This window comes from Papaver somniferum, chromosome 5 (genome assembly GCF_003573695.1).
Source record: "Papaver somniferum cultivar HN1 chromosome 5, ASM357369v1, whole genome shotgun sequence".
Classification (NCBI taxonomy): Eukaryota; Viridiplantae; Streptophyta; class Magnoliopsida; order Ranunculales; family Papaveraceae; genus Papaver; species Papaver somniferum.
This window is the reverse complement of record NC_039362.1, coordinates 208,911,221-208,983,309: the sequence shown is the minus strand read 5'-3', so window position 1 is coordinate 208,983,309 and position 72,089 is coordinate 208,911,221. Positions and strand designations below refer to the sequence as shown.

The following is a 72,089-nucleotide window of genomic DNA, read 5'->3' as shown; positions in this document are numbered from 1 at the left end:
GACTTGGGTTTTATAATCTTTGGTGTGCACAATACTTATTTCGGTAAAAGAGGATCCAATTAATAATCGGTTTATCCTTGTGGTAGATTGGATCGAAAAATTGAGTAGATCGGCATCAACACAGTCCTTAGGATTAAAGGTGTTGTTGGCTTAATCTTAGACGATTACCTTAGGGTGATTGAACATAAAATAGATCTAGACCCACGAAGGAGTTTATGTTAAGATAAACGGGAGAGCCTTTGTCCGACTCATATCACTTGGTTGAATAGAGTTGATACCAAACAGATTTCGTGTTCCTTTATTATTTGGAATACGAACCAAAGGAATTGTTCCAAGTACGTGACTTATTCATAGGTCGGAGGCGTGGGAATACAGACAGAACTACGTGAACTATAGGGTTAGTTACTTGGTCTCAACTATACGAAGTTAGGTGTAATTTTGTGTAGCGGCTTAAACCTGAGAGTATTCAATTCTGGACTAGGTCCCGGGGTTTTTCTGCATTTGCGGTTTCCTCGTTAACAAAATCTTGTTGTGTCATTTACTTTTATTTTCCGCATTATAATTGTTTTATTATAATTAAAGTAAATTACACAAACTTTAATTCCTATTTACTTGATAAGAAATCCTATTGTGTTTGGTTAAGTCTGAACCTTTGTATCGGATAAACATACTTCGTTGTTGTATTGTCTCGATCTCGTATCCATAGACGATCACACGAAGTGTGAACTGATTTGTTGTATTGTATCGACTCAGTCCATGGAAAATCACTTTTGGAGAAAGGACTTATAGGTAGGAAAAGTTTTAGCTTGAGGTATATTTGGGTACCATCACCTTACAATTGGTATCAGATCTGACAAACACGAAAATATCTAACAATCTGTGTTTGGTACAATCCAACCTATAAGAAGAACTCGAGTTCTCATGAATCGACTTCAATTAACATGCCGCCAAGATTTGACGGAACAAACTTTCTATGGTGGAAATCTGCTATGAGATCTTTTCTTCAATCACGATACTTTAATACTTGGCTATTAGTCGTCGATGGTTATACTCTTCCAAAGAGAGAAAATTCAGAAACTGAGTTTAAACGCTTAGCGGAATTTTCGAGCGAAGAAAAGACATTGACAAAGCAGAATTCAGATGGTTTGAATGCTATTATTCATGTTGTAAGTCGCGACCTACAACATCATGTGTTAACATGTCAAACTTCGAAAGAAGCTTGGGATAATCTTCAGATCGTATTTGAAGGAAATTCTTCAGAGAAAGAAGCTAGACTTCAAACCCTCACTTCCGAGTGTGAAAACCTTCGAATGGATGACAACGACACTTTTGAGGAGTTTCACATTAAACTCTCTGAGATAATTAATGCCTCTTTCTCGTTAGGAAATACTATTTCTGAAAAAGATATAATATGCAAGATTCTCAGATCGTTGCCATCTAGATACGATTCTAAGAAACATGCAATCATAGAAGCAAATGATCTTTCAAATCTCACACAAAGCACACTCGTTGGTAAGTTAAAGATCTTTGATCATGAATCACAGTCTATTCAAAGTAAAGGAATTGCTTTTAAAGCAAAAGTTCCAAAAGCTCCAATGGAAAGAAATAGACAGTTGGATGATTCAAATGAACAGATTGCAGAAAATTCTGATGATTATATTGAACAATTTTTGTTATTAATTACTAGATAGTTTCGAGAGCTCTTAAAGAAAACAAACAAGAGATTCATTAAGGATACTTATCGATCTTCTCGACCGCATGATCGAGTTCCTGTCAAAAAGGATCAGGAAGAAGATGATGAATATCAGCCGCAGTGCTTCAAGTGTAAAGGGTTTGGTCATATTGCCAAAGACTGTCCCAATCTTAAGAAATATACTGGAAGCAAGGCATTGACTGTAACTCTAGATGAGTCCTCTGAGTCATACAATTCTGAAGAAGAGGAAACAACTGATGTTGAATTAGTTGTCAATGTTATTCCTTCCTCCATCATTAGTGATTTACCCATTTTAAAAATGAACATGTCTTCCGATGTTATTAAATCACCTAATGGTAAAGGGAGAAATAAGACAAGATGCAAAAACTGTCTTAATAGAATTACTAAAAGTTGCACATGCAATTTTAATCTATCCCAAGATACTTCGCTGGTTCGAAGTAATAGAAAGAGATATTTTCATACTATACTAGATCAAGAACACTCTGGTTGTTCATAATTCCATAACGAGAGAAAATCTCATACTAATGCCACTTGATCGGTATTAGAATTCTTTCCTCATCTTGTATGCCAAATTTTGAGTGAGGAAGAAGATAAATCAAGGCACTTTTGTGTAGATTATGTAAATAATATCTAGTATTTGAAGATATTTTGATATATTCGTATTTTTAGGAATATTATATTTTCGGAAGTATGAAAAATATAAAAAGATTATTTTTCTTCTTTGATCATTCCTTGTCCGAACTATGGGTCTGGATCAAATGGTTTTTCTGAAGAAAGATCAGTGTATTGAGGCATTGACACACTTTTGTGTTCAATCGAAGACAGAATTACATGCTCTTGCAGAATCCTTCATGAAAATTTCTCATCTGCAAGAGATTCTGGTCAAGCAACAAGGTTTTCTACTTGAAGATATTCAAAATCTGAAAAGTGGTAATGCACCTTCATTCAGTTCTGACATGAAGGACTAGGTTGCAAGGAAATATAGACATCAATTTTTGATTTCTTTCATTGATTGTATTGGTCTATTATGAATAAAACTATTATGAATAAAATTATTTGATTAGTAATTTTTCTTGTGATAGTTTTCGGTTTACATAGCCTGTGCTTAATTGCTTTTACCTTATTGCTATGTATGTTTATGGGATGTTTGATTTCGGTTTTATACCTTAATATTCAATCTCATATATTGTGAACCCTCATGGTTTGGGTGACTTTTTGATTTAGCAGGATTAAGTTCTAGCCCTAGTAGGTAGGCTTTATCAAAGGATTATGAGGGGTTCTAATAGAAACAATATGTGAAAAATTCACAATATGTTGAATCGGTTTTGGTTTAGCATAAAAGCATATGTGTTTCGACGGTTTTCAACTTTTGCTTGCAATTGTTAAAGCCGGTTTTCAACCTTTCTCTGGTAAAGGTTGAGGTATGTTGTTATTATTTTGTTCACGCATAAGGATGGCAACGTGGTGATATTTCGATATCAACTCTCCCTGGATGAAGATGCAATCATATTGGAGAAGTGGATGCGAAATTTGAGGTAACAATCTTGTTAGTTAATTGTTTTCCTGTTTAAGAAAATCCTGAGTTTATATTATATATATATATTGTTGCTTTTGCTTAAAGAAATTTAGGTTCAATTGATATTTATTCCATAATGTGTGTTTGGATGTGTGTTTCAATTGGTTCCTGTTAAGAAAAACTATTGTTATCTTGCTTTATTGTGTGATATCAATCGTTTAGGCTTACAAAATTTCGGTACAATTGATGTGTGTGTGATTCAATTGGTTCCGGTTAAGAGAAAATATTGTTATCTTGCTTTTGTATGGTATCAATTGTTTAGGCTTACAAAATTACGGTGCAATTGCGGTGCTTATAATGTCTATTATTGTTTCAATTGCTTCGGGTTGAGGTGAATAATTATGCAAGTTGATTTATTTTAGTTTGTATGAATTATTTATGGCTTAACGAAATAATATGTACGAGATGAGTTGTTTAGTCCAATTCGATTCCGGATAAGAAACTAAGTTAATTCTGATCTTAGTTTGTCTTATCAAAGTGAGGTTTCGGTTATTCAAGTCTAATCGAATGCCTAAACAACGAAATACTAGTTAACTAACCTAGTATTTGGTATGTTTAAAATTGAAAGGTCTAAGTTTATGGATAATTAGAACCTGATGAGAAAAATGGAGTTTATTCTTTATTTTGGTCTTATCGAATTAAGCGATTGTTTTTGAACAATCGGTTTAGCAAAGGAACTAATGTGATTATTCATTTTTGGTTTGCTAAACTAAATGGGAAAAATTGTTTCGGGCAATTGTTTCCTTGGTAACATATCAAAATAAGACTACTTATAGTTTCGGTTTTGATATTGGTTATCAGAACATGATGTGTGGAACCCTCGTGCCCAACTCTACAGGTTTGCAAGTCTATTCTAAGATTTGTAAGATTCTTTTCGTGTTGTCCTTTATTTTTTCGTTTCTTTGTCATTTTTGTGACAAAAAGGGGGAGAAATATATGGAGTAAACAAGTGATACCGACATTGATTTTATATTAATTGGTATCACTAAGAAAAGGAACATTGTTACTTGAATGTTTTATCTAACGAAAGAGTGAAAGAACAGACTAAGGGGGGGTAACATGTCATATATATTGGTATAACAAAGACGTGCGGATTGAATATCTACATATCTTCCTTAGGGGGAGTATTTTATTTGTTATTATAATGTCAACGACGACATTTTCAAGGATTGAATGTAAGCAGTTTCACTGTGCTGTTGAATTGGGAAACAAGCGGATTGTAATGAATTATTGTAATTTGTTTATCCATATGATGTAAGAGTTTTGTCACTAAAATTGACAAAGGGGGAGACTTTTAGAGCATGGCTCGGTTGAACCCACCAAGCGTTGGTATGTCAAGTTTGGTTGTCATATTTTAGTGAATCAAAACTCATGTTAAGAGTCGCTTGATTATGTACTAGAGTTAAACTTCATATAGGTTAGCTTGAAAGTATAGGATATGAGACATTACAAGTATTGCGAAGACTTGAAGATGTCAAGAAGCAAGGAGGTATAACGACAACAATCATCCTTCCACTTGAGGTTAGTGATATTTGACTTGAACTGTTTCATTCCCTAACATATCTTTCAAGTCGTGCATATTGAAAACATAACTGCGAAGCATATTTGAACTCTAGATAAACATAGTAGTAAGGAATACAATACGAGGTTTATTTCTTAACCATTAAACTTTGTAGATAAGACATCGCCATAATCATTTGAATGTTATTGTGATTATGTATGGGTATGAGGTGAGGATTTCATCCTAAGGAACAATATTTACATGTGTTCTAAGGAAGTAAGTTCATAAACTCGTTTTGTGAACCGAAAAGGAAATTGCCAGGTTTTATTGGTTTTGTTATTCATTGCATATCTTATGAACAACCAATATGTGTGATAAAGTAGAACCGCTCACAACTTGTTGTATTTTTGGTAGAAATATTCACAAAGGCCTGACTTTTGTATTGGTATAACTTTTATTAGTAAAACCAATCTTAAGTAATCACCTTGGTATGATCGGATTATGTCTGCCTTGGGGAAAGGGAACCGATCCTTGTAAGGGAAAGGGAACCGATCCTTGTAAGGGAAAGGAGAACCGATCCTAGTATGGGAAAGTGGAAACCGATCCTTGTAAGGGGTGCAGTACATCAAGGGGAACCGATCCTTGTATGGGGTGCAGCAAGGTTTACAGCAGAAAGGGGAACCGATCCTGTGAACATGTGCAACACATATAAGTTAGATACCATATATATGTGGGGAACCGATCCTAGTACCTAGTCAACCGAATCTTTTGGGAAGCTAGTGTGACTGTGCGTAGTACTCACATGGAGGTAAAACCGAAGCTTATTTTGGTAGAACCGTAAACCCATCATTGTGATTGAATGTTGGTTTGATCAATCACATAGTTCTTGAAAGTCAGATGAACCAAATCTAAACTTGTTTAGAAATGTGGAAAATCGGTTTCAAGGTTGTAAGTGTGGAAGAAAACTTACAAAGTTAAGATGTCGACAAACTTTGAACACGTGCTGAGAATGTTTATTTCTATAATTGTTCAAAGATATTCCTTAATAGCTAAGGGAAGAGAACCCCAGGATCGAAACACAAATAAGTTAAGAATCTTTTAATTAAGGTTATTAATTTCATTTGTATGGAAATTATAGAATTAGTAATGTGCATTTACTAATTATATTTTCCATGAGATTTCGATTGTTATTTTTGGACAGAGCATTTCCAGGAATTATGAAAACCGAATCTGTGCATTTATGAATATCTTGAGAATATTTTCGATTTTGGAAATTCCTTGGTGTCTAAACTTCCTTGTCTTTAAATACACGAAGTTTTCCTTTCTAGCAAACTAATCCTTCGTAAAAACAGACTTCCTCTTTTGTCTTTGTTACTGGTGTAGCCGCCTACCGGAGAGGAGAATAATCTAATTAGGTGAAATCTCTTACGACCGCTCGTTTTAAAGTCTTCTTTGGGATTGGGAAGCTCTAGCGCGACCTGTTGGAGGGAAACTAGATAATTGCAGTTTATCTTTGTTTTCTATTGATTTGATTGACTAACGGTGGTTGAAATCTGATTGCACCTAGTTTGTTTATTCTTGAGAATCTTCTCTTCTGATATAAGATTCACTCAAACTAGTTCAGAGTTTCGACAAGGATCTTTAGACTGTTGTTAGTTCTAAAGACGATCTTGTGATAATCCATTGTTAACAGACTCCGTTCTGTGCGTGATTGATCACAAGAGATTCAAGTGATTGTGTGCAGGTTGTTATTGAAGATTTAAGAAGATTTGAAGACAAAGAAGATATTGAAGATCTGACTTGGGTTTTATAATCTTTGGTGTGCACAATACTTATTTCGGTAAAAGAGGATCCAATTAATAATCGGTTTATCCTTGTGGTAGATTCGATTGATCAATTGAGTAGATCGGCATCAACACGGTCCTTCGGATTAAAGGTGTTGTTGGCTTAATCTTAAACGATTACCTTAGGGTGATTGAACATAAGATAGATCTAGACCCGACGAAGGAGTTTATGTTAAGATAAACAGAAGAGCCTTTGTCCGACTCATATCACTTGGTTGAATAGAGTTGATATCAAACAGATTTGTTATTCCTTTACTGTTTGGAATACGAACCAAAGGGATTGTTCCAAGTACGTGACTTATTCATAGGTCGGAGGCGTGGGAATACAGACGAAACTAAGTGAACTATAGGGTTAGTTACTTGGTCTCAACTATACGAAGTAAGGTGTAATTTTGTGTAGCGGCTTAAACCTGAGAGTATTCAATTCTGGACTAGGTCCCGGGGTTTTTCTGCATTTGCATTTTCCTCGTTAACAAAATCTTGTTGTGTCATTTACTTTTATTTTTTGCATTATAATTGTTTTATTATAATTAAAGTAAATTACACAAACGTTAATTCCTATTTACTTTATAAGCAATACTATTGTGTTTGGTTAAGTCCATACGTTTGTATCAAGTAAACATACTTCGTTGTTGTATTGTCTCGATCTCGTATCCATAGACGATCACACGTAGTGTGAACCGATTAGTTGTATTGTCTCGACTCAGTCCATAGACAATCACTTTCGGAGAAAGGACTTATAGGCAGGAAAAGTTTTAGCTTGAGGTATATTTGGGTACCCTCACCTTTTCAAACAACTTAGTATTATCAATCACCTCACAATAATCTTAATCGACGCAGCGAAAAAAGATATTACGGAATCACAAACGATGAGACGAAGTTTGTTTGTGATTACTTTTCTATCTTTCCTATCGGAGATATAAAATCTCAAGCCAATCATTTCAATTGTACTCGTACGATAGAAGATGCAAGATCAGATCACACAACTACAAGAAAAGTAGTATCTGGCTGGCTTTACAATCCCAATGAAGTCTTGAAGTCGTTAACCTGGTTTAGAAGAAGAAACCAAAGGTTAAAGGAGAATCGACTCTAGCTTAGCATAACTAGTATCACACAGAATGTGTGGGGATTAGGTTTCCCAGTTCCTAGAGTTCTCCCATATATACTTTCAAATCAGGGTTTGCAATCAATGTTAGCTTAGTAACAAAGCATTCAATATTCACCGTTAGATGAAAACCTAATTAGATTCAAGCTAATATTTATCAACCGTTAGATCGAAAACTTAGCTTGTCACACACACACAAATGAAATGTCCAATTTTGGGTTTATGAACCGTACCCAAACATTAACATTTGTTGGTTCAACAGGTCAACCAAATGGTTAGCCATATGATTACGCTCATATCAACCTTATTCTTCTTCACCATAACTAGTTCAAATGACTCAAATTAACTAGTTAGAGAGTTGTTCAATTGTAAGGAAATCTTATGTAACTACACAAGACACAATTGAAGCAAAATCGATTTGATTCACTCGAATCAGTTCATGAACTTTATAGCCACGGTTTGCAAAAGCATTCCTTAGTTTATTTAAACATTAGTTCAAGAACAACCGACTTTAGATATAAGCTGCTCAAGTTCGCAGATTGGGTTCGCGGACTTAAGCTCATGGAAGGAGTACACGAACTCTAGCAGAAAATCTCAGGCCGAGAAGTTCTGCAAATTCACGGACTGAGTTCGCGAACTTGGCTCACGCCACTTCCAACTTCTCTTGATCAACAAAGTTTAGCAAACTTTGGTTCAAGGAATAAGACTTATACATATATGTGTTTCCACAACAATGTTTATATCCACCAATAGTTATGTAATTTAAACTCTCATTTCAATCATTGAAACATTCTCAGAGAACGTTATATAGCCGTTATTCACAGACCATTTTTTGTCAGAGCAATTTTCAAGTGATTGAAACATAACATGACTTTCTTCGCTTGGTAAAGATGAATTCGCCTAAAGCGAAAGCTTACCAACACACATTTCGAGAAATAGATAGGCGTCGAAATAGCAAATGTGTATAATGAAAGTCTATAGATCAAAACGACTTTTTTCTCAAGAGTAGGAGATAGAGTAAATAGACTTTTGAGTGACAGATAAGTTCAAGTATCCATATACCTTTTAGTCGATGAAGATCCACCAGTTCCTTGAGTAGTCCTTCATCTTGTATGATGATTTCCATGGATTCTTGAGCTCAACTACACTTTCTATCCTAATCCAAGACCTTAGCTCTAATAGGCTAGTAATCAAGACTTGTAGTTTTGATCACTAATATTGACAAACATGCTTGAGATAACAACGCATGCGAGTTCGACCGAGCAATGCTCTAACAATAGTAATAACTGATAAACACAATTCCTTGAAAATCTTTTCTGCATCTAAGATTAAGACTGTTTCTGTAGGTTGGAAGAAAAAAGTTATATGTGTATGTCAAAAAATTGGGTGTTGTCGTCCCTAAAGGAATATTCTAAAATTTACTAGAAAGAGACAAAATTTGATAATACATTTTTTATCCTCAAAAAAAAAAACAAAAAAATATTGACACAACCACAAAAATAAAAATATTTTTCACCTTTTAGAACAAAAGAACTCAATATCCATTTGTTTCTATCAAAAAAAAATCATCACATCGGAGTTTTCCATGTCATCATGTATCTTTACACAGTATGAAACGTTGTTATCATTGTAGAATCAAAAGTCATATTCTATGAGATTGTAGACAACTAACTACCTCTTTACTCGCTCAATCTTTAAGAAACCAACATCTAATCAATATTCTCATAATCAATCTTTTGTGAGCAGAAATACTCAGAACCCTGATGCAAGAAGATTGGAAGCTTCAGAAAGAAGAAAATCCATTCTAGTAAATCAGAAGATTGTCTCTCGCAAAAGCCAAAAAATCATCAGGACTCACTGGAATAATGAGGGTACCAAGTACACCACAATCTTTTATTATCAACCTATATAGGACATACCTTGCGTGATCTACTATAGACAGGAACTATCAATAAGATAGCAACCATAAGATGTCCACTTGATATATATCATAAGTTCAGAACCAAACCAACTATGGGATCAAACCAAGTGTTTGATTAACATATAGTGCAATTACTCTATTATAACTAAAACAATGATTATAATGCGGAAAATAAAGCAAAAACACACAATAATACTTTTTTAAAGAAGGAAACACAAATGCAGAAAACCCCCGGGACCTAGTCCAGTTTTGGATATACTTCATATAGTTGAGTCCAAGTAAACTAACTCCAAGTTACCTAGATCCCTGCGCCTACTACCAATCTGGTCAATGCACGTGAATCCTAAGACAAAGTCCACTATCTCAAGTTATTTCACCCCCTGTACAGACTTCTAGCACCTAACTCCTTTGGATCGTTACCGAAACAATAATGTACTAAATTGTATCCGGCAACCACTATATCAATCTCAAAAACTAAATCGGAGATATATTGTTGAGTTATACAAAGGCTCTTATGTTTAAAAGATTAAACTACTTTGTATCAGTTTAGATCAACTAAGATCTTGATCGTCGAGATAACCAAATCTTAACTTGTAACCTATCAGATTAGGATCCTGAAGAGAACCACCAAATGATAGATTGCTGATATACACAACAATTTATAAGATGTCTATCAAGGATAAACAAACTTGTCGAATCCCAGTCAATTAAGTATGCACGAAATATAATCACAAAGATCAGAATACCAATCAGAAAATCTTGTTATCTTTAAATCTTCAGTTTTCAATGTACCTACACAAATAAGTTGATTTCCTTCGGTATGAAAAACATAGTCTTTAGAAATAGCCAAATCCTCTTCTTGAGTATATTTAGGACCAAAAATTCTGGCAGATATTTTTCTACAAATCAAGAAGATTAAGATTCAAGTGAAACTTTAAGAATTTGTGGGTGTAAAACTGATTAAATTTATATGGAGTGGAATAAGAGTCGTTTGATGGGACTAGTCGTTGTCGGCTTAAACTAGGCCGGTCGTCTCAGTGTGAGACGCTTATTGTCTCTATTTATCGGCTTTATAATAACAATTATATCTTTATTTTCTTATACAAACACAACCATAAACATTCTCAACCAAATTTTTTTTCAACCAACACCATGTATTCTAAAAGCAAAGGAAAACAAATATTATGTGTGGAAGCAAAAGAGGTTTGTCCGTTACGTTTCATGGATGATTGTAGCCTGATGCAGTTCCTTTGGATGTATTCAAAGTGTCCACAAGAAGGTTGTTCACGCATCGGGATGGTTATTGAATCACAATCGAAACATCTCAGTTATTTGCAATGCCAAGATCCTAATTTTCCCGAGGAACCACATATGCTAGATGATGCTATAAAGGATAAAGAAGAAAAAGAAAAATTTGCAGCATTGTACAGAAACTTCAAACTTAAAGACAAATTGAAGAAGAAGTTACTACACCGTGAGCATTGTGGAGATGGAGATCACAAATACAAATATTTCCCATAGAGAATTAGTGGATGCTCAAAATCCGCTTGTAGGACTTTTATACATTTTATATTTCTATAAAAGAAGACGCATACAGAACGCACTTCTGGAAATGTCCTATATGTTTTTTGATGGAGTGTAGGAACTGATTGATTCACTGTCGTTTTAGTTCTATGTTGTGTTATTTTATTTAATCAACGGAAATTTATTTGTATTTGCACTATTAATATCGTAATAAAATTTGAACTCTTTTATTTTAAAATAAACTATATTAGATTAGAGCAAACTACGTACATTGGATTAAAACTCTTTAATTTACATTAAACTAGAGAAAACAACATTGGATCAAAGCAATTATATTGGAATAAAACTAATCTATCATCATATATAAACAACGTTATAAAATGTGTTCATTAACGTCATCATTCAGTGGCCTGGTGGTGGAGCATCCAGGCTGCAGAAGGGGTTGTACCTGTGGAGTCCTCTAAGAATGTTGGAACAAGCTTCGTGAACGAAAGGTTTGCCATTAGATGACTTCCATGTCGCTAAAGTTCTTTGTATCAGTTCAGCTTCAGTTTCACCGTTTCTTCTATTGAGGTTAAGATGCATTACCATTCCTAAAAAATAATTGACACCGTGACTTATTACTTGAAAACGGTGGGATATATTCCATGAGCATCACGCCTCATCGTGTTTTCCGTTTCTTCTGCGAACATTGTAAAAATATTCTGTCATACACAACCAGCCGACATATTTTGACGACCATAGACACTTTCTCTTGTTCTAAAAACATAAACTCTACAAAGAGCTAAATCATCTTCTTGAGTATACTTATAACTGTTAGAGCATTGCTCGGTCAAACTCGCATGCGTTGCTATCTCAAGCATTAGTGATCAAAATTATAAGTCTTGATTTCTAGCATATTTATAGATGTTTCGGACTAGGACATAGATAGTGTAGTTGAGCTTAGATCTCTCGACGTTCATCTCTTGAAGACGAAGAACTACTAAGGGAAGCTTGTGGAACTTCTTCAACAAAAAGGTATGTGGAGACTTGAACTTATCTATCACTTGGAAAGTCTATTTCTACTATCTCCTATATTGAGACATAAGTCGTGTTACGATATAGTTTTCTGTATACACATTTGAGATGTCGAGCTGAGTATATCTCGCTTACATATTTCTCGAAATATGTGATGGTAAGATTTCGCTTCGACCAAGTTCATCTTATATCATGAGAAATTTGCCGAGTAACATCTTACATGGTTTGTGTGATACAATCATTTGGTGTAAGACTTGAAAGGTTTCAATAATGATTATTTCAATATCTCGAAAATTGCTTTGATGCTAATAGTGTGTGAAAACGGCTATTGTCATTATAGAAGAATGTTTCAAAGATTGAAATAAAGAATTGATGATGTAACCATCTTTGGATATAAGCATATATAGTGTGTTCGCACATTAGTGTATAAATCCATAAACCGGAAACCAAGAGTATGCATATGTGTGTATACGGAATTGGTGAAAGAGACAGGTTAAGTATGCGTGCCCGTACGCATACTGGCGGAAGTTTTTGAACCGAAAATTTCTGTTGAGTTTGGAAACTTAACAAACTCAAAACCGATTGCTTAAGTACGCATACCGGTTCGCACACTTGAGATGGTTACTTTGTCAAATCGTTCAGTTCACGGACTTAAATATTTAAATCATAAGGAATGCAATCTTTTCAAACCGTGGCTATAATTTCCATGATTGATCCAAGTGAATCAAACCGATTTGATTTCAATTGTGTTTTCTAAACAATTGAACAACTCTTTAACTAGTTTCATTTGAGTCATTTGAACTAGTTATGGTTAAGATGAATAAGGTTGATATGAGAGTAATCATATGGCTAACCTCGGTTAACTATTTGTGAACCAACCTGGTGTACACGTTTAGGTACGATTACATAAACCTAAATGAGGGTACATTTCATTTGTGTGTAACAAGCTAATTCGTTCTAACGGTTGAAAGATATTAGCTTGGTTGAATCAGGTTTTTCATCTAACGGTGAATATTGAATGTTTTATTACCAAGGTAACTTGGATTGCAAACCATGATTTGAAAACTATATAAAGGAGAACTCTGGCAACTGGGAAACCTAAACCCCACACCTTTTGTGTGCTACTAGTTGCATAACTAGAGTCGATTCTCCTTTAACCTTAGGTTTCTTCTCGAGACCCTGTAGGTTAACGACTTGAAGACTTTATTGGGATTGTGAAGCTAAACCCAACTATTATCTTTTTAGTTGCGTGATCTGATCTTGTTGTTTCTATCATGTTGAGTACAATTGAAATAATTGGCTCGAGATTTTATATCTCCGATAGGCAAGATAGAAAAGTAATCACAAACAAACTTCGTCTCATCGTTTGTGATTCCACAATAACTTGTTTCGCTAGTCGATTAAGTTTATTGTGAGGTGATTGATAATACTGAGTTGTTCTTCGGGAATATAAGTCTGGTTTATCAATTGGTTCCTGTTCACCTTGATTTATCAAAATACGGAACAAAATCTCTTGGTATTTCTGTGGGAGACATATTTATTCAATCCTATAGACTTTTCTGTGTGAGGCAGATTTCTCTACCAAGTCTTCGACTTTGGGTCGTAGCAACTCTTAGTTGTGGGTGAGATCAGCTAAGGAAATCAAGTGCGTCGTATCCTGTTGGGATCAGAGAGTAAGGAGCGCAACTGTACCTTGAATCAGTGTGAGATTGATTAGGGTTCAACTATAGTCCAGTCCGAAGTTAATTGGTAGTAGGCTAGTGTCTATAGCTCCTTAATACAGTGTGGTGTTCAATATGGTTAGGTCCCGGGGTTTTTCTGCATTTGCGGTTTCCTCGTTAACAAAGTCCTGGTGTCTGTGTTATTTCTTTTCCACATTATATTTTGTTATATAATTGAAATATCATAGGTTGTGTGTTAATATCAATCAATTAGAATATCCAACCTTTGGTTGTTGATTTACATTGATTGACACTTGAACATTGGTCTTTGGTACCGTTCAAGTAACTCCTCTTATATTCAATCAGGCTCGCAGATTTCTATTTGCTGATTGAATTAAGAGTTAGAGATATTAAACTCTTTGATATACTTTATTCTAGATTGAGTCTGACTGTCTAGTTGATTATCTAGAAAGTATATTGGAGTAAGTCCTCTCAGATTTCCAAACGAATTGTTGGGTGTGGTTGTTAGACCCCCGAATTTTCAATTAGTATCAGAGCAGGCAAACACATTAAAAACCTCATAAGTCTGTGTTTGTAGCGATCTGATATGGACAAAGGTGCTATCTCTATAAACGTACCACTAGTCTTTGATGGCTCTAATTACTTGTGGTGGAAAATTGCTATAAGTGCCTTTCTTTAAGCGCGTGATTTTCAATCATGGATTTATATAGTTAATGGATATTATGTTCCCGTTGTGGCAGTAGGGAATGCAACCGTTCCAAAGAACATTGGTGAATACAATGCTTCCGAGATACTTGCCGCAAAGCAAAACTCTTACGGTTTGAATGCCATCATACATGTCATTAGCCCAGATTTTCAGCACCATGTGACTATGTGCACTAAGTCTAAAGATGATTGGATATCGTAGAAATGTATTCGAAGGTAATTCTAGTGAGAAGGAAGCTTGAATTCAAAATCTTAATTCCGATTGAGAAAACCTTCGTATGGCAGATGAAGATTCTTTAGTTGCATCTTTTCTGATGCCTACACCCATGATGATCTTAACCATCAAAACATACATCACATTAAAGAAGATAAAGTGCAGGAAAGTAAAGGAGACACAGATCTTTTTACGTGGTTCGGTCTCTTGAGACCTACATCCACGTATTTCACTATGATTGTGAGGTGTTACAAGATCTCCATTAGAGGAGGCTCTCATGGAGCTCTAAGGAAGAAGAAGAAGAATACCTATGTAGGCCATCCAGAGAGAGAGAGGTTTAGCCTTAGCTAGAGACCATCTAAAAAAGATCCCCCAAACCCTATTTCTCTTTCTCTTATATAGGGTGGGTGGTTACATTGAATTACAAATACTCACTTAGGCTGACTAGATAGGATAAGACTAAGTGGTTTGGGTATACATTGTGTAGTAGGTTGTATTTTAGTAGGATACTTCGGATCCTAATCTTGAGCCACGTAGCGAGCTCATCTTTTTCCCTCACAGATTCATTTGATAAGTTTAATCACAAAGTGTTTGAAATTGTTAATGCATCTTTTGCATTGGGTAAGACTATTCCTGAAAAGGACATTGTGATGAAAATTCTCAGATCGCTGCCATCTAGATATGATTCTAAGAAGCATGCCATCGTTGAGGGAAATAACTTTGATGCTCTCTCCAGAAACACGTTGTTTGGAAAGCTAAAGATCTTTGATCATGAGCACACATCCAAAATCGGAAAGGATGTTGCCTTCAAAGCACAAAAGAACACTAAATTACTTGACAAAAGTAAAAGTGTTTATGTCTCTGAGGATGATCTTTCGAAGACTGATTCATCAGATGATGAAGATCTTGACAAATCAGTCTCTATGATCACAAGACAGTTTAGGGATCTTCTATTGAAGAGAAGTAAACGGTTTTCAAGAGACAAACCTAGGTCGTCAGTTAAACCTCACAATCGCGTTCCTCCTAAAAACGGGGATGCTGACGAAGCTGATGACGAGGATATGCCACAATGCTTTAAGTGTAAAGGTTTTGGTCATTTTGCAAATGAGTGTCCAAATCGTAGAAAATACATTGGAAACAAAGGTCTTGCTGCAACTCTTGATGAAATGTCTGATCACTATAATTCTAATGAAGACGAAAAATCAAGTGTTACACTTTTTTGTGAAGATATCGATTTTGATAACTGTAGCAATACATACATCAATCTTGATATTCTTCCAGAAAGAAACTCAACCAATCTGGAAGAAGAAATTAACCTTTCTGTTGGAAACTCTCTGTCTGATTTTTCAGGTTCCACTTTGTGCCTAGCAGCTTGCACATCTCGGGAGTCTGAATCATCGTATCCATTGACATGTTCTTATTGTTCACTCAAGGGTCATGAAATTTTAAAGTGTTTCAAGTATAAACACAAGATGAGACATGTCAAGAGACTTCAACGAAGAGCAAATCGCCTAGCAAACAAGCTCAAACTTGTTCAAAAAACCGCTGAGGTATATAAGATTTTATCCCCTTCAAAGAAGTTGGTTTCCAAAGAAAAGTTAAGACCATTAGAAAAGAGAGTTTGGTCTAAACACTTTGATAGACAGGGTTCTATGAATTCCTTTCAAAAAGGTCATGGTGGACAAATTGTTGTTCACCGCAGCACAACTTGATTGTGTTGTTTTGGTGCATCTCATGTGCCTGGTTAAATGAGACAAGACTGTGCACACCTCAGGCTTAAAAGAAAAAAAAATTGTTTTCTTTTTCTTAGTTTTGTTGTTTGTTTTGGAATTCGTTTTCTTCAATTGATATTGGAAGAAACTTCCCTGTGAATTCAATAAAATAGGGTTATTCTCGACAATTCTGCTCTCTTTAGGGTCGTGAATTGTGCGTGCGTGAACCTATGTGGTTAAAAGGTTCAGTAACCCTACATTCCATTTTCCTTCTCTGAAACTCTTTTCATCTTAAGAACTGCATGTTGAGCTTATATTGTGATTTCCTCTCACAAACCCATATACGAATGAAGACTCCAAGCATCATGTGTTCTGATGGAAAAGATGTTAATATGATTGTTAAGCCATCAATCATGAAGGAAAAAGAAAAATATCCATTAACTCCAACTTTAAAAAGAAAAAGAAGGAATGTGAGGAAGCCAAGAGCTGTTCCTTCAAATTCTCAGAAGTTTTCTGATGTTCTTGAAGAGTTGAAGGAAACAAGGAAGGAGATTATGCAAATAAAGGCTTTTGTTATGAGAACTCTTGAAATTCAGAAGGCCCTAGTTCGACATCATCATCCTAGACGGTTTGTTGGAATTGACTCCTTTCTCCATGAACCCTATGTTTCTATGTATGTTGACGACAAGGAGTTCGGGGATGATGAAGAATTCTTCAGAGGTCTCAATGTCTAGTAAATCTTCTTTAGAGAAATTATTTCTTATTTTTAGAAGAATAACTAGGGTTGGAATAACCATTATTGTGAGTACACATAGCTATGTCCAACGATTTTCATCTTCATGATTTAGATTTGTTTATCTAAATTCTAAAGTTTTTTTGGAAGATGATTTTTGCAATTTTAATCTTTATGATTTTATATATTGCAAATTGTTATGGAATATGTTTTTTACGTCTGTGAACCTATGATTGTCCCACACTTGTTCAAAAGTTATCTCTATTATGTCGATATGAAGGTATTGATGGAAGATAAAATGAACTTTTGACATTACAAAAGTTAAAGCCTTTTATGTCATGTTTTGATAAAAAGAAAGGATAAAACTTTTGTTTACAAGGGTTAAGTCTATTATATGTCATTGTGCAAATAGTGATGGAAAATAGAGTGAATCCTTGTCTATTTCGCAGTATTGGTTGATCTCCGATCCACATTTGTGCAAATACTGTGTTGCTCCGTAAGGTTTCTTGTGTTTGATCATAAACGATTGAGTTGAACATTCTTTTATGTCTAACTTAGTTGTTGCTCTGTGAGGTTCCTTATGATTGAGCATGACTAACTAAACTAATCATTCTCTTTTGGTTATTTTAGTTGTTGCTCTGTAAGTTCTCTTATGCCGAGCATGACCAATTGAATTGATCATTTTTGTGGTTGATTTGGTTGTGTATTTCAATTAAATTAATCATGGGTTTTCTTGTGATTAATTTGGTTGTGTTTTTCGATTGAATTAAGCATGGGTTCTCATGTGGTTATTTCAATTGAATTGTTTTGGATTCAAATTCATGATTTTTCATGTGATTTGATTTTGTCCAAAATAAATCCTTCTTTTCTTTTGAAAGTAAGGTCGCCTTTGTTGTTCCTTCGGGGATGACATTTTATGGGGGAGAGTTCATTTTGAACTTGTGCTTAATTGCCAAATCTTTGTGGGGAGTGTGGCTGTGGAATATTTAGGGGTTATCTTGTATCTTTATTAACTCCTTGATGAATGCATTTAGCTTCGGCTTTATGATTGCATCTAAATTTGTTGGTATGTTAATACACCTTTTGGTCATGATGTATCTCCGTGGAAATTTCATTAGGATCCCACTAATTTTCGTACCTTTGCCAATTTTTTTGACAAAATGGGGGAGAATTAATGTGTAGTTCACACTACAAATACATATGGTTTACGGATCATTATGTAAGGGGGAGTGGTTTTCATGTTGAGATATGTATTGACTAAGGGGGAGTGATGCATATCACCATAGTGTTATTGTCTAAGTTGTGATACAATTGAACTTTGATGTTGTGTAATAATACTATGACATTGTATAAAAAGTGATTGAGAGCATTTTGTTTTCTCATTGTTATCGCTACGGATCTTCAACAACTGTGATGCTGAACTTACAACCTTTAGGATCATGGAGTACTTGGAAGTGATGAAGATTTCGACTCGCGTTGAAGATGCCAAGGAGATCAAGCATGTGGATAAGAAGCTATATTTTTTTTTATCTTTTTTGTAATCCATATGTATTGATAGTTTTGTCACTAAAATTGACAAAGGGGGAGATTGTTAGAGCATTGCTCGGTCAATCTCGCATGCGTTGCTATCTCAAGCATGTTTGTCAATGTTAGTGATCAAAACTATAAGTCTTGATTTCTAGCCTATTTATAGATGTCTCGGACTAGGACATAGATAGTGTAGTTGATCTTAGATCTTTCGACGTTCATCTCTTAAAGACGAAGAACTACTAAGGGAAGCTTGTGGAACTTCTTCGACAAAAGGTATGTGGAGACTTGAACTTGTCTATCACTTGGAAAGTCTATTTCTACTATCTCCTATATAGAGACATGAATCGTGTTACGATATAGTTTTCTGTATACACATTTGAGATGTCGAGCTGAGTATATCTCGCTTACATATTTCTCGAAATATGTGATGGTAAGATTTCGCTTCGACCAAGTTCATCTTATATCATGAGAAATTTGCCGATTAACATCTTACATGGTTTGTGTGATACAATCATTTGGTGTAAGACTTGAAAGGTTTCAATAATGATTATTTCAATATCTCGAAAATTGCTTTGATGCTAATAGTGTGTGAAAACGGCTATTGTCATTATAGAAGAATGTTTCAATGATTGAAATAAAGAATTGATGATGTAACCATCTTTGGATATAAGCATATATAGTGTGTTCACACATTAGTGTATAAATCCATAAACCGGAAACCAAGAGTATGCACATGTGTGTATATGGAATTGGTGAAGGAGACAAGTTAAGTATGCGTACCCATACGCATACTGGCGGAAGTTTTTGAACCGAAAATTTCTGATGAGTTTGGAAACTTAACAAACTCAAAACCGGTTGCTCAAGTACGCATACCCGTACGCATACTTGAGTTTTGTCAAATCGGTCAGTTCATGGACTTAAATATTTAAATCATAAGGAATGCAATCTTTGCAAACCGTGGCTATAATGTCCATGATTGATTCAAGTGAATCAAATCAATTTGATTTCAATTGTGTTTTTTAAACAATTGAACAACTCTTTAACTAGTTTCATTTGAGTCATTTGAACTAGTCATGGTTAAGATGAATAAGTTTGATATGAGAGTAATCATATGGCTAACCTCGGTTAACTATTTGTGAACCAACCTGGTGTACACGTTTAGGTACGGTTACATAAACCTAAATGAGGGTACATTTCATTTGTGTGTAACAAGCTAAGTTCGATCTAACGGTTGAAAGATATTAGCTTGGTTGAATCAGGTTTTTCATCTAACAGTAAATTTGAATGCTTTGTTACCAAGGTAACTTGGATTGCGAACCCTGATTTGAAAACTACATTAAGGAGAACTCTAGCAACTGGGAAACCTAATCCCCACACCTTCTGTGTGCTACTAGTTGCATAACTAGAGTCGATTCTTCTTTAACCTTAGGTTTCTTCTCGAGACCCTGTAGGTTAACGACTTGAATACTTCATTGGGATTGTGAAGCCAGACCCAACTATTATCTTTATAGTTGCGCGATCTGATCTTGTTGTTTCTATCGTGTTGAGTGAAACTTAAATAATTGGCTCGAGATTTTATATCTCCGATAGGCAAGATAGAAAAGTAATCACAAACAAACTTCGTCTCATCGTTTGTGATTCCACAATAACTTGTTTTGCTAGTCGATTAAGTTTATTGTGAGGTGATTGATAATACTGAGTTGTTCTTCGGGAATATAAGTCTGGTTTATCAATTTGTTCCTGTTCACCTTGATTTATCAAAAGACGGAACAAAATCTCTTGGGTATTTTTGTGGGAGACAGATTTATTCAATCCTATATATTTTTCAGTGTGAGACAAATTTGTCTATCAAGTCTTCGACTTTGGGTTGTAGCAACTCTTAGTTGTGGGTGAGATCAGCTAAGGTAATCAAGTGCGTAGTATCCTGTTGGGATCAGATACGTAAGGAGCGCAACTGTACCTCGAATCAGTGTGAGATTGATTAGGGTTCAACTACAGTCCAGTCCGAAGTTAATTGGTAGTAGGCTAGTGTCTATAGCGGATTAATACGGTGTGATGTTCAATCTGGACTAGGTCCCAGGGTTTTTCTGCATTTGCGGTTTCCTTGTTAATAAAATCCCGCTGTCTGTGTTATTTCTTTTCCGCATTATATTTTGTTATATAATTAAATATCACAGGTTGTGCGTTGAGATCAATAAATTAGAATATCCAACCTTTGGTTATTGATTTACATTGATTGACACTTGAACAATGGTCTTTGGTACCGTTCAAGTAACTCCTCTTATATTCAATCAGGCTCGCATATTTCTATTTGCTGATTGAATTAAGAGTTGGAGATATTAAACTCTTTGATATACTTTATTTTAGTTTGAGTCTGTCTGTCTAGTTGATTCTCTAGAAAGTATATTGGAGTAAGTCCTCTCAAATTGCTAAACGAATTGTTGGGTGTGGTTGTTAGACCCCCGCATTTTCAATAACCACAAACTCTAGCTCTACTATTAACTAGAATGAGATTAGATATAAGTAGATGGGAAATTATATGGAAATTTAGGTGAAGAATGTGTGATTTTGGATTTGAAACTGACTGAATTTAAAAGGAGTGAGATTATGACTATTGGATTAACATATCCGTTACATGCTGATATAGATCGATCTTCTCAATATAAGACGAGTCGCGTCTCAACAAGAGTCGTGCCTCGTCCTATACTGCGACAAGCGTCTCATATTGAACCGTTCGTCTCTTATTAAGATGCTTGAGACGCTCGGCTCAATCTGAGACAAAATGGGCAAACTCCTAAATGCAAGCGTTTTCCTATCCATTTCTTTGGTTTTTCTATCCCATTGTGGGGTAAGGCCTATTCCTATGCACATGCCAAAATATGATATTTGGCATATATGCACCACTATGGGTATGTGAAACTTCCAAAATTATATGCATATATGCCAGAAATAATATATAGGCATACACGATGGAGTTTCCAGCAAGCGATAGAGTGTCCATCGCTCGATGGTCATAATCTCGCTCGCTGGTCATTAAAGCGTCAGCGCTAGTCAAGCTGTCGCTCGCAAGTCTGATCATCGCTTATATATATTTTCATTCAACAACTACCAATTTCCCCTTATAAATACCTAATTTTAACTCATACCGGCCCAACTTCAAATTCATTTCAACATGCCTAGTGCTCGCATAACCGAAGTGGATTTTACTCCAGAGGAAGATGTTTCTCTAATTCGATGTTGGGTTTCGGTTGCAAGCGATAGAGATTTCAATTTAGAGACATTTACTTATGGGACACTGTGTTTCAAAGGTTTATTACGTTAAGTCACGTAAATTCAAGAAGAACAAATGAGTGTCTTCAAAATCGTAATTGTTTCATCAATAACAATGTTAGAAAGTATCAGCAAATTATGTGGTTGATAAAAGGGGATAATCATTGGTTGTCAAATGAAGAACTAAAAATTAGAGCTCGTACCAAATTCGCCGAAGATAACGGAAGATGGATTAGTCACGACGAATATTATGAATTCTACAATGTTCATGTGCAGGGATTCAAATTTTAAGTATCGTGTTATGCAATCAAGGTTAATTTTTTATGTAAAACTAGTTTCTATTTGAATATTAGTCTAAAAGATAGTTTCCATTAATTTAAGAAAAAAAATTACATTTAAACTAAATTGCTTCCATAATTAAATTGCTTACATTTATAACTACTCATCACCTTGTCCATTTTCTCCCTAACCAAAGATCCAATTACCCGCGTTTTATGGATCAAGAGTGTTGTTCAACATATCAGTTAACGAGCCGGTTTGAGACTCACTTGGTGCTTGGGTCTCATCAGAATCACCATAACCTTGATAAGTAATGGATTCAGAGCGCATGGGAACACGATACAAATCTTGAAATACATGTTGTTGATATTCTTGAGTTTGTTGCAATGGTTGCTGGAATGGTTGAAATGATGATGAGCTTGAGGAAATTTGGGTGGGGGGGGGGAGGTAATTGGGGTATACAAGGTCGATTGCCTAATTACTTCCATGTTCACACCACCACATGGAGTCATTATGTCAGTGTGAAATGACTAAACATACGTACATGAGTTGTATCCAAGCCAATGTTTTCGTCACCACCACTTACTACCTGAGTATCTAACACTTGGTTTGGAGCAGAACTTTCTAGTACCTCCTGCATAGAACGACGTCTCAAACTTCTTTCACTTCCACGACTTCGCTGACTTCAAGTGAGACTCATTCCTCCACCACTGGGACTCAAATGAGTCATTCCCCTACCATTGGGACTCAAATGAGTCATTCCTCTACCACTGGGATTCATTCCTCAAACACCGAGACTCATTCCTCTACTACTACCTGAAGCATCATTACCGTCAAATCCTTGACTCATGTCAAACATCATGCTTTCCCTCACTTTTTGCAACTCTTCCAAGTGGAATTTCTGAAATCCATGTAATGGAGCATGATAATCGTTCAAATGGGTATGATACTGCTCTGGTGTAGCGTTGACCCCCCAGTATGGATAAGTACGATCAAGTGCACTTGAAGCAATTGGATAAGTAACAATATCTCCAGATGTGGTGGATATGGTCTGCACATCCCAAGAAAATGGTGGCATAGTTGACGATGAACTTTGAGAAGGATATGAAAATGCGTCGCCCGTCTCTGGTGGAGGTTGGGAAGGAAGAAATTCATCGGCAAGTGGCATATTACATTCTTACCTAAAGCTGGGAAATCCATCTGACCCAAACTTTGCGGTTGCATAGCAATGTTGGGCTTGAAAATAGTGTTAAACCAAAATAGGTAGTCATTTCTGTCCATTGGCTCATGGATCAATTCATCAGCTTCTTGCCAATGATGACCTTCCCTTATCAATTTCAAGTAGTCGTCTTCGGAAACCTCTGAACTTGGATAGGGTTTGACAGCTATCACTGATCTTCTTTGCAACTGAAGAAGTTTTCTTTCACCATAATACCAAACACCCTTTTAAGAAATAGGGTTGTATAACACCATCCTTGTAAGGCTTACTTGTACCATTCTCTGAGCTTGTTCTTCTTCGAACTCAGGTATTGCTTCATACGGCTGGGAGACAAGGTTAAGGCTTGTTCTACACAACTGTTGAATCTTATGAACAATAACAATATGTTGACCATCTTCAATCTGTTTTCGTTGCCAATTCTAGGAATCGTACTTCAGTATGACCGGAAAAACATTTTTATGATTCTTAAGAGAAGGTTCCGAAACGCGGAACCATGTATACCACCAATACTGAAAATAATAACACTATTGGTTACTAAATTTTCCATGTGAAAATAACAAACAAACAGCGTGAAAAATATTGGTTCTTACCTCCATAACTCCCCAAAATGCATTAAAACTATCTTTTACACACGTCGAGCAATCACCGAGGGATATGTAAATCTCTGATAAAATCGGAGACCCCCAATCATATGTTAGTGCTTTCTCTAAATCTTCTAATGCTTCGAGAAAACCAATTAACACCGCCGAGCTAGCATTTGGAAATAAACATTGGCCCAGTGTCCACAATACAAACAGACGTTCGAGCTCCTCATAATGATCATGGAACAAATATTGATTATTTGTTAACCTGTTCTCATTCATTTTTTTTGGCGTAACGTTATAAAAAACTTTTCAACCCAACCACTTTTAACCCATGTGCTTTTATTTGTCTATATGTATCATTTACTTCTAATTCATTTAAGTATAAAGGAAGTCTTTGTTTCCATTTATCTTCTGATAACTAATTTAGTTTGTTACATGAAAGTAAGTTTCCAGCACATGGAATTCTCGTTAACATGTACAAATCTATTGGTGTAACTCCTATTAACAAAAATTATTCATAATTAGAGTTTGTTGATTTTTATAAAACAAAATACATAATCTAAAAATTTAATTACTAGAAAAAACTGACTTACCGCATTCAAAGTCCTTGAAAAAGAACGTGTTTGTAGTCTTCCACCATCGTTCTAATATAACTTGAACTCCTTGAGTCCTGTGATTTCTAGGTTGTATATGATATAAATGTCGCCAAGGATATCTTCTAACTCTCTCTTGAACAACAGGGGGAAGTAACTGAAAAATCGTTCGGAACTCAGACCATCCACCTCTTAGATTTACCGAATTAATTGCTCCAGATGGTCAGATAGGTGATTAGAGAAATACCTTCACCGGCTACTTGTCCAACATTATCAAACTCATAATTTTTATCCACAACAAAACTTAATCCACTGGCTGGGGTACTAGTAGATCCATTGACTCTTCTGTTTCTTTTTCTTTTTCTTTTCTCCATATTTGTTTAAGAAGTAAAACGAAAGACAATTTCTTTAATAAGAACAGAAGAGCAGAGAAAAGTTAAGAATGGTAGTGTGAAAGATATATGAACAAGGTGCGGTATTTACTGCGTTAGAAAGCCGAACGTTGGCAATATTGATTATAACGTCAGCGCTGGAGTTCCTAGCGAGCGTTATTGACAATAACGCTCGCTAGAAACTCGGTCGTTCCGTGATTTTCCCATAGTGGCACAATTGGTTTGCCATGCCAGCTGGTATGCCAAACAGTTTTTTTTTTATTTTGCATGTGCGCAGGAATAAGCCCATTGTCTTTAGGCCTATTCCTATGGGTATGCCAAAAAAATGTTGTTTGGCATACCAGGTGGTATGGAAAACCATTTGTGCCACTATGGGAAAACTACGGAGCGACAAAATTTCTAGCGGTCGATATTCTTAATAACGCCAGCGGTAAAGACTTTATCGTTGGCATTATTAAGTTTATCGCTCGATATTAACTCTAGCGCTAACGGCTAGTTCTTTATCGCTATAAATAGGTAATTTTCAAACTCAGAAGTTGACTTCTCCAATTTTGATCTAATTTGACTTCTCCTAATTTCATTATCCACATTGGCACGACCAACAACTCTTCGATTTGCGTCAGCACGTTGGTTTGCTACGAACTCAGCAACGCTCATATTATCATCCATACTCTTTGAAGAATCGGAAGAGTGAAGAAAAGAATTGGAGATTGAGAAATTCTAGAGAGGTTTAGAAATTCTGGTGTGAGTTGAAATGAGATTGAAATTAGGTATTTTTAGAGGTGAAAAATAGTAGCAGTTGGATGAAGATAAGCGATGATCAGAGAGACGAGCGATAGCTTGACTAGCATTGGCGCCTTAAAGACCAGCGAGCGTTGAGTTGACCATCGAGCGATGGACACTCTATCACTCGCCGGAATCTCTGTCGTGCATGCCATATAGGCATATGAGTTTGGCATACCCATAATGGGTACATATATGCCAAAAATCAGTGTTTGCCATACCCATAGGAATAAGCCTTACCCTTCATATTTTTCAGTAGCATCCTATGGTAACGGTTTCGGTGTCTGCTATTATTCTTTCTTACAGGCAGAAATATCCTGCAGGAGGAGGATTAAAGTTTTTGTTATCTTCTTTTTCTACTTCTTCATAAATGTCTGCTTCTTCTTCTTCTTCACTTCCTCTTCACACCACACCAAATTTTAATCCCTCCCATTCTTCCAAATCAACCAAAATCAAGCAAACTCAAAGCTTCAAACCAACCCACAAACTCCATGAAGAAAAGCAGCTTCAATCCAAACCATACTTTCACCAAATCTCATCACTCTGTAAACAAAGTCAAATTAAAGAAGCCATTACTCTCCTCACTGAAATGGACTTCAAAAATGTTCAAATTGGACCAGAAATCTATGGAGAAATTCTCCAGGGTTGTGTTTATGAGCGTGCACTCTCCACAGGTCAACAAATCCATGCTAGAATACTTAAAAATGGTGGGTTTTACTCTACAAATGAATATATTGAAACAAAGTTAGTAATTTTCTATGCAAAATGTGATCTTTTGAATGTAGCAAATCAACTTTTTGATAAACTTGAGAAAAAGAATGTATTCTCTTGGGCTGCTATAATTGGATTATGTTGTAGGATGGGTTCTAATGAAAAGGCTTTATTGGGGTTTAATGAAATGCATCAACATGGGTTTCTTCCTGATAATTTTGTTATACCCAATGCTTTGAAAGCTTGTTCTGCTTTACAGATGATTGGGTTTGGGAAAGGGGTTCATGGGTATGCTTTGAAAATGGGGTATAACTCTTGTGTGTTTGTTTCTAGTAGCCTTGTTGATATGTATGGGAAATGTGGTTTATTAGATGATGCAAAGAAGGTGTTTGATGAAATAGTTGATAGAAATGTAGTTACGTGGAATTCGATGATTGTTAGTTATGCTCAGAATGGGATGGACGAGGAAGCTTTGAAGGTGTTTTATTGTATGAGAATGGTGGATGTTGAACCTACTAGAGTTACAGTTGCTAGCTTTCTTTCCGCAGCTGCTAACGTAGATGCTGTTGATGAGGGTAGGCAAGGTCATGCGATAGCCATTTTAAGCGGTTTAGAGTTGGATAGTATCTTGGGAAGTTCTCTTATTAACTTCTATTCAAAAATTGGTTTTATTGAAGATGCAGAGCTTGTATTTAGTAATATGGTCGAGAAAGATGTGGTGACATGGAATTTGCTCATATCTGGTTATGTTCAACAAGGGAAGATCGAGGATGCTTTAGATTCGTGCCGTCTAATGAGGTCAGAGAATTTTGGATTTGACTCGGTAACTCTAACAACCATATTGTCTGCATCTACTAAAATAAGAAATGTGGAGCTCGGTAAAGAGTGTCATGGTTACTGCATTAGAAATAACTTTGACTCTGATGTGGTGGTTGCAAATAGCATTATAGAGATGTATGGAAAATGTGAGAGTACTGATAAGGCAAGACGAGTCTTTGAGAAAACAGTACAAAAGGATCTCACATTGTGGAATACGTTAATTGCTGCTTATGCTGAATCAGGTCTGAGCGGCGAGGCCTTGAAGCTGTTTTATCAGATGCAGTTAGAAGGTGTACCTCCAAATGTAGTTTCATGGAACTTGGTGATTTTGGGATTCCTTAGAAATGGGCAAGTAACTGAAGCTGAAACCATCATCTCAGAGATGCAATGTATGGAAATCCAACCTAATCTGGTCACTTGGACTTCTCTCATATCTGGTTTGGCTCAAAATGGACACGGAGATAGGGCCATTCATTACTTTAAAGAGATGCAAATTCGTGGGCTACAACCTAATACTGTAAGCATCATTTCCTTGCTATCAGCTTGCATAAATGTATCATCATTAGAATTTGGCAAGGCTATTCATGGGTACATAATACGTCGTCAACTTTTTTCATCTCTTTCCATCATAACCTCTCTTGTAGATATGTATGCAAAATGTGGGAATTTGTACCTAGCCAGGAAGTTTTATGACATGGTTAATTGCAAGGAGTTGCCTATTTACAATGCAATGATATCTGGATATTCATTACATGGCCAAGCTGGGGAAGCTTTTGAAGTATTTAACCGAATGCAGAATGAGAAAATTGAACCAGATGAAATAACGTTCACTGGTCTCTTGTCGGCATGTGATCATGCAGGGTTGGTAGAGAAAGGTTTGAAAGTTTTTAATGATATGATCTCTGAATACCGAATGAAGCCAAGTATGCACCACTACGGTTGTATGGTGAGTCTACTTTCTCGCTGTGGAAATCTAGAAGAAGCACTTAAATTTGTCCTCGAAATGCCACTTGAGCCTGATGCCCAGATATTAGGATCAATTCTTTCTGCATGTAAAGAACAAAACAAGATTGAGTTAGGAGAGTACTTGTCCCAATACTTATTCAAGTTGGAACCAGATAATTCGGGAAATTATGTTGCACTTTCAAACACTTATGCAGCGGCAGGAAGATGGGATGAAGTGTTGAAGCTGAGAAACATAATGAGAGAAAAAAAGCTAAGGAAAAAGCCAGGCTGCAGTTGGACTCAAATCGGAACAGAACTCCATGTGTTTGTTGCAGGCGATAAGTCACACTCGCAAGCAAAGGTTATATATGAGACATTAGCTTGGTTAGAAAAGGAGATGAGGTTTGTGCACCAGCTTAACATGTATGATTAATAACAATAAGATTCCGAGTTCTTAAGCAAATGTATATGTCTGGCACCAAGTAAAAAAGCGGATCCGAAGCAGATGGAATTAGATGGCTAATTTGGCAATGTACCCATTCAAGGTGATTTAGGAATTCAACCAGAGAAACAAGGAAAAAAAGTAGAAGGTAGAACTGTTGGATTATTGACCTGCAAGGCAGTGGTGGAGTCGCTTACAGACAAGGGACAGCGCGTGCAGAGATGCCCTTCACTCCACGGTTACAACTTTCCTCCTCTTCAGGACAAGTAAGTTTTGATCCATTCATCCTATAAGTTTCGAGTTGCTTTAAAGAATGAAGACTTTAATATGTTTTGATATTAATTCTTTCCAGTCATTACACGAAAAGTTACCTAGTGACGAACTTCGCCTGCTATCTACTGCTTTATTAGAGAACCTTGACCTCAGATATGATAATTGGCCAACTTCTTAATCGTTTAGAAGTTTAGATGATAATTATTTAGAGTTAGAAGTAAAAGTAAGCACTACTTGACTAGTTTTTGGGACGCTTGTGCCTTAAGTTATTGTTCCAACTTCCAACAGCTTAGTTCTCTCTGTAACTAGGTTTTCCTGATCAAACGATTGATTCAAGTAATCACTAGTTAAAATTATAAAGTTGAAGCCTTCCACACTTTGTTTTTTTTTTCTTTTCGCAGTAAATGAATTTGATTTTATAACAATTACTCTTTCTTTTTTGGAAATTTGCATATATATGCATACAAGAAGAAATACTTGATAGACCTAAGAAATAATCTAGGGTTCTTTTTGAGATATATGGGGTTTTCTGCAGAAATGGCGTTGAAATGTAGGCTTGGTGTTTTCCATTGCTAGGAAAGGGGATGAACTCGCAATGCTTCGTGCAGAGCGTGTAAAGTTGAACAGTGTGTTTTCCACTGCTAGGAAATGGGAGAAACTCGCAATTCTTCGTGCAGAAATGGAGCGTGAGCGTGTAAAGTTGAACAGTGTGTTTCCCACTCCTAGGAAATGGGGTGAACTCGCGATTCTTCGTGCAAAAATGGAGCGTGTAAAGTTGAACAGAATCGTGAGTGAACCTCATTAATTTCTTAGTTTACCTTTCTGCCTTATTATTACTCCCTGTAGAAAAATATGATTGCTGAGAAATTCGTAATTGGGGCTATGCAATGGTTTTTGGTGATAGCAAATTCGTTTATCATGTGCACAACTGCAACTAGAATGATCTGTTGAATTTTGGAAAAATATTACGTGTTTGAATTGCTGAACTGCAGGTATAGGATGTAAAATTCTCCAAACCCTAACAGTGAATATGGTTGCAAATGAAGTAGGGAATCTTTTAATACTTCAGTAGAACTGGTAGTTTACATTCAATTTCTCACAGATCAGTTATGGAGACATATATTCGTGTGGGGGTGATCTTAGACTCTTAGTTTTGGACCTTTTGGTATGACAGATAAAATTCGTTTGGATTTTAGGATGTTCTTTCGCGAATATATTTCTTCATGCGTGCTTCAGTTCACATAAGTTGAGTGATCGGTATGGAACAGGAGTACTGTAAGATTACTGTTGTTATCATGATCTTGAGCTCCACTCTGAAGTTAAACAACGTGTAAGAATAAGTAGGATATGTAGAGAAAACTGTGAGAGAAGTAGAGCTACTCGATATTAGTCCCTGTCCTAGTGAGCAGATTAGTTAACTCTGAATGAGCGAGAGGGAGCACTAAAGATGTTTCCCTTCCAACAGCTGTCCTGGGATGTATTACCGAAAAGGAAAATTTTGACTTAGGAGATAATTTCTACCCACGTGCACTACTTGGCCAATGGATACTGTGTAGATGTATGCGTGGACTCACCTTAGCTGTGTCCCTGTTAACAGCTCCGTGCCTGGAACATGGATCAACAGGGATATGGGGCTATAATTTTCTCCCACTGAGTAGTTGTGTTCGAATAAAAATAAAAAAAGGGGCCGACTCCTGCAATGGAAGTATAAATAGTGTAAGACGCGACTGTCCTGCTCCCTGCATCATGAACTGTAGAAATTTTAAAAGTAGGAACGGAAACAACCCATCTTGCTGGAAATGTCTGTTAACAGTTGTATACTTAGATTTGCTTTCCTCCAAACCACTTGCTAATAAAATATCTATCTATTTGTATGAACTTGTGTGTTTTTGTCAAACATAAAAGATACTTGCCAATCTTTGTTTCTGAAATTGAGCTTCTTGTTTGCAGGACTTAGATGCTAAAGTAAATTATAAGACATATCTTGTTTCAGGAGTGGTGACTGCAGTAATTAGTTGAGTAATTTGGATGCCTGCCGTGTATATGATCGGCAAGTTTCTTGATTATTGATTCCCTGTGGTGGAAAAAGAGAATGAGGGTATGGGCTCTAGTCATGCTGCTTAGCTAATGCTGCTTGTTAGAGTGCTTCATTGTAAACTATAGGGTAAGTTCCTGTCATAATCATTCTCAATTTTAAACTTACACCTTTCGGTTGAGAAATTTTATTCAGACTGTTCTTCATTTTCTTTTGCATCGAAATAAAAGAAACATTCAATAGAATCTCTTTATTAGTTGTTGAATGCAATTGAATGCTTCTAACTAGGTTTTGCTACATATTTAGTATCTTATAAAGTTTTTAGAGCTTTGTAGGTTGTACTATAATATTTGTAGTAATCAAGGCTTTATTTTTCCACAGTTAATCTAACCATACACGATGTTGACATTAAGAAATTTGATTTCCTTCCTTTTCTTATGTTTAATGGTGATTGATTGCCCGTTCCTTTAAGGAATGCTTAGGACTAGGAGACATGCAACTTCTCTTTTGCTATATTTGATTGGCCAAGCACATAAGTACACTCGGGGAGTCTATTTATAAAATAAGATAAAGCGTAGGACTTTGCTGCTCTCCTCTAGCATTTCTACCCTATGTGTGAATTTTTTGGATAGTCTAGGGTTCGTTTTGAGATATATGGAGTTTTCTGCAGAAATGGCGGTGAAATCTAGGCTTTTCTTTAGGGCGTTTTCCACTGCTAGGAAATGGGATGAACTCGCAATTCTTTGTGCAGAAATGGAGCGTGTATATTTGAACAATGCGTTTTCCACTGGTAGGAAATGGGATGAACTCGCAATTCTTCGTGCAGAAATGGAGCATATAAAGTTGAACAATATTGTGAATGTAACACGATTTATAACTCGTTAAGTCTTAGTTTACCTTTCTGCCTTATTATTACTCCCCGTAGCAAAATATGAAATGTTGCTGAGAAATGTATTTGGGGCTACTCGATGGTTCTTGGTGACAGAAAATTCGTTTATTATGTGCACAACGGCAACTAGAATTATCTGTTGAAAATGGAGGAGGGAATCATTTAACACTTTAGGAGAAACTGGTTATGGTTTAACTGGTGTTTTACCTTCCACGTGCACTTCTTGGCCAATGAATACTGTATAGGTGTATTCATCAGATTAGTGTGCAACTGAAGTGGACTCACCTTGACTGTATCCTGGGTGAGCCTGTTTACAGCTCCGTCCCTGTGATAAGGATCAACAGGGGTACGAGGCTATAATTCTCTCCCATTGAGTAGTTGTTTTTAAATAAAGAATAATAAAAAAGGGGCTGACTCCTGCAACGGAAGTATAGTTAGTGTAGTGACATCAGTAGTGAAAAGAATGTAAAATATCTCAAGTTTCTTTTCATGGCTAATTTAATGGAATTTTTTGATCAGAAATAAGGTTTCTTGAAATTGGTTCAGAATTTGTAGAGAGAAGGTGATTTGTGCTCGCTTTTATAGTTGAGATTCAATCAACATTCTACTTGCTTTTGCTAAACAGAGACGAGCCAGGACATTAATGATCAGTGGAAATTAAGGACCTAACATGTGGTTATTGATTCCTTTTTGGCTTGGCTGTTTCTTCAAGCATTTAATATAGTAGCTTTGTTAATATTGTTTTATATCACTGTCTACACTTGATAAACGATTCCAAATCATTAACACTGAACCTAATCTAGCTATCTATTTGACTGATTGATAGTTTTAATTTAGTTGAACATGTATCTTTCACCACAGCTGGCTTGAATAAACAATCTCCAAACTATATTGTCTATTTGCTAACCGGTAAAGATTAATATGCAACCATGAACCATGCAGCCATGCTTGGCGATAGTTTATTCAAGTCATCTGTGGTGAAAGATACATGTTTAACAAAAAAAAACATATTCAACTACATTAAAATTATCAATTAAAAAGATAGTTAGATTAGGTTCAGTGTTCATGAGTTGAAAGTCATTTTTTAAGTGTAGACAGTGATATATTATGCTTGAAGAAACAACCAAGCCAAAAAGGAATTAACAACCACATGTCAGGTCCTTAATTTCCACCGATCATTAATGTCATGGCTCATCTCTGTTTAGCCAAAACAAGTAGAATGTTGATTGAATCTCAATTATAATATGCGAGCATAAATCATCTTCTCTCTATAAACTCTGAGCCAATTTCAAGAAACCTTGTTTCGGATAAAAAAACACCCATTAAGTTAGTCATGAACAGAAACTTGAGATATTTTACATTCTTTTCACTACTGATGTCACTACTCCTAAAATAAGATGTCTTATAATCTAATTTAGTAAGAGCATCATCATGAACTGTAGAATTTTTTAAAGTAGAAACGGAAACAACCTATCTTGCTGGAAATGTCTCTTAACAGTTGTATACTTAGATCGGCTTTCCTCCAACCCACTTGCTAAATGAATATTTATCTACTTGTATGAACTTGTGTGTTTGTGTCACAGGTAAAAAAAAACAAAAAAAACCTTGCCAGTCTTTGTTTCTGAAATTGAGCTTCTTGGCTGTGTCCGGGGTAAGCCTCTTAACCGCTTCGTGCCTGGTACATGGATAAACAGGGATATGGGGCTATAATTTTCTCCCACTGAGTAGTTGTGTTCGAAGAAATATAAAAAAAGGGGCCGACACCTGCAATGAAAGTATAAATAGTGTAAGATGCGACTCTCCTGCTCCCTGCATAAGAGTATCATCATGAACTGTAGAAATTTTAAAAGTAGAAACTAAAACAACATATCTTGCTGGAAATGTCTGTTAACAGTAGATTATAAAAGTAGGAACTTGTGTCTTTGCGTCAAAAATAAAAAAAAAAAACTTGCCAATATTTGTTTCTGAAATTCAGCTTCTTGTGTGCAGGACTTAGATGCTAAAGTAGATTATAAGACATATCCTGCTTCAGGAGTAGTGGCTGCAGTAGTTTCTGCAGTAATTTGGATGCCTGCCGTATATATGTTTTCTGCAAGTTTCTTGATTATGATTCCCTGTGGTGGAAAAAGAGAAAGAGAAGACTGGAAGAAGACATGGTGTGGGCTCAAGTCATGCTGCTTAGCTAATGCTGCCTGTTAGAATGCTTCATTTTAAACTATAGGGTAAGTTCCTGTCATAATCTTTCTTAAATTTGAACTTACACCTTTCGGTTGAGACTTTTTATTCAGATTGTTCTTCATTTTCTTTTGCATCAAAATAAAAGAAACATCCAATAAAATCTCTTTATTAGTTGTTGAAATGCAATTTAATGCTTCTAACTAGGTTTTGCTACATATTTAGTATCTTGTAAAGTTTTTAGAGGTTTGTAGGTTGTACTATAATATTTGTAGTAATTAAGGCTCTATTTTTCCACAGTTAATTTAACCATAGACGATGTTGACTGTAAGAAATTTGATTTCCTCCTTTTTCTTATGTTTAATGGTGACTGATTGCCCATTTCTAGCATTTCTACCCTATGTGTGGATTTTTTTTTTGTTGAGATAATCTAGGTTTTTTTTTTTTGAGATTTACTGGGTTCTCTGCAGAAATGGCGTTGAAATCTAGGCTTTTCTCTAGGACGTTTTCCACTGCTGGTATTTGGGATGAACTCGCAATTTTTTGTGCAAAAATGCAGCGTGTAAAATTGAACAGTGCGTTTTCCACTGCTTGGAAATGGGATGAGCTCGCAATTCTTCGTGCAGAAATGGGGCGTGTAAAGTTTAACAGTATTGTGAGTGAAACAAGGTTTGCAACTCATTAATTATTACTTTTCCTTTCTGCCTTATTATTACTCCCCGTAGAAAAATATTAAATTTTGCTGAGAAGTTCGTAACTGGGGCTACTCAATGGTTTTTGGTGATATAAAATTCGTTTATTATGTGCACAACCGCAACTAGAATGATCTGTTGAAAATGGAGTAGGGAATCTTTTAACACTTTAGTAGAACTAGTTATGGTTTAATTGGTGTTTACCTTCAATTTCTTAAATATCAGTACCGAGACATAAATTCGCGTTAGGGTGATCTTAGTTTTGCTACTAGGGATAAAATTCATTTAGATCTTAGGATGTTCACGCGAATACATTCTTCATGAACAGGAGTATTGAAAGATCATGTGTTTGTTATCGTCATCTTGAGCTCCACTCCGAAGTTAAACGATGCGTTTTATTTTGACTCATGAAATAATTTCTACCCATGTGCACTACTTGGCCAATGGATACTCTATAGATGTATGCATGAAATTAGTGTGTAACTGAAGTGGACTCACTTTGACTGTATCCTGGGTAAGCCTGGTTACAGCCCTGTTCCCTGTTATAAGGATCAACAGGGGTACGAGGCTATCATTTTCTCCCACTGAGTAGTTGTGTTTAAAGAATAATGAAAAAAAGGGGGCCTACTCCTGCAGTGGAAGTATAGTTTGTGTAAGACGTTACTCTCGTGCTCCCTGCTTAAGAGCATCATCATGAACAGTAGAAATTTTTCAAGTAGAGACAGAAGCAACCTATCTTGCTGGAAATGTCTGTTAACAGTTGTATGCTTGGATCCTCTTGCTAAATGAATATTTACCTACTTGTATGAACTTGTGTGTTTGTGTCAAAAATTTAAAAAAAAAAATACTTGCCAGTCTTTGTTTCTGAAATTGAGCTTCTTGTGTGCAGGACTTAAATGCTAAATTAGATTATAAGACATCTTATTTCAGGAGTAGTGACAACAGTAGTTTCTGAAGTAATTTGTATATCTGTCGTGTATTTGTTAGATAAGTTTCTTGATTATCAATTCCCTGTGGTGGAAGAGGAGACTGGAAGAAGACATGGTATGGGCTCAACTCGTGCTGCTTAGCTAATGCTGCCTGTTAGAATGCTTCAAGCAAGGAGAATCTCGAAATTCCTACTGTTTATTTTACTGGTGATCATACCTTAAAGACGTCAAATATTTACTAAGCTCCTTGTTGTTAGTTTTTATTCACCTTGATGAAGACTCCTGAATATTGAACACTCCGAAAACCTGTTATCTTTCTGAAAAGAAAGTGAGATACTGAAACTCTCCATGAATATTATTCTTCCGCCTCTTGAATGTATCTGTCATGGAAGATGTGATCTTTATTATTTCTTTTGAAATTATTGTACTGCACATGAAAGGCTGTACCTTTAGTTTTTCTAGTTGCTGCTGATTCGTTTCCAACTTGTATGCAGCCGGTTACCTTTCCAGCCCTACCCAGCAGCACGAGGATGTCGCCAAAGTAAGTTCCAGATGAATTGGGGTGCCTCTTATTTGATGATAGCATTCTTTTCCACCCAATAAGACATTTATCTTGTGTTTCAAGTCCAAATTAAATTTCTTGCCATGGACGGATCAGTTATTTACTGCAACTGCAATATCGAACTGAACTGGCGATAGCAATTTTCAGTTCGTTCCCCGGAACAAGTATGTTATGCTAACTAAACTCTTGCCTTGAATTCATTCTCATTCTACATCATGGACCAAAGTCGTATAACATTTACTCCATTTTCCTAAAACACTGGAAGAATGTCTCAACCATAATCTTTATAGGGTAAGTTCCTGTCACATTCATCCTTAAATATAACCTTACACCTTTCAGTGACTTTTTATTCTGAGTTCTTCATTTTCCTCTTTATTAGTTGTTGAAAGCTGCAATTTAATGCTTGTAACTAGCCAAGTTGGTTTTACTGCATTTACATAAAGTTTCTATAGCGTTGTAGGTTTTATTCTTCCACGGTTGATCTAACCTTAGACGACATTGACAGGAAGAAATTTGATTTCCCACTTTTTCTTATGTTATATAATGGTGATTGATTGTGATGGAAACCCGTTTCTTTAAGCAATGCCTAGCATTAGGAGACTTGCAACTTCTCTTTTTGCTATATTTGGTTGGCCAAGCACATAAATAGTACGCTCTAGGCGTCTATCTATTCAATGAATAAGATAAAGCATAGCACTTTGCTCAGCTGCTCTCTTCTAGCAATATTTCTGCCCTGTGTTGAATTTATTTTTTTTTTTGAAAAATAAGCTTGGCTTACCAATGGTGGTTGAGCGCTCTGTGGATTTTATGTTTGATTTTTGCAACGCTATCATTTTTCTTTACTCAATCTCATTTGCTGTCGTAAGAGCAAATCTTATGATACTCTTAATCCGAAGAAAAGACTCTGAGTTCATTCCCTGACTCAAATGGGTCCGAATCAAGGGTCAAGTCTGACTCAACTCGTGATTCAGATCTTACTCAAACTAAAAAATAAATAACCTGACATATGACTCGTAACGAATCGGATTCAGACGCCGAATCAGCAACAAACAAACAGCGTGTGCCTCTAACAGTCAAACATCACGAGATTGTTGATACAAGTCCTCTTGATGTCAAGACTTGATTACTTGAAGTATTGATAGAATAAAAGAATGTCAAAATGTGATAGGGAAATGATTCATATCATTAGGTGTTAAAGACTATAATTTTTAAACCAAATCATGTCCCATTAACCTATACATTTTGAGATTTTTATTCCAAGTTAGTATAGATTTGAAAATTGCAAGCAATATTCTCAGTCGCATCATGTATGAGGTATGTACGTTAGGTGCAAGCAATATTCTAACTTGGAATAAAAATCAATAAGACGTTAGTGTGGAGCTCTTGGCCTCTTTCAATCATTTCATTGTACAATATAATAAGCACCAGGAGCATAGCCTTTCACACCCTTTTGACACAATCTTGTCGCCGACATCGAAATTTAAATCTTTTTGAATCCAACTATAATGTATTTTGAAAAAAAGGAGAGAAATTTTAAGTTCGAATTTTTATTTTGTTAGTTATTTACCTAAATTATAAAAGAAGTACTCCCTCCGTTACTTCTTAATAGGTTAGTTTCTTTTTTTTGAGAAAATTAAGGAAATCAAGAAAACTAATTATTGAAAGTGGTCCTCTAGACACTTGTCAATAAAAGAAGTGAAGTGAAATGGTCCCCATGACACTTGTCAGCCAAAGAAAGAAGTTAAAAGAAAAGTGGTCCCAGAAAATTAAAGTAACATTTGACTTTCCCAATTAGGGAACTGGCCTATTTTTTTTGAAATATTTATTTATAGAAACTCACCTATTAAAAAGTAAAGGAGGGAGTACATGTTATAGAAAATGTAAACCGAAAACAAAGTTTTTTTGTGCGTGTGAATTGAGTGTTTGAATCGCTGGACCGAAGGGACTAAAGATTGAGGTGTTTAAGAAGTCATTTCCTAGATAATTTAGCACGTGTAGATACACATTTCAGAAGAAAAGACCTCTCTTTCGAGACAGCATTGACACATCAGTATTCACAGGCATTCATCTGTTATTGTGATGTTCAAATAGCAAAATCGTAAAATTACACAATAATTTCTAAATACAAAAAAGTCACCTTTTAATGAAGCAAGATATATTTGCTTCTAATATCCAAACGCGCTCAAATGTGCGGCAAATGCTAGAGATGGTAACATGGTAAGCAAACAGATACAATTGTCCTAGGCTGCATGCTTATAGTATGGACATTTTTTGTTAAGCAAAGGTCGGAGGAGTTAAAAGAACTTTCTTTTCCATTAAATTGATCATCAATTTGACAACGATGCTTGCCTGAAAAAAGTGAAAAAGAATGACAACAACAATGCAAGGTCAAGACACTAAAGACCAAGATGGAGTAACTAACTTCATCAAATTAACTAGTAAAAAAAGATCAAGGGGTCACTTTGGGGCAATCATGTATATATGTATAGGGAATTTTAGGCGCATGCCAAAAAAAAAAAAATCTTACCGTCAGGCTCACAATTAATTTCTGATATAATCGCATTCATAATTATTTAAAAATATTTAAAACGTACTGAAAGACTCTATTACCCTTCATCGTTTTGGGGCATAATTGTTTTTCTTCTCCGTCGGTTTCTTTCCCTATTCCTCCATTAATCTCTGTAACGGATCTGCAAAGATTTTTTCTCCATCATTTAAAAAATTAAATCATTTAAAATCGATGATTCAAAGAAGTAAATCATTTTTGACTAAACCCTAGAATACATTTCAACAAAAATGGATGAAACAGACGAAGAAGAAAAAATCAAGTAGAAGAAACAAAAAAAAAGTTATGCAGCTAAATTTTCCCTTATATTGTCTTATGCACTAAACAAAATGATGCAGAAGACATTATGCACGTGCATAAAAATCCATAAATCAGAAAAGTGAAAAAAGTAATGCATAAGACAATATGCAGCTAAAACAAAATAATGCATAATGTCTTATGCATCTAAAAAAACCGATGCATAACCAGAAAAAGTGAGAAAAGTAATGCATAAGACATTATGCAGTTATGCTTATCATAAATCACTGCAGATGCAAAAAAAATATGCATAACTAGTTATGCAGTACAAAGAAAATGTGCATAACAAGTTATGCAGTACAAAAAAAATGTGCATAACCAGTTATGCAGTACAAAGAAAATGTGCATAACTAGTTATGCAGTACATAGCTGAGATATCATCATCAGACATTGTCAAGGTCAATCCCAATGCTACACCAAGAGCTGCAAGGTGGGACTTTGCAGCAATGAAGAAAGCAATGCTCAAGAAGCATATTTCAAGCTTAGAGGTACTTGTTTATGAACCTTAAGAATGAATGTATATTTCAAGCATATGAAAGCAAACATGCAGAACTGCATAACTTATTATGCATAACTTGTTTAACTGCATAAAATACGAACATTGTTTAACTGCATAACATCTTATGCAGATCCAAAAATAACTGCATGACCTGTTATGCATTGTTTAGAGATATAAGAAGTGTTATTGTTTTTGTTAAGCATTCCCTGCGTCACTTATTGTTTTAATGCATAACATCTTATGCAGATCCAACATTGACAGCATGACAAGTTATGCATTGTTTAGGTTATCTGCATAAGTAGTTATGCATATAAAAGGGTTTTTACGCCTTCCCTGCGTCACTTATTTTTTTAATGCATAACATCTAAAAAAACACTATGAAGCCAAAATAAATAATGCATGAAACATTATGCACATATATAAAAAGGATACATTATCAGAAAACTAACCATTTTCAGCATTGACACCGGTTGCATCCATGAGGCATCCTCTAAATCTCCCTGTAAGAAAGGTAGCATCGACATAGATCATGGGACGAAGGTAACGGTAACCACTGATGCATGCCTCGAAAGCAATAAAAAGACGCACAAACTTATTTGAAGGTGCTTCAACTTCTAAATCAGTTAAACTATCCTTGTTCGATTCAGTTTCATCCCTTTGAACTTGAAAATCAATACAACTCCCAGGATTTGTGTTGCGAGTGGAATCTACATACCATACCAGATGCGAATACGAAATGGCATCATCACCAAATATATCCTCATACACTTTCTCTCTTCCATTGTAAGCTTGGTAGTATTTCATATTGATACCGTAGCTATGTTTAAAAAACTTTTTCAAATCAGAAGCTTTGATACTCGGATCACTTCTGATTTCTTCCTTGATAAGACTAGAAACAAATTTACTGCTGAGCCTGTGGAAAAGCCTTTGACATCCCACACCACAGTGATGACTGCTATAATATTTCTTAACCTTAAGCATCCTGTTTTCAACATCAACAGCACAAACCTTATACTCTCAAGGGCAATTTTCTTTAGAGCATTTTGCATAGAACCTGCTAGGTTCATTCTTAGTATATACAAGAACATATCCAGACTTTAGCTCGTATTTCTTCACTGCAATACGTACCTCTGCTACACCTCCAAAAAAAACTTTACTAACTTCACCAAGTAATTTATCCCAACTCTCAGTCCTAAGAACCTTGTTAACAGGGACAGAACCATCTTCAAGGAAATTCACCATAGCTTGTTCTGGTTCAGGTTCTATTAAATGCATACTTGATGAAGCTCTACTACGACTTTTGGAACAATTGAAAGAATTGGAGACAACTTCAACAAGTAAATCAAATCTCTTCTGACCTTTATAGTGGCAACGAGATACAAAACACTGAAGCAGAAAATCAGAATCAACTCGCAAAAACTTGCTTCCATCATTAAAAGAAAAACTGACATGATGAGGTAGTAAACGAGTCCACTTCAGGCAAACGCCTGTCTTCAAATTCTCCAGAGTTGAATTGGCATCAGCATGATGTGCTAAGAATTCACTGAAGTAGTGAATCACAGCTAGTGCACTAATAACAGGCATTTCACCCTGCAAAACACAAAAAGAGAAAAAATCAAACATATCTATCCTGCATGTTGCTTCAGAAAAAAAATTCTTACTCAAAATTAAAATATCAAATCAACAACAACAAAGATCAAATTTAAAAAATCAAATCATATCTATCCTGCATAACATCTTAGGCAGATCCAAAATTAACTGCATGATTTGTTATGCATTGTTTAGAGTATCTGTATAACTGGTTATGCAGTAAAAACAGCTATGCATAATGTTATGCATAACTGCTTATGCAGTAAGAGGAGCTATGCATAACTGCGTAACTTGTTATGCATAACTGGTTATGCAGTAAAAGAAACTATGGTGAACTGCGTAGCTTATTATGCATAACTGGTTATGCAGTAAAAGCAAACATGGTGAACTGCATAACTTATTATGCATAACTGCTTATGCAGTTAAAATACGAACATTGGTTAACTGCATAACATCTTATGCAGATCCAAAAATAACTGCATGACCTTTTATGCATTATTTAAGTATCTGCATAACTTGTTATGCATATAAAAAGCCTTATTATATTGGTTAAGCATACCCTGCATCACACATTGTTTAACTGCATAACATCTTATGCAGATCCAACATTGACTGCATGACAAGTTATGCATTGTTTAGAGTATCTGCATAACCTGTTATGCATATAAAGTTATGCCTTCCCTGATGAGTGTTATTAAATCATGTTGCAGTTTTAGGAGAACTTTAGAGATGAATACAGTGCAATGGAGTTGGAACTCTGTGAAATCGAAACTAAAAGATTGAATCGAAAAGATTTGCATTGATCGTAATTCAAAAACAAGCTTAAAATATCTAAAAATCCATTCGAAAACCTAAACTAAACTCTGTAACTTAAAATAATAGATCATAATCTTAAAGAAACTAAAACCTAGAATCGAATCAAGATTAAACAAGATCAGAATCAAAGTTAAACAAGATTAGAATCAAAGATAAAACGAACGAACCTGAGCTTGAATTTCAGATTATCTTTGCTGAGTAAATTGAATCTCTCAATCAGCTCCTTCGCAACTCTCGATAATTCAATACTTCAGCTCTCGCTCCGGCTCTATCTCAATCTCAATCTCTCAGAACAAAATCTCAATACAAAATCTCAAAACATAAAGTGAGGTTAAACTTGGAAATAAAATAAAAAGAAAACTGAATTTTGAAAATTTTGGGTTTCGGCAAAATTTATACGCCGATTTTGGGTGCGCGTGTGAACTTTTACACGCGTGGGTTTGACAGTGATGGAAGATGAAAAAATGGGTGTGGCTATAGTTTTCACATATGTATATGACCGGTAAAAAAAATAACAACTCTGACCCCCACGCTCTTATTTTAGCATTTCCACACCTTTATGACACCAAAATACACACACACTAATCGAGCTTCCAACACATTCAGACCCTTGCTTGGAGCTTTGGACGATTAAACCAACAAGACATCAGTGGCCTTCTTCCTACAAAGATCGCAAGCCAAGACAATTACATGAAAACAAAAAAACGAATTCCCTATGGTTAGTCCGTCAACTCACAAGTCATTTTTGTTATCTCGGGGTTTATCTCAAACCCAAAATTATTGCTCACTAAAATGAAGGGTCCATAATCCATAATCATATGTCCTCGACATCTAAACTGTAAAGTCAATGCAGACAGATTCTTCTCAAACGTACCCATCAGTCAAGCTGTTTAGGAGTATCTCTTTACTTTTCCGAATCAATTCTTCTTCTTAAAAAAAATATTATTATAGGATACTACTTGGTTTTTTGTTTTTGGTCAGAGAATGACAACAGTTTCTGGCTCCGCCAAGCTGTCCACCACCACTTCTCTCTTACACAACTCATCAACCGTCCCTGGCCCCAACAATAACGACAACTCTGAACCCTCTTCGAGGCTTTGGCAGGCAGGCCGCTCTTCAAGAATCCTCCTGCCTTTTCTCCACATGTCACACCTCTTTTGATTTCACACAAGTGTCGAAATATCCCAGGGGAACAAATGTAACGTGATTTATGGCTGCATTTGATCTCCAATTATTATCCATTTTTTTTAAAGTGGAAAAATTATCAGATAATCAAAATTGAAGTGAAAAATGGCTAGCAAAAAAACAAAAATTAAGAAGAAAAATCAATAATACTTTCACTTCCATGCCATTAAGATTATGGAACTCCTTCACCACCACCACTATCACAAAAAGGGTCCTCCACTCCAACCAACCACAACCCAAATTACAAACCCTCCAAGAATTAAAAATGCCTAAAATTATGAAACAAATTATCTGTGCCAATTACTGAACAAACTTCTTATGATGGACCCAAAATAAATCAAACACTAAAAAAAGAAAATCCATTTTTTTGATTGCTTTAGTGAGAAAATCTAAGTGGTAGTTCTACTATGGTGTAACTGAGGACGGAGGAGTTCTAGAGCCAACAGCAGGAGGAGTATGACCACCAGACTTGGAAGGCTCATCAAAAGACTGTCTCAACCCACCATCATCCGTCTCCCCACCTCTACTACTACTAGTACTATTCATATCTTCCATCATTCTGAACACTTCACCAATCCCAGGTCTAGAATCCGGCACCGTCGACACACAAGCCATTGCAATCTGCAACAACTGCACCATCTCCTCTTCGATATTATGATATCTCATCAACTCAACATCAAACACTTCAGCTGTCCATTCTTCTCTTACAACTGACTGTACCCATCTTGGCAAATCAATGCCTTCTTCGCCTAATGAAGCCTGGTTTGGTGCCTTCCCTGTTAGTAATTCCAGTAACAATACACCGAAACTATACACATCGGATTTGAATGTCACTTTTCTTGTTTCTACTACTTCCGGTGCGCGGTATCCTGCTATACGGTTTGGTGGTGTTGCTGTTCCGAACAATGGGTTTAGACCGTAATCGGAAATGCCGGCATCATGTTCTGGTGACCGTAAGAGGATATTTGATGACTTGATATTTCCATGGGGTACCTTTCCTGATACGTGTAGATGTGATAAGCCTCTTGCTGTACCTAAGGCTATCTTCATCCTGTGGCCCCAATCTAATGGTGTCCGTCCTGAACCTCTACTCCCTATACACAAAACAAAAACAATCATGAAAATCACAAAATTACCCTTGAATAAATTAGTACCTCAGCTGCACAAGTGGAATAGATGCCAAACCTATCAGGGGTACTTTTGTCATTTACTAATGTGGGACCTCAAGAGATGTCGGTCTGACTAGAAACAAGAAATAGTATGTCCGTGGCAGAATAGTAAATATTTTAATATATAATCCCTTTTTTATTTGGCTTCCAACCAGGACGGATGCTAGTGGGAGGCATGTCATGGACCATGGTCTTAAGAATATATTCCATCCAATGACGAATTTACCCCTAATCATTAGTAAAATCCCAAAGGAAGTGAATTTCTTTTGTGGTTGTGTTCATCAATGGAGATTGAAAACTGAAAGTGAAAAAGATAGAAGCAGAAATGAAATGAATTGGAACATACCGTGTAAAAGTGCAGATAAACTACCAGCAGCCATGAAATCCTGGACAAGCAATTTCTCATCTTTAGAGAAATAATAAGCTCTCAATGGAACAATATTGTCATGTTTAACTTTCCCAAGAACGTCCATTTGGGCTTCAAATTCCTTCTTAGACACAACAACATCTTTCAATCTTTTGACAACGACTGTTGTTCCTTCTTCTAACACAGCTTTATACGAAGTCCCAACACTTCCTTTGCCTAATACTTCAGCTGAAGCTCTTAACAAATCTTCCAAATCAAAACTGTAAACCCCACCATCTAAAAACACCAGCTTGTTCCTGTCAGCTGCATCTGCTGATGATGCTCCAACAATTTCATCTTTTGATGATGATGTTGTTCCTGTTTCTGTAACTGGTACTGCTGATCTTGGTATCACTGGTGGTTTCGCTGCTCGTGTTGTGGCTGCATTTTTCTTTCGTTTACGCAAACAGCAGAGAAGAAGGAATGCTAGTAGGGCTAGTAGAATTAACCCACACACAACAGAAATTGCGATAATTGCTGCTTTACTGAGCTTTTTAGATTTCTTTGATGGAGGACTATCGGGAGTATCACCATCTGGAGATGGAGATGGAGCTTGGAAAAATGGTTGACATGGTTTTAATGGACCTCCACAGAGATCCAAATTGCCTGAAAATGAGGAAGCTGGGAATTTTTCTAGAGTTTCAGGAATAGAACCGTTTAATTTGTTGTTTGAGACATTGAACCCTTGTAAACCGGCAATATCAATGCTAGGCAAAGTACCCGAAAATCCATTGTTATCAAGATTAAGAACAGATAAATGAGTAAGATTATTAACAGAGAAAGGAATTTTCCCAGTGAATTTATTTGAGGAAAGAACTAAACGATTCAACCGATTCGATGCAGTTAAACTCATCGGGAACTCACCGGATAACACATTGTTCTGTAGATAAACACTTCTCAACAGCTTCAAGTTGGAGAAATCAGACGGAATCGGACCAGATAAACGATTTGCTCTCAGACTTAGAACTCTTAACTGATTCAAATTACCTAATGTGTTGGGAGGAATCGAACCAACAAGACCAGTACCAGGTAATCGAAGTGAATAAACATAAGATCTTGATGAATCACATTCAATACCTACCCAGTTACAAACTGAGTCTGATGCGTTCCATTTGAGACGATTCTCATGTGGAGTCTGATTTAAGAAACTTAGCAAACCATTTTTCTCAGCTGCACTTGGTTCTGAATGAACAACAATCACTCTACCATTAGACAACAATAGAATCAAAACAGAGAAAACTGAGAAAACAGAGAAAAATGCCATTACAGAGACAGAGGAAGAAAGAAAAATGAGGTTTTTTTTCTTCTGTTATCTGTTTTTTTAGTTTACAGTGTTTGGATTTTTAAAGGTGGGTTATGAAAAGTGTTAATTTTACAGCTAGAAGGTGAAGGAGAAGAAGCCATATGGATAGAGGAGAAGAAGAGATGATGGAGATGAAGAAGAATAATTCTCTTCTCTGCTCTGCTGGTGAGAAATAATAGAGAGAGGAGTGGGAGAGGGTTTGAGATTTCTTTTTGATTTTGATTTTTTTTTTTAAGAGAGGAGAAAAAAAGAGAAAGTAGGTATCACGAGGTTAACAAAAGTGAGAATAAGGACCGTGTGTGTGAGAAAAAAAACAGAGGAGAAATCAGAAAAGTCTAGCTGGAGTTAAAAAAACGTTTTTACTCATTTGTTTACGAAACGTATAAAACTGTAGAAAACGGAAAAATCTACTTATAGAAAACGTGAAATGGAACGGTTTGGATTTGGCAAGAAAATTGAGGATTAATTGGACGAATTAAATTGGAAAATCTTGATGATATTAATTAATGGGATGCTTTATGAAGAAGTTATTAATTGGGAAACTGTACAACAATTTCACATTTAGGATTTTTTTTAATGAATTCCTTCTTTAAGTGGATATATCGGAAGAAGAGGAAACGGTCGTTTTGGTGAATTGATTAAGAAGTTTGTGAATGAATGCCACATTACAGGTTGTTGGATGTTGTCACCTACTGTAATTGAATTGCTAAAGTCATTTGTTTGAGACAAATGGGCTAGTTGAGTTCCGGCAATAAATTGGACTCGGCTAGCTTTTTGCCTCAACAAATTTTGCGCGTGCTTTTAGTTTTAGTCAGCATTCATATTTTCGGAGGGTATTTGGATATTACTTAGAAAATAATCTCTCAACTTGATTTTATTGAAAAATTAATTTGAAAATTACATTTCAAAATGCTTTATAATAAAAAATATGCTTCTAACTTTTGCTTCTGATTGTCGAACATACTCTTTTACCTGGCCTTGGGTATACACATTATTCATCACTCGCCACGTGTACAAGAGATTACACTTGATATACAACTCAAGACATCAAGATACGATGTCACGTACTAGCACTCGAGAAGTATCCATCATCCATATATGTCGACATAAGACTGATCCAAAGGCTAGGAATCACAGAGCACGGAAAGAAGAAGCCACCGCGAAGTATTGAAAAGCACCCAAAGATTTACTTTACTCCATCGCGAGAAGGATCTAAAAAATCAACAGAGAGGATTAACTTGACTGACACGGATGGGATGGGAGCCGCAGACAGCTGACTGTCGCATGCAGGCGACCCAACCACCCGCATTAAACACTCTAGATGTAGAGTACGTGTCGACCAATCTGTGGAGAAAAAGGAGGTGACCCTTCGTGATCTAGCATGACCGTTGGGGGACATCGGTAGAAAACGAAGATACCAGCAGTATCAGCACAAAGAACAAGAAGATAAGGTAGCAGTTGTCCTCAACGGTGGACCTCATGTATTATCCCTATAAATACCCCTCTTCATTAAGAGAGAAGAAGTCGACCAGTTTTTAGTAACTAGAGAAAAGGATAAGAGAGAGAAAGATAGGAAGAGTAAGTATGAATCATATTTTCCCTTTAAACATCGTTATTCACTTAATTTCATTCGACTATTTCTGTAACTCCTTAATACATAGTGAAACACCAACCCCGTGGACGTAGGCCTTAGTGTTGAACCACGTAAATAACTGTCTTATTTACATTTCAGCACCTTAATTTCCGTTATTATTATCATGCTTTATGATATTGGCGTAACCATGTAGAAGGGCTAAATCCATCCCTCATGAATAGACAATGACGAGTCCGAAGACTCTGGGTCGGTGAGTCATCGTGTTTTGTACCACTACACATTTATTTTATTTCTTGTAACGCTTTTGTTTATAAATGCGAATATTGTTTGTGAACACGTAGATGCCATCGTAATTTATGTGTTCACACCTTGGATGTAAGAAAATTTTAGATGTGCTTCTGAATGGCTGTATGCGTATGACGTGGGAAGAAAACGAGAGGGAATATTAAACCTCTTCTAGAGAGTTCAAAACATCTCTTTCATTACGAACAAAGCTGAAAAGGATTATCTAATAATGTAATGTAGCCTCAGGCCCTCAGCTCTTGCTAGCATATTTGGGATGAAAATAATTAAAACTTGGAGATAATGTTTGGTTTGTCCTCAACTTGTATCTGGCACGATAACAAGGAGGCAATCGTAAACTTGACTTAACACACGTTTGCAATTAATTAAGCAACCCGATTAGGTACATTAATCCCACTTAGAGACAGATCATTGGCATAATTTTGGTTTGCTTTCATTGCAAAATCAAAAGAAATCTTCCAACAACTACTTTGAATTATCACGTTGTCCTCCTCCTACATTATAATTGTATGAACGAGCAATGTCGCTACATTTTTGATGGAAATAGAAAACTATTGTCATCACAGCTTTCATTTAACAATGTCTTTGGAATGTTCGTTCAATGATAATGCAACAAGGGATTTACAGCAGTTTATATGTACGGACGGCAATTAGACCAAATCACCAAAACAATGTTCCTTGTATACACGTACGCGCTTAGCGTTGTATTTTCACATGAGAATTAGTCAAAAATGCTAATAGGGGCATTATTTTGCTTGAGAGTGTACCAAATTACATGTAAGACAAAACATCCTTCACCTTTTGAATGGTACAACCCCAACCAAATTGGTACCCTATATTAGCAGACATGGAATTAGTAAACAAAGACATTATTTGTTGGTACTTGGATTTCATAGTAGTAAAGCACGAGACTTTTTTGCAGTACTTGCTATCTTTGAGTCTCGCCTCAGTTATTGGCATGGGCCAGTTAAAATGCATCATCCATTTGGTTTTCAAATTTTAAAAATTATCCCAACGGATATGTAACTTAGCTCAGCTCGCAATGAAGAGTACTGGTACAACTACATTTGGTTGCATCCATTTGTATGGATTGATCTGTATGGTGTAGCTGCTGAGATTTGGTAAAGAAGAAAAAAAATATGGGGACCAAACTACTAATAATAATCTTGACTAAAGAAAAGGGAAGATAAGGTATGGTAAGGAAGCCGTCATTATGTCTGTGGGTAATGGTGGTGGCTGCTATCTCATCATATTATTGATATCTCACGTCTTACTACAGTTTTACAGTTATAGTACTCTCCCTTACTCTCTAGGGTCGACGTTCATTATCTCCCAAAAAAAAGTACACTTTGTCTACACTTCTTGATCCCACTGAACTTTTCTACGGTTCTAGTCTCTTTGTCATGATTTCAATGTTATTACCTCTAATGAGTAATTCAACAGTATGAGTGAGGAGGGAGGGAGGTTCCAGACCGAGCATGATTTACCATATCCGCCGGTACATATTTTACTCAACACTATTTCAGTTCTGGAAAAGAGGCACTAACAATTTTTTTATTTTAACCTAAAAATATGTTAAAATATGGTTGACACTAGATGCCATATAGGGGTTTCGCAAGGTTTTAGATGCCATATGTGGTGACCAAAAGGAGTGCACCATGCCGTGACATATATACTTCACTTCGGTTCTAAGGAGCAAGTACTGCTAATCTACCTAAGCTAAGAATGAAAATGAATGAATGTTAGTGTTATATATCTTCGATTGGAAGACAAATTTAATCTGGTGTTTGTTGCTTTAGCGAAAAGAAACGAGGTCGCTCTAAAGTGCGAAAAAAAGAGAAAAGTTAGCGCGATCAATGGGAACGTGGGTGATGATTAGCTTGTCCAAAGAAAACAACAGTATCCTAGGCTGCTTATAGGGTTGTAAAGAAAGACCGGCGTATGTTTGAAGGCACAGAAATCATCACTCATCATCATTTAATATCTTTACTGCTTATGTATATATATTTGTGTGGCGTAAAACAGGGCGAACACAGCCGAAACTGCAAACTATGGCATGGATGGGCTTATTTTTCATGTTTGTGTGCAGGAATGGGCGCAAATGTTGCTTTTAGGACTTTGCTGTCACCTGGTGGCCCGAGCAATCACGCGAGCCAATATATTTATGCAAACCTTCTCTTTATACGTGGCTCTGGCTGGCATGCATGCAGACAGAAGCGGAGGTTTTGGACCCATGATGGAATGATGAGATTGGGAAAGAATGTATATTGGTGAAGCTTAACAATCATAGAGAGGAGTAAAGGTTACAACTTTCACTGTTGGGCATTATGAGACAGCTCAGGAATGCATTAACCATCATTGTCTACTGAAATTAGTTTAGAGATGAAATTATGATAACAATCTTAGTCGATACCCTAAGTCTCCAACTGCAAAAATGATTTAACAGACATGTCACTTGAGAAATAGTTCGAGGGGCGTGTTTTTAACCGTTCATTCTCTTAGTTACAAGCACGGAGCCTGATTGCAAAATCACCAGACAATTATAGGCCCAATACGCCAATTAATTAGGTCATTGTCATTACACAAAAAATTCAAATTATCCTCAAGACCTCATGTAACAAAGTTCACAACAATGTTTTGCTTTCATGTGGCGGCCTCACACTAGTAATACAAGATTCCTTTCATTTCAGGAAAATACTGAGATTGTATAGCCAAGTAAAGATATTCTAAAGGTTAGAATCGAACTAAGGTAACAAGAATGGAAAAACTGCCGCCTTACCTGCCGCATATGTTACAGTTGCAAAATCACCTCTTGTTGATTCTCAACAACTAAATCCTACTTCAAAAGAGAAAAATATTAGAGAGAAAAAAATGGTCACGATACCTTTTGTCAGTCCCCCATGCAGTCTAAAAATCCTTGCAACTCTCTTAAACCTTCGGCAGATATGCTCCGGGCAAGTTGCAGTCGTGGCCTTGGAGCAACCAGGTTTGGCGGTGGGTTTGAATCAAAACATACCACCACAACTGCTAAATTGTCCCCACTCTTTCTCTTAAGGGCTTCGTCTACCAGCTCCTTGCTACACCTGATTGGGTCATTGTGTTCTTGGAGCTTCCGTCGTGCAAAGTCCACAGCGTTCTGGCTCCTGAACACATCCCAGATCCCGTCACAGCCCATGATCAAGAATTCGTCCTCCTCCGTCAACCTAGTCCTCATCAACTCGGGTTCAGCACTGAGGGGACCACCATTTTGATGCTTCAATCCTTCCATGTGCCAGTCACCCAGAGCACGAGCAACATTTAGCTGCCCATTGAGGTAACCATCATCAATATAACCTCCGGAAGCTTCTATCCGCGTCCTTTCTTTTATGCAAATCGGCTTGTGATCCCTTGACATCTCAACTGCTTTTCCGCGACGGCAGAGTACCGCCCTGCAATCTCCAGCATTTGCTACAACCAACGACCTGACAGCACCAAACAAGAGAATAACTAAAAATTTGTATCTCCGACCAAGCGAAATAACTTCTCACAGACTTGTTGCTAGGAGTTCTTACGACCTATAACATACATCTATAATAAAAGGGAGGAGCTTCAAGGACAATATTTACGTCGCCTATGCTATATTACTAGATAAATAAACCAAGCAGTGTACTTTGTACTGTGCAATGAAGACGTGGGTTCCCAGATCAGGTTGATCTCCACATGCAGCCCACATGGGCGGGCAACATCCAGTTCCCAGTATGTGCAACGTATTCAGCATTACATGTACAAATCACAAACACCATATTATACTAGAGAATCAAACAAATGATTGGCAGCATGAGACAAAAGTCATTACTGATCCTATTAGTGGAATTTCTAAGGATGGTAACATGAGGGTCAATTTTGCAGTAAGGTACGTAGTCACAGAAGTAATGCTTCCACAAAAAGTTGTACCAAAATATTCTCAAGAGAGCCCTTACCTCCCATACACAAGAGCTGTCAGTGCAGTTGTACCAGATGCAAGAGCAGTATCAGAGGAACAAGCTTCTGCAAAAGCGCCATCTGCTTGCAGGAAAGCAGAAACAACTGCCCTTTCAATCTCCTTCGGGAAGTCTTCATCCTCTAGGATGAGCCTTGGGAGATTGTTACGAGCAAAGTCCGCAGCATGCTTTCCGCCATGACCATCAAAGACCTGATCGAACCAAGAATTATGAGCATAAATTTAAGTAAGATCAAAGCACGCATCTTAATTCTGACAAGGATGAGATTTTTCCACAGCACTTTGGCCAATCATACTAGAAAAGTGTACGTCAGATCAACTGAAACATTTGGCCTATCAAAATAGCCTATCATAGGATAAGCTATACGCCTATCGCGGTGGAGATCATGGGCTCAATTCTATAAAGGAAGGATACTTTGCAATTGCTGTGGAAAGTGAGGTCAAGACCAATGTAACCATGATGACCCAACCCTTGAGCCACTTACTAGTCTACTGCAGAGTCAGAGCTAAGTTTACTCTTGGTCCTGCAGGAAATTTCCTAAACACTTTCACAATAACACAATAATGAGAAAAGTGCCTGGTCTGAGTGAAATTCAAAAGATTCATATCTTCTTTCTATGGATAGTTGGGAGTTCAGATTAATATGTCTTCTTTCTATGCATAATATGTCCTTCCACTGTGTCAGATTAATCACCAGTTTAACTGATCTTGGACGTAGGTGGTTTTAACATCTTTCCCGTTATTATCAAGGGATCAAGAAAGGTAAACTAGTGCTGTTTCTTTATCAACTAGAAAGCTCACATAGGATACTAGTCAGTGATGAGCAGTCGCAAAGTGCGACTCTAGACCATTGTGGGAATATATGTATTAGTCTTAAGTAGTGAAGGATAGAGAAATACCCCATAAAAAGCTCCAGGCCCTTTGCCGAAAAAATTCTTGATCCCATAATCATTTACGAAATCATCAACACAAATATATGCATCTTCCATGTTTGGCCGAAATCCAATGTCAGTCCATGCTCCAGAACGAACAATAGGAATGAACTCCGTCTCATAGCGCTCACCGATAACTGGTGGTCCAAAAGAAACATCTGAAGGCGTCTTTACCTGCTAAAGCTACAATCAGTATCGCAATCCATTGGGAATAAAAAACAAGACTCTCAGGATACAATAATGTTTTTTTCCCGGTAGACAAATATCACAAACAAAATATATATAAGCTCCAAAGAGGAATACCCCAATCGCTTTGTCCACAATGATAACCTTCTCTCGTTACAGCAAATCAAGAAGTTTGACGAGAAAGATTTTTAGCCTATGACATAATCTAACTTTAAGGAGACATGTTGACCTAATAATCAACAAGGATAACCTGCTCTCATTACATTGGAAAAGCCAACTATCTTTATCTACGTGTTGTTTCTTTAGTTCATCCATGAAATAAATTTTCAGCATGAGAGAAAACAGATCACTGAACACGCAATGCAATCCTAACCTGCAAAAGCGACTGAACAGATAGAAGACCAGACTATAAGAGTACAACGAGAACCAATGTTGGCACACAAAAGAATTAACTGAATAACAGCAAACTCATATACTTGAACAAAACAAACAAGAAAAAAAAAGGACGGTATCATACTTAGAATTTTTATTGAAAAAAAGAGAAAAGGGGAAAGGAATGTGACCATGCAAAAGAAAGAAAGAAATCCTACACCTGATATAGAAATCAATTGTACAAGGATACATAAAGCAAAAACAACATATACGAAACACTAGAATCGAAGGAGAACAGTGTAATAAAATCTCATAAAAATGATCTTTGATAAATGAGCCTTACAAAGCATTTTCAAAAAAACCTCAGTTATCAAGTGCAAGGGAAATGGAAGATGTATCATTGAACCAGAAGTCATATCAAAATGTTAACAGAGGCGCTAATCACAAGCAGGTTCAGGGAGAACCCAATGTCATTAAATACTTCAGATCCATATGCATTCAGTAAACAGTATACACCGATAAGCTACAGCCAAATGAAAGCAACAAGAAAAGCAAGCACCTTTAAGATGCATTTTTAAGAATTTTTCGGTAACTGAGTTCCAATTCTTGGCAGTGTTGTACAGTTGACCATGAAAGTTTTTAAGAATGATTCCAAATCACATCGGGTATCATTTCACACCATAGGGTACTTCAACATGTAAGAGAAAGCACTATGGAGGGGTGTTTTTCTTGGCTTTGGCTAGATTATAGCCAAGAGTAATCACTATGGCAAGAAATTTATCCAATTGTAGATTATAGCCAAGGCTTGAGATGTGCAGCACCCACTAGCCAAGGCTTGGCTTGCGAAAACTGAGTTTCCATAGTGTGCAGAAGCTGAGTTTCAGTAAAGTACCCCAGACGGCTACCGTCCAGTTTTTTACGGAAACTAACTTGGCTTGCGAAAACTGGGTTTCCATAGTGTGCAGAAGCTGAGTTTCAGTAAAGTACCCCAGACGGCTCCGTCCAGTTTTTTACGGAAACTAAGTTTTCGTCTTCAGTTTCTATTTGCCATAATTATTATTTTTCCCTAATTGCACATAGAAGAACCAATATATTAGATCAAAAAACAACTTGATGTTTAACTAAGTTTCCCTATATCACTATAGATCCAAACACCATAGAACTTAATTTTTTTTCCTTCTCTTGGCTTGGTCACAAAATCCAAACTACAGCCAAGAAATGGCTGACCATAGTGCTTGCTCTAATACGTATCTTCTTATTCTGGAACACAACTAAGACTGAACAAACTAAATCTACAATAAAAGACATAATTAAGAAAGCAAAAAATTCAAATATTCGCAAAAAGTGGAACGGCTGACAAAAGCAAACTGGTAAGGGAAGCAGGCATAATTAGAAACTAAGCCACGCAAACTGAGCTTATATTTGATGACAGCATATCAACACACTAACAACAAACACAACAAAAATGAGTAGACACTGATGCAAAATACATTCTCGCAAATAAGCCTACTCAAGATCACTAAAGGTGGAGATTGAGTCATGCAATGATCAGAACTACTACGCCATCATGCCAAACCACAGCTAAGTTGGATCAAATTCCTTCACTTTAAGGTCTAAGCTTCAACCGAAGTGATTATCAGGGTTTTACTAAAGTGATTATCACATTCCTAATGAAACGCAACGCAAGGTAGAAATTTCAAAGGTGCACCGTGCACCCCACCAACCTGACCACATGACAAGGTGTAAAACAATCTTTTTTAGAAGTACCAGCAGTTAGGGGTAAATAGACTTCCTTCGCTCGGTCATCTCCAATCAATCCTCCCTTATTGCTAAACTACTTAGTTTATGCAGTTGTTCCTCAGCTTTTCCCTACTTGATAAGTCCTGTAGAAATTCACCATTAACTATATAAGAGAAGCTCTTCAGTAGGTTCCTACATCATAAAAAGCACACCAAACAGATGATCATAAAGCTTGGCCCTCATATCAGTTAGGCCTTCATCTCACTCCGCACTATTGCATAAGCAATTAATAAGCAGTTCGAGTGCAGACAGTGATAGAGATGGGAGGAATTTTCGATTTCCACATTCAGCATCCCAAACAAAGACTCTATGATAAACCCATTCAACTTAAAGCTGCACTAACCTGCTTTCGACCAATTAAACCTACAATACTACCATATACTTCAAAAGGGGGTGTATCCTCGCAAACCCATTGAGGCATTGATCAAAAAAGTTCCAACTTGTCAATTCTAAAATCAAACTCATACCATACTAGATGAACTCATCTTAAACTAAACCCAATTTATGTTTACACAAAATAATTAAAACTGTGACCATTCCAATTGCAATGAGTATAGAAATATAAAACAACCAAAACCCTAGAATTCAAAAAAAGGCATTACATTTACAGTAGAGCAAGAGAGGGGGAGGAGAAACTTACTAAAGATGGATGCCGAATGAGTGTCTTGTTCCCAACTTTGGAGTTACTAAAACACTGTCTGTAAGCCCCAGCAAGTGGATTTGGTGGTCTACCACCACTATTATCATTTGAACCATCATTTTCCATATTACTACTACTCCCTTTACTTCCTTCCATTCTTCTTCAATCAAATTCCCCAAATTGAAGCTCAAAAATTCCAACTTTAATACTCCGGTTTCTCCTTGTTTTTCTACTTAGGGTTTTTGGGGTTTGAGATTTAGTTTGAACACATTTCTTTCTGTCTCAATGCGGTTAGAGATTCTAGACGACACGTTCTTGCGGAGAAATACGGCAACAACAGCAACAGCACACAGCTACAATGACTATTCACTTACTCATAACTCACTCATTCATTTGTTTCTCGTTGGCTCCATTTCAGGCGCACATATGCAGAGGACAGTGAAAGAGAGTGAGGTTAGCAGAGATAGAGAGGTTTGGGTGAGTGCACGTGGATAACTTTCTTCTGTAAAGTCAAACTTCGTGAATGAAACCGGATGGATGGTCTTTATTAAATGCAGCAAGCTCGAGACACAGTGAAAGCCTTTTCTGATACCCGACCGCGCACGCCTGACTGAGTTGCCCCTATTAGATATAAGAAGCTACAATATGATATGAATCCATGAACAAAAATCCAAATCCTGAAATATGATATGAATCCATGAACAAAATCCAAATCTTCAAATGGTGAATCTCTTTTGAATGTCATGAACGAATAATATAAGTGATGCGTCCAACGAAATTAGATTCAGATTCGTTTTTTGAGCTAAATTAGAATCGGATTCATTTTTTGATTTGTCTTAATTGTTTTCGACTGTCGTAATAGATATTGTAGTAATTATTTTTGACCGGAAACCGTCTTGATAAATGAATATTTATTAGGAAAATGAATTTAAACGATTGAAAACTCGATAAAATTTATGAGAAAAGTTCAGGAATATTAGTTATTCTAGGTAAAAGTATGGAAATAGTTGGAGTCGTCTAAAAGGTATCAACCATATGCGAGTCGCGACTCAGCTGACCCACTGAGTTACCAATTCCATTTCTTTGCAAGTATACCTTCCCTAGTCAGTTAGGTACAATACTCTGGTTAGGTGAGGGGATATGGGTTGGGTGTACTCCGCTAGACCTTCTGCTTCTTCATCTACATCTATTCCATCAACACGACCGAGCTTTATTATTCGGTTACTATTACTACTTACACTACTTCCATTAATCCTAGCAGCTTTTGCAATTGTTTTCCAACGGAGAGGTGGTTTATTCGACGATCCAACAACACGTTGGTCTCCTGATAAATATCAATTTCCTGGTGAGATGTGCATCTGTTCCATCAGCACGACCGAGCTTTATTACTCAGTTACTATTACTACTTACACTACTTCCATTAACCCTAGCAGCTTTTGCATTTGTTCTCCAACGAAGAGATGGTTTAGTCGACGATCCAACTACACGTTGGTCTCCTGATAAATATCAATTTCGTGGTGAGATGTGAACTTCAAATCATCCATTAAATAATGTTCATTCTTATTCTTCATATTGTTTTCAACTTCTTAGTCGAAGTGCTTCCCTTCATTTCCGTATTATCGTGATTGGAAACTGAATTTCCAAATCTCAAACCAAAGGTAAGTTTGAACACTGTGTATATATTTATTGTTGATTTTGTTCAATTTGATGTTTTAGTATCTGGTTGATTTGCGGATCTGGGTTGCTTTAGTTGGTAAAATGTTTGATTATTTGTTCTATTGGTAAAATGTGAAATAGAAAGCAATTGAACTCGCTCAGAAGTTGTTAGATGAAATGCCTGAAGTACATCAAAATATTTTGTTTGACTGTCTGTTTTAGCAACTGTCAAACTGAGGTATGTTGATGTCTCTTGTATTGTCTACTTAGGGGGATGCATGAAGGAAATTAATAACTATTGTTTCTTGTAGCCCTGGTATGCTCATGGAATTGTTGAAGCTATTATGAGAACGTTAATCTTTCAGTTCCACTAAAAGTAAGCTCTTTTAAACTGATCATGTCAATTCTGAAACTTTTAGTTCCAATTCATGTTTATCTGTCATATGAAATATTGGATCTTTGTTCATGAAATACTAGTAGATTGCCCGTGCCATAATGGCACGGGGGCGGAAGGGGTTGTTACTTTAGTGGATATCCCGTGCCGGAACTTGTAAAGAATCCGGGATCGTAATGACTTCTTTGCACTAAGGCACGTGTTATAATTATTAAGGGAAAATAAAGACACCTGTCTGGAATAAGAGGCAAGGTAATGTCGTCTTTAGTTGTACTTTGGCTCTATCTTCTCCGTCACCTGCTCTAATCTTTCTTCCATTTACAGTATTAGATATATGTTTTTTTTTTTGATCGGTGAGATATGTATCTTTCTCTTTCTCTATAGAGTACGTTTATATTATTGTTCTTCAAGTAATTCTTCCTCTGGGTATCTCTATCTTTCTATTTTTCTAGAGACAAAAATCTGAAGAACAATTACTACCCTTGAACAGTCACAATCATCAAATTAGTGTAACAAATTTATCTATTCACTAAATAAAGTGTTTTGAAGAATTTGGTACATCTCAGAGAGTGAAATGGGTTTGTAATTAGATGTTATTATGGGTGTGTCTGATTTTGTATATATTTGAAGAAATTGGCTTGTAATTTTGATTCTTGGCTAGATGAATGAGAGAAGAAGAGAGAAAGTCTCTGCTTTGCTTTAGACTTAGTTGAGGTGTCAATTAATTCAGAGATACAATCCATGAAATCTTAAGCCCGTGTTGTTTTCATTGTATTCAACCTGAGTTGTCAATTGAAAATCCAGTTTCTTTTAATTAGAAAGTAATAAAAATAGAAATTGATGTAATTCGATGGATTGGATGAAAATTTCGATGAGTATATAATTTTTATTCGTTGTATATAGAAGAAATTTTAAGAATTTTAAGAATACAGTGGTGGTGCAGCTGGTGCTGGTTGTGGTGGTGGTGATAGGGTTGTACGGAAGTGGTCTGTTGTGTGGTGAATAGGGTAAATTTTGATTATGGTGCTGGTTATGGCGGAGCTGGTCGTGTAGAAATCAGAGTATTTTGATTTTGGTTGATGTTTCGTTAGAAGATTCCGGTGATGAAGATGAAAAAAAGGAGATTTATTTTGAAGATAAGAAAGAAGTGTGGTGGTATTGATTTATCCCTCGATATTTTGGTATTTACGGCACAAACTAAAGGAGTGACCAAAACACGGAGGAGTAATCGCGTCATTTGGTGTAGGGAGTAATTTTGTTTTGCCCCTTGTTTCGTTAATATTTACGCAAATGTCTGACACGAACTGACAGGGGACAACTTAGACATTTCCAGGTGTCCGGACTAAAACTTTTGGTACTTTTGGTTACACCAAACAAATCATTTTGTGTTATATTATAGATTGGATCTTTTGAGTAACCAAAAATGTTACATTTCAATGATTTCGTAGTTATATCCACAGTTAGATCTCTTATCTATTTTTCATTAATCTTAATTATGTTTTCTGCTTGATGATAAGCTTCATGCTAGATCTACTTTTTGTTATTATTCTATTTCCTTGAAATGTTAATGCAAAACTAAGTTTTTTCTTTATATTGAAATCGTAGGTGGAGCAGAAAGCCGTGCGAAGAACATAATAGATTACATAATGTTAAATGCCCCTTCAAGAGTTTACAATAGCATAACATACATGTACGTGTGTTGATATGGCTTTTATGATAATACTTTTAAGCTTGTACCGTATATTTTAATTTTGAATTATCTTGCAGTTTGCCGAATGTGAAATTTTAAATTGACATTTGGTTTTGAATTAAGAGAGATTAAAGAATGGTTGATCTCTAACTTTTACGGTGGGAACACAATATTTTTCCAATAATGGTTTATGTGCTTCGCGGGAGTTGCTAAGAAAGTTGTGATTCAGTTTTTCAAAATATAAAAATAGTTTAGGCTACTTCTTTTGTAGTTAAATACAATTTTTTTGATGATAATAAAAACAATAAACTCTGTTTGCTAAATCAGTATTTAGCTCAAATCCTGCAAAAACATTTATTTTGCCATTACAATTAGTTGGTATTTGTTTAATTTATCTTATGTATCTCTAGCAGCTTTTTCCTTATATATTTGTTGTGTGAGTATCCAATATTATTGTAATCCTATACCTGAGGGTTCCCAATCAATTTTACTAAAGCGGGTTCAAACAATTCTTGTTTGGTGTGAGATCCGCAGAAATTAGTTCTTCATTGGCCAAGAGGCAGCTAGAAAATGTTGGAGAGATTCGTAGTTATTTATTAAAGTATAGAGTTGAATGTCATGATGTTGCAGATCTAAGAGGATGAGGTATGCTAAATTTAACTCAAATTCTTAATCCATGGTTCATTATCTTTTAATTAATTCTTCTTTTCTGGTGGAAAGGAATTTTATGTGTAACTTCCATTTTGGTAACAATTAAGGGAATTCTGACTTAGAACTTGTTTGTTTGCAGCTGACTCGGCGTCTGAATCTGAGTCAACCCCTGACTCGGACCGAGTCAGCAGTCAGACCGTTTGTTTTCCATTTTGAGTCAGATCTGACTCGACCTCTGACTCAGACATGACCCCTGACTCGGCCTCATTTGAGTTAGATAACAAAATATCCCTGACTCATGGGACCAAACCACTGACTCACTTATTTCCGAGTCAGATGAGTCAGATCTGACTCAAAACAAACATATCGACTCAGATCCAGATGAGTCAGGTGATTTCACTCAGATCCAGATGATTCAGATCCAGACGACTCAGATGAGTCAGGAGTAAACAAACATGGGCTTAATTGAAAATGAACCTATGCCTTTTGATACTTCAAATATGCAAGAACTTGAAATAACATAATTTTTGTCGTCAGATATTTGATGATATGTGAGTGTGAGACTATTACTAGGCAATTTCTTTTTGAAAAGCAGTAAAGAAAAAGTGCTTGGTTCTTATTTTTGGCGTTGAATTTTCATATGTTGGGTAGAATGTGTGTCCCAAGGCATACTAGTTTAAGTACATTGTAAGTTATAGGATTTGTAAGTGAGTTTCTCCACGGCAGGAAGTAAAAAGTTAGAAATGGCAGGTCACAGATTCAAGCTTCACTTCTTATAAAGCGATTATCGTCTCAATTAGTTATCCATTTAAATTTACACCGTATGGAACATAATGCCCAATTTATTTTATACAACCTTCTTAGAGTGATACCCAGTTTATTTCCATATCCATTTACGCTTACCTAAACTTCACCTATTAACTCAACCAGGAAAAACAGTTTGGTCAAATAAAGATAACCTCAAACGAACGATCCAACTAGCTGGAGATTTCGAACGAGTGAGCATATTTCTGCAGCTTTCAACAAAATTAGTGATATTGATGACCTTTGTTCAAAATTTTTCGTAACAAACTAATAAGTGGTTGTGTTTTTATCTTTTTTCTGTGGCTGGGAATACCACCTTTATGGCTTTCCTCGTGACCGTAGAGGTGGTAATTTGACCTCCACACGATAATTATCCATCAGATGGGATTTCCCAGTATATATTTCTTTGATCTTCGAAATAAAAGAAAAGAAAGGAACAAATATTTTCTTTGTTTTTTGCTTGACCACATAACTTGAATATGGATAGCGAGCTTTCATTTTAGAGTGCTTGTTCTACTGATGAAGAATTCTATATGAATAAAAAAATAATTTTATGTTGTTCACTGCTTCATTGACTGTCATCTCACTTGGTTATTCGAGGTGAAAGCACGACTTCATATTATTGTTCTATTACTTTTCTTATTGGTTACACTTTTTTTAGTCTCGTAAACTAAAACTGTATATGTTTAAATTTAATTTGTTATTATTGTATCTTTGCTCAATGTGATTTTTTTGTCAACTACAACTAAAACTCATTCTCTAAACTAGGAGTAAAGTTAAATTTCTTTACAAAAATGATATTTTCCTGCTTTTACGAGTCATTTGGAAATTGGATATTTCATAAACTTTTGACTTGATTTAGTGAAAACTTACTTTTTCTGTGATATTCAAACACCCTTTAAGAGTAACAGGAAGAATTATAAAGTTTTATAACTTAGCAACAAAAAAAAGAAAAAGTTCGATGAAATGTTTTTGGTAATCTGTATGTTAAGAGAAAAGTATATTAATTTTGATCGAGTCTCGTACAATACTATCAAACGTAGTTTGTTTGCAATGTTAGCTAATACACTAATACTCTTTAAAACATTGAATTTCAACTTAGTTTCATTTTTAATTATTTTGAAGTTTCTTTTCGTATCGTTTCCAAAACAAAATGAGAGCACTACGTATATGTTTCAAAAAGAAAGAAGATTCTGCATTTGCTCCATCTTTACTCATTACTGATGTTAGAGCATAGCTCGGTCGACCTCGCATGCGTTGCTATATCAAGCATGTTTGTCAATGTTAGTGATCAAAACTATGAGTCTTGATTTCTAGTCTATTATAGCTAAGTCTCGGACTAGGATAGAAAAGTGTAGTTGAGCTCAAGGACTTCATGGCGATTCATCATACAACGACGAAGATATACTCAAGGAACCGTGGAACTTCATCAACAAAAAGGTATATGGAGACTTGAAATTATCTATCACTCAAAAGTCTATCTATTCTATCTCCTACTTCTTATGAGATAAAAAGTCGTATGCTATATGGACTGGATCATATACATTTGACATTTCGAGCTGAGTATTCACTAACATCTTTTTTTTCGAAATTGTGTGTTGGTAAAGCGTTTCGCTTTGATCAAGTTTATCTTCACCTAGTGACGAATGTCATGAAAAGTTTCAATAACTTTGAGAATTGCTCTGACGTGAAATGGTATGTGAATAACGGCTATATAACGTCCTCTGATAATGTCTCAATGATTGGAATGAGAGTTTAGATTACATAACCATGTATTCCTTAATCCGAAGTTTTCGAAATTTGTTAATTGAGAGAAACCGGAGGAATTGGCTTTGCCAAGTCCGCGAACTGACGGAAGTTCTTTTGCCGAGAATTTCTGCTGGGATTTTCGAAAAACTCTTTTGCGTGTTTAGTCCGCGAACTGGTGGAAGTCTCTTTGCCGAGATTTTCTGCTGAGTTTGGAAAACTCTGCCGGTTGCCTTTAGTCCGCGAACTTGTTTGTGAGCTTAATTGGTTATGATCTAAAGATGTGCTCTCAGCATGAAACTTAAATTACTAAGGAATGCTTTATGCAAACCGTGATTATAAAGTTCATGAGCCGATTCATCGAATCGAATCATCTTTGTTTCAATTGTGTCTTGTGTAGTTACATAAGATCTCATAGAAATTGAACAACTATCTAACTAGTTCATTTGAGTCAATTGAACTAGTTATGGTGAAGAAGAACTAGGTTAATATGAATTGCTCATATGGTTAACCTTTTGGGTTACTATGTTGAACCAACATACACGTACACGTTTGGGCATGGTTTTCACAAACCCAGTAAAAGTCTACCCAAGTGTGTGTGACAAGCTAAGTTTTCGATCTAATGGTTGAGAAATATTAGCTTGAATCTAAATCAGGTTTTCATCTAACGGTGAATATGGATTGCTTTGTAACTAAGGAAAAACCCTGATTTGAAGGCTATATAAAGGAGACATCTAGCATTGTGAAAAACTAATCCGCACAAGTCTATGTGATACTAGTGCGCTCGCTAGAGTCGATTCTCCTTTAACCTTTGGTTTTCTTCTCTAAAATCAGGTTATCGACTTAAAGACTTCATTGGGATTGTGAACCAGCCCGATACTAATTTTTTCGTAGTTGTGTGATCTGATCCTGCATCTTCTATCGTACGAGTACAATCTATTGATTGACTTGATATCGTGAGAGTTCTCCGATAGGCAAGATAAAGAAGTCACAAACATCTTCGTCTCACTGTTTGTGATTCCTCGACAAACCGCTTGTGTAGTCAAGAAGGATTGTTGAGAGGTGATTGATTAATCTAGGCTGTTCTTCGGGAATATAAGACCGGATTATCAATTGGTTCCTGTTCACCTTGATTTTATATCTTAAGACCGAACAAAACCTAGGGTTTTTCTGTGGGAGACAGATTTATCCTTTGATAGACTTTTCTATGTGAGACAGATTTGTTTATTATCAAGTCTGCGATTTTGGGTTGCAGCAACTCTTAGTTGTGGGTGAGATCAGCTAAGGGAATCAAGTGCTTAGTATCCTGCTGGGATTAGAGGTGTATGAGTACAACTGTACCTTGATATAGTGGGAGACTGATTGGGGTTCAACTATGGTCCAGTCCGAATTTAGCTTGGAGTAGGCTAGTGTCTTTAGCGGCTTGATATAGTGTGTATTTAATCTGGACTAGGTCCCGGGGTTTTTCTACATTTGCGGTTTCCTCGTTAACAAAACTTCTGGTGTTTGTGTTATTTCTTTTCCGCATTATATTTTATATAATTGAAATAATACAGGTTGTGCGTTAAGATCATCAATTGGAAATCCAACCTTTGGTTGTTGATTGATATTGATTGATCCTTGGATATTGGTCTTTGGTACCGTCCAAGTTATTCCTTGTATTTGATAAAGACTCTCTATTGTTTTTAGCTTGAGTAAAAATCAAATCAAGAGAGAGAGAGATATTAACTCCTTGAGATACTTTAATCTAGATTGAGTCTGACTGTCTAGTTGATTCTCTAGCAAAGTATTTCGGAGTTAGTCCATACAGATTGCTAAGCGAAATATTGGGTGGTGTTGTTAGACCCCCGCTTTTTTCAATTGGTATCAGAGCAGGCAAACACGTTAAAGACCTTATAAGTCTGTGTTTGTGGCAATCTGAGTCTGTGGATAGAATCTCATACGCATACCAAAAATGCCTCCTAAAGCTGTCAACTTTGTCAAGTGTCTCGGAAATACCTCAAAGGGTCACTCCTTAGATGATTCTTCCGAATCCCGAGGTAAGAAGATTGTTCCATCCTGTGTTGGTCATTCTTCATCCAATGAGACATTGGAATAATGGCAAAGGCTGAAAAAGAGCTCACCAGAATTTCAAAAAATTCTACAGAGTTTGTTGATCTCAAGGATCATGTACATCTCATTGATAAATTTGAAAAGTCTATTGATCGTGATTAGGTACTCTATAACATTATATGGTCATTCTCTAGGGAAATTGAAAAACTTCTTCAAGAAAACAATATACAGCGTGAAAAGATTTGTGATCTTGAAAAGCTGGTTAAAGAAGCTCAATTAGAGAAAAATGTTAAATCAAGACGCATTCATCTGATCTTGACAGACTTCGTGTTGAGAAAAGAAACTTGAAGCATCACTTGTCATAGCCCATGGACAATGCAATTCCTTGGAAAAGGAAAACTCTGTTTTAAAGAAAAATTCTTCTGCACAAACTAATTCTCATGAGTTACTGTACAGAATGAAATTTTCTCCAGATGAAGATTGTGTCAAGAAAAACTTTCATAACCTACAATCTTCTCCGGTGGCTATGAAGTTTAAACAAGTACCAGTTATTGCTTCTCCTCCACGAATCTGTACCTTCTGTGGAAAAGGAAATCACTATGCTATCCATTGTTTTGCCAGAAAGAAACGTGTTTCTGAACTTCACAAATTGCTTCTTTCTACTGTCAATGGAGTAAATAGTCGGACGACTGCTACAGTGAAGGTCCCTTTCACAGGAAAACATGCATCTTATAAAAATGATCTCTCTCCTAGAAACCATTACAGGACATTTGTAAACTCTCGGGCTACCAACGAAAGCATGTCCTGTGCTTATAAGAATAAATCTGATAAATCTAAGTCTAGTGTGTGGAGACCAATTTCGGGAAATCCCCTAGAACCTATTTCTAGAGGTCCTAGACTTTGTTATCAGAAAGGTTTCTCACCAGTGATTCCTAGAAGGACTGCGAGATGCACCCTTTTCCCTGGAAGCTGCAATGGAAGGACAAGAAATGTTGAGATAAGATATCCTGGAGGAAATTACAGCTACCCTCTCAGAACCTATGGTGAGACTATTTCTCCCTCTGCTACCTAACAACAGAATGTTCTATTCTTGTGTCAAACTTGAGATATACAAGGATAAAGATTTGAGAGATGCTCAAGTATTGTTCTATTTTTCTCTAGCTTGTATATCTTTTGATGTAATGCTCTTCTCTAGTTTCCTTTTCTTTTGTCACTATGACCTTTTGGGATGGAGAATCTTTGAAAGCTGCACAGTGTGCAATATTTCCTCTTAGGGCGATTTTTCTTTTGGTCGGCCCACGAACGTCCGCATCTCCTCAAGGAACTCTAGGGTTTCTAGCCAGGGCATTCACAAACATATATAACTCTTATACATGTTTCATTTTTCTTCAGAAATGAGCTCTATGGAAACTGTTCCCAAAGAAGAAGTTAACCCTATGGTTGAGGATGATCTCAAAGGATGTGATTCTGGTCAAGAGTTTTTACTGAAGAAGATGCTTGAAAGAAAAGAGTATAACTCTTGGATTGGAGAATCTGTTAAGGATCTGATTCATGTTCAGAATGAAGTTAAGAACGAACTGGCTAACCTTCAATTGCAGATAAACCATCTTATTGATGGACAGGCGAAAATCCTTGGTACTCAGAATATCTTGATCAGAAATCAGAAGAAAGTTATCCTTGATTGTGCAAAGGCTCGTCATTATGCTCGCAATGTTGATCGAAAAGTTTATGTTCTGACTTATGAACATGGTGTGTCTACAGTCAACAGAATCAAGGATATCAATGACTCATACTTTGATGGACCATTTCAGAGGTATGAAATTATCAAGGAAAACTGAGGATATTTTCAGATACCTAGTATGTCTTCTTTTGAGTTGGAAGAATAACTAGCGTTTTGAATAGCGAAGATTGTGACTACATATAGATATTTTTGTTTTCATCTTCTTATGTTAATTTTTTAGGTTTATTGGTTTTAAATTCTAAAAATATTTGGAGGATGATATTATTGCAGTATTAATCTGTTTTGAAGTATTGCAATATTTTTATGGGATATGTATTGTTTGCGTCTGTGAACTTGAAGGTCCCATATTGTGTCAAAAGTAAAGTCGTTCATAAATTGATATTCGTATTGATGAAAGGACGAATGGACTTTTGACAATTACAAAAGTTATGCCTATGCAGTCATTTATTTGATAGAAAATAGGATGAAATCTTTTGTTTGACAAGGATAAAGTCTATTATGTCGTTATGTAAATAGTGATGGAAAATAGAATAGATCCTTGTATGTTATCCATGATATTGATCTTCATTGATCCATTTTGTTATGTTTTACCGTGAAGGCTCCATTGTGTATATTATGTTGAGCACCTTACAACTATGTCGATTAATATTAGCCTTGTTGGTTGTTCCATGAGATGCTATATGTTGAGCATTCTTGAACTAAATTAATCATCTTGATTGGTTATTTAGTTATTTGCTCCGAAAGTCTTCTTCTTTTGTCGAGCAAAATCTTTTGACAATTAAATTGATTGCTTCGGTGATTAGTTTGGTTGTGTATTCCAATTAGATTAATTATAGGTTCTCTTATAATTAATCTAGTTGAGTTTTTCATATATTCCACAAGTTCTTGTGTTGAGCATATGAACGACTATACTAATCATGTTCTATTGGTTGATGTAGTCGTATATTCCGTAAGGTTTTCCTTATGTTGATTATTTGAACGATTAAGGTAGTCATCTCCGTGTGGTTATCTTAGTCGTAGCTCCGTGAGTTTTCTTATGTTGAGCACAATCAATTAAATTGATCACTTTTGTGGTTTGATTTAGTTGCGTATTCCGATTAAATTAATCATGGGTTTACTTGTGATTAATTTGGTTGAGTTTTGGATATAAAAATCATTTCCATGGTTTTTGGTGTCCAATTAAAAAATCTTTCTTTTCTTTCGAAATTAAGGTCGCTCTTGTTGTTCTTTCGGGAATGACATCAAATGGGGGAGAGTTCTTTTGAACTTGTGCTTAATGGTAATATCTTGTGGGGTGTGCTGCTGTGGAATTTTATAGGGGTTATCTTGTATCTTAAAACTCCTTGATGAATGCATTTAGCTTCGGCTTCATGATTGCATCTAAATTAAGTTGGTATGTATTTTTTTTCTTTTAGTCTATGAAATGTCTCTTGTGGAAATTTCATTATGATCCCGTTCTTTTACCTTTGCCAATTTTATTGACAAAAAGGGGGAGAAATAATGTAGTTCACACTACAAATACATATGGTTTTCGGATCATTGTGTAAGGGGGAGTGGTTTCCATGATCGAGATGGAGTATTGACTAAGGGGGAGTGATACATATCACCATAGTATTGTTGTTAAAGTCGTGATGCAATTGGACTTTGATATTACATAATGATACTACGACACTGTATAATATGAAAGAGAATCTCGATTTCTCTCATTGTTATAGCTACGGATCTTCAACAACGGTGGTGCTAAACTTACAACCTTTGGGATCATTGGAGTACTTGGAAGGACGAAGATTTCAAGGAACGTTGAAGATTTAGGAGCCACTAAAGTTTATATTTTTTTTGTATTCCATATGTATTAATAGTTTTGTCACTAAAATTGACAAAGGGGGAGATTGTTAGAGCATAGCTCGGTCGACCTCGCATGCGTTGCTATATCAAGCATGTTTCTCAATGTTAATGATCAAAACTATGAGTCTTGATTTCTAGTCTATTATAGCTAAGTCTCGGACTAGGATAGAAAAGTGTAGTTGAGCTCAAAGACTTCATGGCGATTCATCATACAACGACGAAGATCTACTCAAGGAACCGTGGAACTTCATTAACAAAAAGGTATGTGGAGACTTGAACTTATCTATTACTCAAAAGTATATCTATTCTATCTCCTACTTCTTATGAGACAAAAAGTCGTATGCTATATAGACTGGATCATACACATTTGACATTTCGAGCTGAGTATTCACTACTTATATTTTTCTCGAAATTGTGTGTTGGTAAAGCGTTTCGCTTTGATCAAGTTTATCTTCACCTAGTGACGAATGTCATGAAAAGTTTCAATTACTTAGAGAATTTCTCTGACGTGAAACGGTCTGTGAATAACGACTATATAACGTCCTCTGAGAATGTCCCAATAATTGGAATGAGAGTTTAGATTACGTAACCATGTATTCCTTAATCTGAAGTTTTCGAACTTTGTTGATTGAGAGAAACCGGAGGAATTGGCTTTGCCAAGTCCGCGAACTCAGTCCGCGAACTGACGGAAGTTCTTTTGCCGAGAATTTCTGCTGGGATTTTCGAAAAACTCGTTTGCGTGTTTAGTTCGCGAACCTATTCCGCGAACTGGCGGAAGTCTCTTTGCCCAGATTTTCTGTTGAGTTTGGAAAACTCTGCCGGTTACCTTAAGTCCGCGAACTTGTTTGTGAACTTAAGTGATTATGATCTAAAGATGTGCTCTGAACATGAAACTTAAATTACTAAGGAATGCTTTCATGAGCCGATTCATCGAATCGAATTGAATCATCTTTGTTTCAATTGTGTCTTGTGTAGTTACATAAGATCTCATAGCAATTGAACAATTCTCTAACTAGTTCATTTGAGTCAATTGAACTAGTTATGGTGAAGAAGAACTAGGTTAATATGAATTGCTCATATGGTTAACCTTTTGGGTTACTATGTTGAACCAACATACACGTACACGTTTGGGCATGGTTTTCACAAACCCAGTAAACGTCTACCCAAGTGTGTGTGACAAGCTAAGTTTTCGATCTAACAGTTGAGAAATATTAGCTTGAATCTAAATCAGGTTTTCATCTAACGGTGAATATGGATTGCTTTGTAACTAAGGAAAAACCCTGATTTGAAGGCTATATAAAGGAGACATCTAGCATTGTGCAAAAATAATCCCCACACGTCTGTGTGATACTAGTGCGCTCGCTAGAGGCGATTCTCCTTTAACCTTTGGTTTTCTTCTCTAAAACCAGGTTAACGACTTAAAGAATTCATTGGGATTATGAAGCCAGACCGATACTACTTTTATCGTAGTTGTGTGATCTAATCTTGCATCTTCTATCGTACGAGTACAATCTATTGATTGGATTGAGATCGTGAGAGTTCTCTGATATGTAAGATAAAGAAGTCACAAACATCTTCGTCTCACTGTTTGTGATTCCTCGACAAACCGTTTGTGTAGTCAAGAAGGATTGTTGAGAGGTGATTGATTAATCTAGGATGTTCTTCGGGAATATAAGACCGGATTATCAATTGGTTCCTGTTCACCTTGATTTTATATCTTAAGATGGAACAAAACCTACGGTTTTTCTGTGGGAGACAGATTTATCCTTTGAGAAACTTTTCTGTGTGAGACAGATTTGTTTATTATCAAGTCTGCGATTTTGGGTTGCAGCAACTCTTATTTGTGGGTGAGATCAGCTAAGGGAATCAAGTGCGCAGTATCCTGCTGGGATCAGAGGCGTAGGAGTACAACCGTACCTTGAATTAGTGGGAGACTGATTGGTGTTCAACTATAGTCCAGTCCGAAGTTAGCTTGGAGTAGGCTAGTGCCTGTAGCGGCTTAATACAATGTGTATTCAATCTGGACTAGGTCCCGAGATTTTTCTGCATTTGCGGTTTCCTCGTTAACAAAACTTCTGGTGTCTGTGTTATTTCTTTTCCGCATTATATTTTATATAATTGAAATAATACAGGTTGTGCGTTAAGATCATCAATTGGAAATCCAACCTTTGGTTGTTGATTGATATTGATTGATCCTTGGATATTGGTCTTTGATACCGTCCAAGTTATTCCTTGTATTTGATAAAGACTCGCTATTGTTTTTAGCTTGAGTAAAAATCAAATCAAGAGAGAGATATTAACTCCTTGAGATACTTTAATCTAGATTGAGTCTGACTGTTTAGTTGATTCTCTAGCAAAGTATTTCGAAGTTAGTCCATACAGATTGCTAACCGAAATATTGGGTGGTGTTGTTAGACCCCCGCTTTTTCAACTGAAAATCACATTAAGTTAACGATATTTTGGTCTTATTCATTTTATTCAAAGTTAGTTTCTTAGGGTTTTAAGATTTATTTTCTTAGCTTTTTTTGTTTCATCATTTACTTGTAGATGTATAAATATTGATAATATATATATGCTTAGGATTTCCCAGCCTAATTAGGGTCGCCACTCATAAATTATTGTTTAATATGTTTGTTAGTCGATCCGATTTGTAATTTTTAATAAATCATTGTTGTTTCTCTTAATTCTGTTAATTTACTCCACGTGTTGTTGTTAACTATAGTTTACACTATTCTTTTGGTGTTAATTCATTATACTTTCTAGTTCTTTTGATTTCAAATAGTTTTGTCTAGATGATACAATTGATGCAAATGTACTTCCTTTTGTACCTAATGTTTTACTAACACCGTGTATTCAATATCTCCTTCCCACGAAGAAACTTGTATTGAAGAAGAATAATACCATGTTTTAACCAAATTATTTTCAGTAACCTACACCCCAGAATCAACATCCTTTAGAGTAATTAATTACATTGAATAAAATATCACTGGGCATGTAAAGTTAACCCATTAAAATATTAATCAGAAGTAAAAACAACATGATCCAATGATAGTGAAGGAAAACTTGTTTAGCTTTTAGATAAAAAGTCATATATGACGTGTCACTATAATACTTAATGTAAGGAGTGATCCCTTACCTTAGATTACATGATGAAAGAATGTTTTCATCAGTTAGTTTCTATTGTGAGGCCTTCTTCCTCCTTATCGAACCCCCAAGTTTAGAAGCACTACCATCCACACTTCACCATCTCCACTTTTCTTCATCTTCCTATTCTCCCTACGTAGTTTGTGATGTTCCATACAATAACTAATCTCACGAAACATCCTTACTCTGCGGCATCTCCATGTTCCTCCATTATTTTCACAACAAAGATTTTTATATGGAAACGGTTTCTTCAACTTATTAATCTTCTCCATCATCTTCTTAGGTAGATGTTTCCTCTTGCTTGCAGTAATCAAAGAAGAATTCTCTATTAGAAACTCTAAAACTTATGAACTTTGACT

The 72,089-nt window shown here is 36.1% G+C and overlaps 3 protein-coding genes across 19 annotated transcripts; 1 reads left to right on the top strand and 2 right to left on the bottom strand.

Annotated features, from left to right (window-relative positions):
• The first annotated feature begins 26,219 nt into the window (after positions 1–26,219).
• LOC113284477 (pentatricopeptide repeat-containing protein At5g55740, chloroplastic) lies at positions 26,220–36,930 on the top strand. Of its 16 annotated transcripts, XM_026533939.1 has the most exons (8): positions 26,220–29,081; positions 29,624–29,875; positions 31,039–31,252; positions 31,875–32,003; positions 33,596–33,798; positions 34,002–34,234; positions 34,658–34,856; positions 35,867–36,930. In XM_026533939.1, the coding sequence occupies exon 1, from the start codon at positions 26,269–26,271 to the stop codon at positions 28,804–28,806; it is 2,538 nt and encodes an 845-aa protein (XP_026389724.1). In that variant the 5' UTR covers positions 26,220–26,268; the 3' UTR covers positions 28,807–29,081; positions 29,624–29,875; positions 31,039–31,252; positions 31,875–32,003; positions 33,596–33,798; positions 34,002–34,234; positions 34,658–34,856; positions 35,867–36,930. The 16 variants fall into 16 exon arrangements, with proteins under 16 accessions (XP_026389724.1, XP_026389733.1, XP_026389729.1 ...); XM_026533948.1 differs by lacking the exons at positions 31,875–32,003; positions 33,596–33,798 and having other exon boundaries at positions 35,867–35,923; positions 36,303–36,930; XM_026533944.1 differs by lacking the exons at positions 31,875–32,003; positions 33,596–33,798 and having other exon boundaries at positions 35,867–36,015; positions 36,303–36,930.
• Positions 36,931–43,450: 6,520 nt separating this feature from the next.
• On the bottom strand, positions 43,451–46,436 carry LOC113284476 (probable inactive receptor kinase At2g26730). The gene is made up of 2 exons (XM_026533937.1): positions 44,839–46,436; positions 43,451–44,417 (listed from the first exon to the last, which is right to left on the bottom strand). The coding sequence occupies exons 1-2, from the start codon at positions 46,160–46,162 to the stop codon at positions 43,729–43,731; spliced, it is 2,013 nt and encodes a 670-aa protein (XP_026389722.1). The 5' UTR covers positions 46,163–46,436; the 3' UTR covers positions 43,451–43,728.
• Positions 46,437–50,627: 4,191 nt separating this feature from the next.
• Positions 50,628–56,899, bottom strand: LOC113284474 (probable protein phosphatase 2C 57). Of its 2 annotated transcripts, none has more exons than XM_026533935.1 (4): positions 56,008–56,899; positions 52,977–53,186; positions 52,058–52,269; positions 50,628–51,559 (listed from the first exon to the last, which is right to left on the bottom strand). In XM_026533935.1, exons 1-4 carry the CDS (start codon positions 56,161–56,163, stop codon positions 50,989–50,991), a joined length of 1,149 nt encoding a protein of 382 aa, XP_026389720.1. In that variant the 5' UTR covers positions 56,164–56,899; the 3' UTR covers positions 50,628–50,988. The 2 variants fall into 2 exon arrangements, with proteins under 2 accessions (XP_026389720.1, XP_026389721.1); XM_026533936.1 differs by having other exon boundaries at positions 52,977–53,183.
• Positions 56,900–72,089: the final 15,190 nt, after the last annotated feature.

Coding starts and splice junctions, on each gene's coding strand:
- LOC113284477 (XM_026533951.1), top strand. CDS start 26,269: ATGTCTGCTTCTTCTTCTTCTTCACTTCCTCTTCACACCACACCAAAT.
- LOC113284476 (XM_026533937.1), bottom strand. CDS start 46,162: ATGGCATTTTTCTCTGTTTTCTCAGTTTTCTCTGTTTTGATTCTATTG. Junction 44,418..44,838: donor TTTATCTGCACTTTTACACG/GTATGTTCCAAT, acceptor TTTTGTGTATAG/GGAGTAGAGGTTCAGGACGG.
- LOC113284474 (XM_026533935.1), bottom strand. CDS start 56,163: ATGGAAGGAAGTAAAGGGAGTAGTAGTAATATGGAAAATGATGGTTCA. Junction 52,270..52,976: donor GGCCTGGAGCTTTTTATGGG/GTATTTCTCTAT, acceptor TGGTTCGATCAG/GTCTTTGATGGTCATGGCGG. Junction 51,560..52,057: donor ACAGCTCTTGTGTATGGGAG/GTAAGGGCTCTC, acceptor TGGTGCTGTCAG/GTCGTTGGTTGTAGCAAATG.